The sequence below is a fragment of the Buteo buteo genome, chromosome 11 (genome assembly GCF_964188355.1).
Source record: "Buteo buteo chromosome 11, bButBut1.hap1.1, whole genome shotgun sequence".
In the NCBI taxonomy this organism is placed as follows: Eukaryota; Metazoa; Chordata; class Aves; order Accipitriformes; family Accipitridae; genus Buteo; species Buteo buteo.
In genome coordinates this window covers 14,312,285-14,384,373 of record NC_134181.1, presented here as the reverse complement: position 1 = coordinate 14,384,373, position 72,089 = coordinate 14,312,285, and the positions used below count along the sequence as shown (strand labels likewise).

Genomic DNA, 72,089 nt, shown 5'->3' with positions numbered 1-72,089 from the left:
GATAATAACAGAAGCTGATTACATTGTGATGGGCAATAGCAGCAAATAGGCCTTATCTTGCACTGTGAAATAGAAACTCATGGCCAAACAAATATGTCTAGATTCCCAGAGAGAGCATTTTCAGCAATCCATGGGCAATGACCCTCAAAATTGTGTATTCCAAAAAAATAATTATTTTCAGAAGTGCAGCCTTGGCCCTTAGTGTGGCTGAGAATAAGGTATTTGTGTTGCTCAATTGCACATGCAACCTACCATCAAATTTTCATCCCATTGAGAAATGCCTGTGTTCACAGTTGGATGCTGATCAGGACCTGGTCACATATTAGCATGTATACTTTCTGCTCTTGCTTTGACCATCTACTCTTCCTTCTTCCTCTTAATTCAGATAAATAATGACTTCTTATAATCAAGAGAAGAGAATTTTAAACCACTGAAAATGGGCCAGGGGCTTAACCCTTTTGAGGACTTATCTGAATAAGGTGTACTCCCATAGGTGTGCTCCACTTAGAGTGCACTCTCTTTGCTTTAGTATGTGGAGGATGGAGAACAAGCATGTTTCGCTCTTTCACACAATCCCCAAATTTTGAACATGCATGCACACTTTTCTACCACTGGCAAAAAAGAAATATTTTGACCAATACTTGTTTGTTTTTGTAGAAGTTACAAATATATGTGTAAAAAGCCAAGGTGATATCAGTTGCGAGATGCCCATACACATTATTTCAGCCTGAGTCAATGAAGCACTTGGGCAGGTACTTCGCTTTCAGTAATGTTTAGTTTATACCAAGTTGTTAGTTTACTGACTGTTTGAATTTGGTGAGTAGTAGTCTTGGATGTAAAGAGGCTTAAGTCTGTGCTTAAAATTAAGCTTTTTTTTTTTCTTTCTCATAGGGGATTACTATCTATCATAATGCTGACTAAATTTGTCCTGAAAGAGCTTAAAAACTTACTTTTTGTGTATCCTGTTAAGAAGTATAAAATGTCTCTGCTTTATGCTTTTCCTGCCCTTTAACAAAATTCACTGAACTTTCACAAATGCAACTTATACCAAGTGCTTTCTTCTATTAATGTAGGACAATTAGTCGTGAAACTCTTTGCTCTTTTTAATACACCCAAACCCACCAGAACAGAGCAGATTGGCATGTAGGTCATGCTTAAGTATGCTTGTGATCCATCAAGTAGGCATTCCCTGCGTGTGTTACTGAGGTAAACATCCTTAGAGCACAGTGAATGTCACACAGAAAAGCAAAGTAAAATGGATAGTTTTAGTACCACATAGCTGCTAAGAGGCTGGTAGGCTGTAGGAGAACAACGGCAACATAAATCTCAGAAGGATGCTGAGATTCTGGCTCCCTTCCTCCATGTGCTCCTGACTTGGTGCATTTTACCCTTGTGTCCCCACCTGGTGAAAGAGACTGCAGCTAGATCAACTGGATGAGGGTGGATACACAAGGAAGGGAGGCTCTCCTAGACCCTATATCTACTTAGAATCAATCCAGCAACTGATCAGCATCCATTGTTTTCCAGACAGAAAAGTAATTCCGTAAATATAAGCATGTATCACCCTTTTTCTCTATAGATGATTCACTAGAAACTTTTCAGCTACAAAACTGTGAAATAATTAATTTTCCAGTTAAAAATGTGCTATCAGTATTCATATGACAGTTCAAAATAGGTGTTCCTTCCCAGTTTGTAATACATGCTGAAAAACTACCCTAAATGAGAAGATTGTTATTCATTGGTAACTGAAGAAATGAAATAATTTATTCTAGCTGAGTATAATTTTCTTGAAAAGATATAAAAAGAATTGAAATAACACCCAAGAATGTTTTACAACCCTATCAGAAGAAAACATCAGAGCACTAATTCCAACATTATGCTTGCATAAATCAGTGTGAAATATTAGTATTGCAATGGATTTTTGTATCCTTTAAAAGTAATATGAAATATTACCAAGAAATAAAGTAAAATATGCATCCAACCATATTGTTACAGCAATAATAATAATAATTACTGATGGTTGTCAAAGGTACCCTTCACCTCTAAAATCTCAAGTCAAATCTTTCTCCTTGTTAAGAGTGTTAGTAAATAATTGTTGCTGGACTGCCAGCTTATTTTGTACCAGTAAAGCTCATCAAAATCTCCCTCTTATTAAAGATGCTGCATTAATTACTGTTTAGCAGTGCATACTTATCTTTCTAACCACAGATTTAGTAGGTGGTGGTTTTGTTTACCCAGTGATAAAGGTTGAAAGGAGCACTTGCAAGATCAGTCATGGAATAACCGCGTGGAGTGTCTTAGGACTTTTAAAACTGGGAGCAGATGTTACGTAATGTTTTGATTTGACTGCATGCACTTAAATGTGACCATTTTCTGAAACTCAAACTCAAAAATCAGTTAAGCTAGTTTCCAACTAACTGTATTTTACATGGTGCAGTTTTGGAGTGCACCTTTACGTTTACTTCAGGGGGAAAAAAGAGGGTAGTGGTCTTGTGAAATCTGAGGTAAAGTCTGGCTTCAGTTCTGAGTTTTGCTGTCTTGCTTTTGTGCAGCTGCATTTTTTAATGTTAGTTCCCGTTTGTCAAAGCTGATCATTATCCTTCAGTTTTTTCCTGTCAATTTGTTTAGAACTGACTTCTTCCAGGAAAACCCCTTCTGTAATTTATTCATATTTTAGGAAAACATAGGATACAAAATAATTATTAAACAGAAAATTATGTCTGATATGCACATGGAGATACCAGTTTATTAAATACATCTTATTGTGTGTATCAGTAAATATATAAATTTAAATCTCTCAAGACACACAGAAATATATGGAGTTTTAAAATGTAAAACTGCATGATAAAATTCTAAGCGGGCAGTACATATTTATCACAAAGCAATTAAATATCTTGGTTTGTTTATTCCAAAATTAACTTGGCACATTAATTTAACATGAAAAGAATGATTTAATGAAATCTTCAGAGAATTAATATCTGCCCTTTGAATAAGTTATCTAAAATGCCATTTTATTATGCAAAGCTATGTAAAATAAATTGCATTCAAGCAGTGGTTCAGAAAGTAGCTTATCGTAACCTGATGTTCATAAAGAAATGACATAAAAGATCTGGGGATCGCTGCTTTCAAGATGGGAAAAATTAAGCAGAAATAGTCTTTCATTTGAAAATAGCTAATTTGACATGGAGATAATTATCTTGGTACTTTGAAATGTGATTAACTCTGATTATAGCCAGAAAAAAACCTACAGAGAACAATGAAAACAAAATCTAAATGTGGAAGCATGAGTGCAGTCTGCCACGTGTATGATTCATGTGACATAGCAGGTCTGATTTTTTTTTTTTCAAGAGGGTAGCAATCCTCTTGTAAAAATATGCAACCATGTCCTCAAACTAGAAATTCTTATTTGCACACATATTGACCGCTCAGTATAAGAGAGTAACATGAGCAGCGTCTGTGTTAAATGACTTACTTCTCTAACTGTACGTATGCATATGCGTAAACAGACATATGCACAAACTATAGTTGTCGCCCAACTTAATGTAAATCCAGGATATTCTTGTTTTGCCCATGGATAATCACACTGTAATTCTAGCAAGATCAGTGCGTTGATTCCAATAAAGGGATACAGAAAGGCTACCCAAGCGAGTTATTTTGCCAAATGAAGAAAACCACTGTTCTCCCAATTTAATTTGGTAATTCCTGGTAGTACTAAATAGCTAATATTATTCTACATGAATGGAAGTCATCTTCAGTGTTTGGCTTCCTTTTAACTAAACTTAATAAATTGCTCCCTTCACTACTGTTTTCTGACAGCGACATCCACAAGCAATTCCTATATTGTGCTGTGTTTTGGTTTTTGCTTCATTTTTTAAGCATTTCCCAGTATTTGTCATAAACCATAGATTTAAAACAGGGTTCATTTTCCTCACGTTTGGTGACAGATAGATGCAAAAGTACATGCAAAGAAGAGAAGCCAATGTGTATTATTTAGTACTTTTCATACTGAAGGCAGTTCCTCAGAACTGATCAGGCAGAGGAAGTCTAGAAGTCTGGCTGTCATTATCCACTTATGCATAGCTCACAAAGATATGTGTGGCTTTCCATTTAAGCAAATGCTCTCATATTCTTGTTTTATGGAAAATAGTAAATAGGATTATCGTTTTATAGTTAGTGCATTAGACAAAGCTCTATACCCTTTTCCAAAGGATCTGACCATTGTAACTGTTCATTATAGAATATTCGACAATAAATGGATTATTAGTCATTTGGGTTATTGTCAGTTTAGCATTCCTATCAGACTAGCTTTTGAACAGGTAATGGTGTGCTTGCTGTTACATTTTAGCCTATTATCTCAAAAATGCACGCTGAGATTGGTTTTGTTGAATAATTGCATTCTTTAAGTTATCTTACCATTTAGGTTTTTTTTTAATGGAGTTGGTTAAGGCTTTTTGTTTGTTTGTTTCATACACATACATAATTTATTGACTGATGTGTTTGTGCATAATAAAGTAGCATATGGTTTCTAGGCTCTGACCAGCTTGGCTTAGCTTTGTACTCCAGTGCGATCTGCTGGAGCTAAGGGGAAGCCAGAAAGCCTAAACCGTTGCACTGGGAAGCAAATTATGACTTCAAGTTTGGATTCAAGGGTCACAGCTTTGTGATGATGGATGCCTTAATGTGTGCAGCTTAAGCCAATTTCTCAGGGGAACCTGGCTTTCTAGTATGAAGTTTGCAGATGTCTTACACTCCCAGCTTGATATCTGGAAGTTTAGAAACAGTGAGCTTCCATATCTGTGGGAACTTGTAAATGCTGATATGTTCATGTGTAATTTCTCATGTTGATGAATAACCACTTGTTTCAATTGAAAATCCAGCAATAGGCCAAAGCTCCTGAAATATGGTCTTGCCAGCTCTTCCCTTCTGCTCTTTCACACACTGCACATTACCTGGAGCTCTGTGATACAGCCCTAAGGAGGCAGCAGAGAAAAGGGATCTGGAAGGGAATGCACCATGATAGGAGTGAAGGGAGATGAAAGCTCAAGTAGAGAAAATTCTGTAAGCCCTTTAAGATGAGATCAGGAGTTTTCTTCATAAGGGGGGGAGGAAATTGGCAGAGGAATGAGTAGGAGGGATGATGGGACAGGCTCAGTAAGAGGTCTTTTACAGTGGTGTGTGAATAGACCAAATGAAGGAAAGCATAAAACAATCAGGGAGCAGAATAGACTCATTGTCAGAGTCAACTTGGTTATACAAAGGTTAGTTGCCACCTGGAAGCTGGATATTAAATCCAAATATCTGGTCATTCCTACTAATTGTTGAGGAAGTCATCAATAATTCCATAGCAGTTTTCAAATTAATACGGAAGAAAATTGTGGGTTAGGAATAATGTTTCTTCTCTAGTGAAACCATTTCTGTTATTTAGTGCAGGTGAGCTGGGTGTATACAAATGACAGAATCTCCTAGACCACCTCTGCAGTGTTAGGCTGCTTCACAATGTGTTGGGTATGAAAAGCACCAAAAAAAAAATATCTTAATGTCTTTTTCTTCTGTTAAACTGGTATCATTGTTTCTGGGTGCAAGGAAAACAAATGTCATTTTAAAACTCTAGTTTACTTGTTTGTACATGGTAAAACCATGGTAAATGCAGATGGTTTAATTAGGTAGAGACAGTTACCTGACTTGATATTCCTGCTTAATTTTATATAGTTGTACTGAACTGAGACATCTCTCTCAAAACTGCTCCAGTTTATATGACTTAGCTTACCATTTCTATGTTCTCATTAAAGCACAAGAACAATCTCCTTTGCCTTTTTTTTTTCATTAATACAAGCAACATCCTTTCTCATTTAGTTTTAGTTTTAATCAAAAAAAGGAAAAAATCTGGTAACATAGAAAAGAAGTTGACATTGCAGTAGCTGGGAATGAAATGCACGCTGTAAAAAGTGTAAAGCAAAAGATTTGTACTTAAATACCAGGGAAGATCTGAGTGTTTTGGGTAGAAGAGGGGCTGTCCAAACGACCCTGGTAGCTCCTCTAGTATTGAAGCATTAAAAAGAAGGTAAAGCAACTTAAAAGCCAGCCTAATAGCCTCCTGCCCTTGGGCTGCAAGTTCTCTGGGCTGTACAGAGCTGTCTTGAGTGTGCATGACTAATTTAAATTGGCCATGTGCTCATACAGCAATAGCCTTTTACCTTTTTATTATGTTCTACTCTGTGTCACTTGTACCTTCTGATGTATCCCACAGTGACAACTTTAAAGTTTCCCCATGAGAACTCTACTGAGGTTTAGTGAAGGACATGAATTGCCTGTCACCACGACATTGGGGAGCTGCACACCAAAAAGTCTTCAGGGCAGGGAAATGTCTTTTTATTTTAATTACTCCTTAAAGTTCCCTGGATAAGCTGATACATAATAATCATGCTCACCGGCTTTCCTGTTTTGTATTTAACATGGCATGGAAAAATTTATTGCTCCAATTATCCAATTTTAAGGGCAGTGGGGGTCTTTGCCTGTCTCCCTCATTAGCTTCCATTTCATATTACCTTGCTTCCTTCTGGGTACTGGCACACTTGCTTCCAGCACAGCTTCTTTTCAAGCCCCTGAGGCCACATGCCTCCTGCATGGGGCTGATGTGGAGCAGCAAGGAACTGTGTGCCTCCCTTGTCAGCTCCCTTCCAGCATAAAATCCACCCACTGTGGTTAGAGGGCAGCTGAGGCTGTCACATCAACTACCTTTAAAAATTATCTGCATAGCTTCTGTTGGTTTCATCATCTTGTTTTCCATAAGGTTACTCTTTTCTTCATTACTTTTCTTTTTCCCCCAAAAAAAATTTTCTTTATGAGAGCAAATCTAGTTGAGGATTTGGAGACAATGAGATGATGATCCCAGAGCTGAGTGTGTTGACAGAGCTTGAGTACTGAGAGTGCAATGCACCATGCTGCTACTGTGTATATAAACCGTGATGCACCTACAAAAAATCACCAAGCTCCTCAGTTACATCCTTGTAATTCATATTCTGTCTACAAACCAGGGAAGAGGATGCAGTGTTTCTAACCTACTTTGTTATTCTCTTCAGTAGGTCTAATATTTACAGAAATGCTCAATTAGAGATAAATCTTTTCTAATTCCTTTGGATTTCATTGTACTAGTGTTAATCATGATGAATTCTTTCAGTATTTAAGAAAATCAATGGTCAATTAGCTTTTATGGGGAATTATACGTTGTGGTTAGTCATCAGTTGGGCATTATGGCTTTATTTGACAACTATGTTATTAAAACATACAATAATTTGCTTTTATTATAATCTATCAAAAAGCCAACACAAGTTTCAAAAATAATGTGAGCTTAGGAATTAGAATTAGAGCATGTTTTATTAGGAATTGTTTTATAATGCAGTGTTACTGTTCAGAATTAATTATTTTTTGTGAAGAAAATTTAATTAATATATTATTTACATGAATCAGATAGCTTACCTATTTTTTCATAAATGCTTGAAGAATAATAAATGTTATAACAAGATTTAAATAAGTAGATAATCATTCTAAAGTAAATAGGCTTGATTAAATAATGAATGGTTTAAAAAAATACTTTATTTTCAAAACACCAGACCAGTTCCTACAAATTTGTATTACTATGTGAAGTTTTTTCCCACTTAATCTGGAGGTTGGTGCTGTACTGTGGATTGGTCCAAAATTTGTTCAATTATTTTCACAAGCAACTTATATAATATATTGACCTAACTTAGCAAATTCTGTAATGAAATGGTCCATCAGTATGTAACGTTAGCAACAACTGTTATTAAGCAAATGAGTGCATTATCTTCTAGCTACTTTGATTAAAGGCTACATGTTGGCTATAGTTGTGACAGCCTCTGTTTAAAAATGAGTACTTTGAAGACATTAAACCATGATGGATACAAGCTGATTTGGAAAAATTCAGAGAAGTCTGTGATATTTCAGATACTACTACCTGTGGTGCTTGGGGTAGCAGAGATCAGAACATGAGCCAAAGAGCACAGTAAAAGTGAATTGATGCAAACCCAAATGGTATCCTATGCTGATATTCTTCCTAGCTGTTGGGTATATCAAAGATCATCCTTATCTTGCCCTGAGATATTTATTGACCATAGCTTTCATTACAGAGCAGCCAAGTACCAATAATCTAAAATATATGCAAGTTTTAAAAGTCTATATTCAAGTTTTAAACCTTTTTGCTTATGAGGAATGTTCTTACTGTTCTTTCCCTGTCTCATTTGGGAGATGAAATGTGAGCCATATATTTGCTTTGCAATTGGCTTGGCTTTAAGGGAGCCATTACAGTTGCTATTCAAACCTCTGGATTCAGCGTATCTTAGAATTATTGTGTTGTTCTATTCAATGGAGTATTTTAGTGTAGGAAGTGCAATGTGAAATCAGTCTGTATAAACCTTGGCTCTAAAAACATTTTTATGCTGAAATCTTCTCTACAGTAATAATAATAACAATAACATTACTGGTAACTGTCACCCACTGTATATAGGGTACTTTATTCCAAGAGCCCTAAATAAATCTGTAGAAGTCTGTTGCTTCATCACAGATAGCATAAAATGAGGGGTAGATTATTGCCACTGAGAAAGATAATTACCGGTGCCACTGAGCTCCTTGCTCTCCTCAGAGTGTAAGAAATGCTGTATGGGGTCACAGCTGGCCCATCCTGTCTACAGCATTAACCAGTAGCAAATACTTTGGAAAGAGCACAAGAAACATACAAGACTAGAGTTGTCCTTCCTCTGGGTTTACAGTCCCAGTTTCCAGCAGTTACCTGCTGTAAGCTTCTCTTGAACCAGAGACTGAGCCTGGAGCATTGTGTTCAAAAGCCACAGATGGACCTTCCCCTATGAATTTTTCTGTTGCCCTTGTTAAACTACCTGTACTTTTCTGCCTTCCTCACATTCTGAAGCAATGATATTGTCTGTAATCCGTATTTCCTTTCTTTTGCCTTATGTTTGTTGTTTGATGATTTCTCTGCATGCTTTTTATTCCTTCTTTGCCCTTTTATTTGTTGTTTGGGAGATGATCTAAATAGTGCATTGCAAAGATTTAACTGGTAGCTGAACAGTATCTGTGTTATGGCAGATGTGCTTCATCCTGAAACCAGAAAATTCTCTGTTGCTCCTTTAAATATGTCTTTAAAAGAGCAGTGTTTTGAGCAGTGTTAGTCAGGTTCCTGTGCAATTGCAGAGCTGTAAAATGCTTCCTGAGCATCTTCCCACCCACTTACTCTCCTTCTCTGTGTGGGGAGACTCATCCAATTACAATTTACAAGCTGAGAAAGGGGATGGTATTAAATACTATGCCAGCAGAAGATGTAGCCTACTTCTAACATATGTTCTTATGATTACTCTTCCTGCTATACTGTTCTCCTCTGATTTGTACTGCATGAAACATGAGTTTAAAAGAATTTAAATTCAGGTCAATCACTGATCAAATGTATTGGCCCAGTGGGAGGTTGGTGCAAGTCTGTGAAGAATCTACAGAGCCTGTGAACCAGTATAACCCGTATATTGAGCTGGCTGGTGGTGGACTACATCACGCTAATCAGTTTTTCAAGTTACTCATGCTGTTCTGCAAGTAATTGTATTCTGAGTATTGCCATTCCTTATCAGATGGTGTCATTCTGCTGGGGTTAAAATGGTCATGGGGGAAAGGACAAGGACTTTTCTACAGTGCTTAGTGTCTAAATAGTAGATATGTCAACGAAATTGTTTTTCACAGCTGAAAGAAAATGTGACTTTAAACCAACACATCTGAAAAATATTATGTACGAGTATAACCATTTGGCAGAATGAGTTGGATATATCAAAGATTAGTACATAAATGAAACAGAAATAAATTATGCTGCATATAGAGGGGTTTCTGTGGTTACACTGAAGGACATTACTGGGGAGTCAGAGATTGGAGACGAGTGAGTGACAAGATAATCATGGCCTAAATAAAATATGAACCAAGAATAATGAAAACACTGAGACTTATGTTCTCACAGAGTGAGTTGGAAGAGTTTTATCAAAAACTGCAATTAGTTGTCAAAAACATCCCTAAGCCATGACTTTCTTGTGTAGTTTAAAGACTTCAAAGCAGCGTGTCATTCAGGAATACACACTGCAGTGCAACTGGGATGCAGCTTAGAAGATAATGGTAATAGCAGTCTTTAAGATCCTTAGATGAAAGTGTTTTCATAAACATTAGTTAAATGAGTTGTGAAAGATAATTCTAGTCAAGGACTTCAGTATTATTTAATTGTTATAATTTATTTCAAAATAGAAATATCAACAGATGAATGTTGATGTTTCCAAAAGCTGCACAAGAAACAAGAATGGCTTGCAACTAAGTCTAAAGAATATAAGATAGATTTTTTTTTTCATGAAGAACAAACTGATACTGATAAAACTAATTACAGAAGAAAATGGAGAAAACTGTTTTGTATTGTCCAAACAAATACAAATCAGCTAAAAAGCATTCCCTTAAAGCTCGCTTGGGTAAAGACAGCAAAAAAGCGGCACACAAGAAGCTGCCAAAAATGTTAATGGATTATATCTATCTCACCTGGGAGAAACATTCTGATGATAGACTACTGATGAACGAAAGACAGCTAAAAACCACAGAACGAGGCAATTTTTGCTGTCTCTGAGCTTTGTGGAAGGTAAATGGAAGGGAAAATGACTTAAATATCACAAACATAATGGGGAGAAATGCAGTCACAGATGAGATTTTTCTACATAGGTTGCTAAAATCTTTTCTACCAAAGGTCCAGAGGCTGTGACTCTGGCCATGCTGTATGCAGTGGGGCTTTGGCAATCAGGAAATTGTAATTCATTACTGTTCATGGTGCACTTATTTTGCCACTTAAGTTTGAAGCCCCACAGCACTGTTCAGTTTAGTACAGAAAATGAGACAAGATTTAGGCTAACATTGTACCTGTAGTATGATATACCTACTTCTGTGTGCTATGTGCTTCAATTGCAACAACCTATTTCATGCTGACTGTAGATCTCTTCGAAGATATTATGCTTCCTTTGTAGAAGAATACTGGATTAATTAAGACAATAATTATTTCTAGACTGATGGGCTCTGGACATAAAGCCTGCTTAATCCATAACCACAAGCTAGACCATGACTCCATGATTTTATCACGAATCCTCCAGACTTCTTTTAACCTACCCAGTTGATAAATCCTTGTGTTTTTCACTGGGGTTATGAGTGCAAGTGAAGTAAAGGACCCAGAGTTGGGAAGTGTGCTCGCAGTGCAGAGCCCATGGAGCATCACTCCTGTCTACGAGAGAATGGATGTGAAACCTACCGCAGAGCAGGTGGCCTGCTGACATAAGTGGAAGTATGTTTGCCTGGGAAATGAAATGAAATGAAAAGGTAGAGAGGAGAAAAAATTTGGAAGATAAATAGCACTGGCAATGGAAACCTTTAGTGACCTCAGCGGAGCAGCCTAGAGATGACAAGAAATTCAGGCGGAAAAAGGTTGATGATTTATAGACTGTATGTAAGAATGGCCCATATCTATTGATATGAATTACTAGTAAGGACAGATTATCTGTCAAATTAGGAAACTGTCTTCACAACCAAATGTTTCTGAAAAGTGATTGGCACAAGGTGAGAAGATCTTTGTCACATTCAATTAAATGAAACGATCACAACCAATTCTTCCAGTAGGTTAAGAAAAGTGAGCAGGACAAGCTGAGGGGCACTGTGATTATGGCCTAAAAAAAATTATTGGATGAATGTCCAACCTTCTAAAAGCTGATATAGAAAATACCCTGGTAAAGATTAAATTATTACATTCCAAGAGTCTGACATATACTCATTTGCATGTAGAAATATATATATGTATAGGTAGGTTTTTTCTTTTCTTGTACCATAATGCAAGAGTTTATCACATATACAATGTCAGATATGCCTTAGGAGCTAATAGCAATGTTTTATTTAGTTAGAAGCAACACAAATGTTTTGAAGCAGTTATTCATCTTTCTAATCACTGTCTAGTACAGTGACTAGGAGAGAGATATTTTTATTTTGTACTGTAGTCTGAAGCAGAGATATTAAAAGAACTGGAGAGAAGAGTAAATAGTGGCTTCTGCTTGTGGAAACATTACAGTCCAAATAAAAACATCTAAATCAAAGCATATTACAAGTGTAAAAAGAAAAACACATTGACTTAAATATGCAGGTTTTATATCAGGCAGTCAAAATTGATGTCATTATAGGGGAAGAATAATTGCTAGGTCAGAATTTGTCATGCCACTATAGGTACTTCAGTAGGAAATCTATGAGCCACATCTTGTGTGTATTAAATTCTAGCTTGCACAAAACTTCAATGTACTTTAGACCTTTGGTATATATACAATTCCAGGCAAACTGTTAGAAAAGCTACTGAAACTCCTGAAACTATTTAATTCAAAATTACAGTTCAGTTGGAACTAAAATACAGGGGAAAAAGCCAGCTATAGCCTGTCACAACTGACAGGCTGTTCTGTATGTAGGGGTGACATCCTACAGGTGACAGTTCAGACCGACATCTGAAATGCTTTGTCACACTTGTTGCAATCCAAATGGAGAGCACCATTTATGTTTTTTTTCAAATAGCAACATTACCTAAAGGGTGCTGTCATCAGTCACCAACTATATGTGAGTTATACACAGCAGCTATGGTTACAAAATAAACTGCTTGGTATACTCCTCCTCCTGGTTTAAACACAGACTAATAAAAAGTAGCGCTGTTAACATATGAAATAAAACTTAACCTCATTTAGCTGCTTCTTGCTATTCCTTCAACTTCTTCAGATGTAGACAAGGGAGGATAATCTCTGTACACACAAAGTCTATCCTCTTGGGACACATATTCACATGGTTTACATTATGTTTTTAAGTGCCCTTTTTTAACCATTAAAACCCTATACATATATAAGTTCCTGGACCTGCTAGGAAATTATGCATTTCTCAGTAGCTCTTTTGATTGTCCTAGGGCTGTGCAAACCAATAGATCTCTGCAGGAAGCTGGCACTTTTTATGTGTGATAGGAACTAGAGGCTGACATGTATTGCAATTACTTGCAAATTATGTGACTGCTCACAGAGGAAAATCTGGAGTTCTGTTACCATGTTACATGGTGGGAGTAAACCAGTTCTGTCCAATGCTACTATTAGATTGCTTGCAGAAAATTATGTACAGACATCTGCATTTTGGTGATTTTTACTACCGAATTTTCTACTAAAGATCACTCAAATACAGGCTGATGCTAAGTCCTGAAGCAAGACTAACTATTGTGTACTGTTTGCCTTCTGATCCCAGCTCTGCCTCTAGGTGTGTAACTTCTGTTTGGCATGGGAGAGGATGAAGTCAGTACAATTGCCAATTCTGTAGCTGGCTGACAAAAGACATCACCCATCACTACTACGTAATATTGTTAAACATGGAAGTTATCTTCCCCTACTAATTTTACTGCCATTTATAGGCAGAAAAGACTGTCTCCCCTGTCCCATGTTTCTAGCTCCTGTAAAAGCTAGGTAAAGCCAAATAACATGCATCTCTAATGTGGTTTAATTCCAGAATTGCTTATTATACATTTCCAATGCTGAAAAAAAAAGTGCATGTAGCAACAATATGGTACATTCCATTTTGAGAATGCATTGCTAGAACAAGGCAATGTCATAGTTAATGTCTTGAGGTTATTAAAATGTTATAATGCTAAATAGTTCATGAAGAAAATATATCATAGTTGTGACACAAACTGGTTGCTAATTGTGTCAGGACAATAAATGCCAACAGTTCTGTGTTTTCTTTAAGCAAGCCAAGTTATAATCTGTTGTTTCTCTCTTGCATTTCATTAGATACTAGTCATGGTTGATGCAGGATGTTAAACAATATAAGAGCAACTCTAATTAAAGTCAGACAAAAAGTCTATATAGCTCAGTATCCTACCTTTAACAGTGGTTATAAGCAGATACTAAGGAAAGAATGTGAGAATAAAGCGTGCATTCAGTGATATTTCCCTCATTTTTTTCCCTATCTTGCAACTTCCTGACTTGAGAAATGTTTTGTAATCAGTCATTTTTTTCTTCCATTGATTGGTCTAGTCCCTCAGCATGAGGGTTCCTCAGCTTACCCTATTCCTGTATCAAGAATGCCATTCATTTCAACATTATATTTTATCCCCACAGATTTTAATCTTCAAAGATAAAATATGATGCATTAAAAATGTTGCAAACTATCTATTCTTCTGTTTTCATACATTCACAGAGGTGTACAGCTGGAAGCCACCTCAGAAGGTCCCCAAAGCCCCATCAGTGATGTCTGAGCTGCTACAGACAAGTGTTCTTCACAGTTTCTAGTGCAAACATTCCACGTCTCTTTTCAGGTATGCTATCTTGAACTATTCTTAACTATTAAATATTCTACAGTTGGAAAGACTCGTTTTCCTCCCCCCAGAGTCTCAGTTAAATCTCTTTGCTTCTAATTTGAGCCTATTATTTCATGGCTTATACCCAAAGGTTACAGAGAATAGCTCACATTTATCTATTTATATTTTTGTTTTGAAATAGTTTAAAAAGTGTTGTTGTGTCTTCTCCATCTTTTCCAATTATTCCACTTATATTTCAGTTGTATGTAAATTTAAGCATAGTCGTTGCAGTCCTCTGGATACTACTCTAGTTGGGCCACAATTTTCTTTAAATAAAGCACTTCGAGCTACACATCATCTTCAGATAATGCTTTATCAGTGATAAAGTAGGGTGGGTTTTCGCATCTTCCATACAAGCCTCCATCCCAACAGGGCAGCCTTTTTCATCACATTATGGTCCTATAGACTCATCTTCAGCTTGTGATCTACTATAACCCCAGATCCTTTTCTGCAGATCTGCTACCCAGTTATTACTTCCTATTACAACACGTCCTAGCTTTGTAGAGCATTATTTGTTGAGATTATTTTTAATTCTAATCCTTTTTCATCAACATTTGCAGCTCTACCCAGTTTACTACCACATGTAAACTTTATAAAGGTCATTCTCTCTTCTGACATCTAGTTCATTAACAAATATACTGAACAGTGCTGGACCTAAACAGATTCTTGCAGAACTCCTCACAGCATGTCACTTTGGTCTAACAGGGAGCTGTTGATAGTTCATCTATAAGGACTGTTTTTGAAGCAGTTGTACTCTACAATACTTCCACTTATATCTGGTTTCTTAGTAGACATGAGAATGTCTTGTGAGATGGCGTGAAAATCTTACCTAAAAGTTTGATATCTGTTGATAATATCGCCCTGTTTCCAAGGCCTGTTATCCTATTATAGCAACAAATGTGATTGCATTGACGTGAATTGTTCTTGATAGATCTATGGAGGCCATTACTTATCACCTTATTGTACTCTAGCTGCTTACAAATAGGATTATAGGTTTATTTTGTATTTTAATATGCACAAAATCTGAATGAAAGCTTTAGTAAATTGAAGCATTATTAATTTTGAAAAATTATTATTAATGCAACTGTTCATCTAAGGGACTGCATTATGGGTTGTAGCTGTTGTCCTCTTACAATTCCTACACAAATTTTCTAAATACAGTGAGCCTTGCTGAAGTACTCAGTACTCCCTTTTCCTTCTCCCATTGCAAACACTATCAACAAATGATTGCAATACATCCCGTAGGAATGGGAATCAGCAAATTGCACCTGGCTGTGCCTCTTCTACCAACCCAGGATTTGATAACATGCACCTCAAGGCAAGTATATTAGCAGTGGCTGGGGCTAGGAGGTGGAAGCATGACCAAACTGTTTTCTGAAACCACGTTCCTCTTGATGACATTTCCTTGTTTGCTAGGAGGAGTTTATCAGTTTTGTCTGACTTCTCACTTATAGCTGATTTTTTTGCTAAATTGCTAGGTATGTGGAAAATAAAAATTCTCTCTTTAAAACACAAATCTCTGAGGCTAAGTTATGTTAAATATAGCTGCTGGTTAACATTTCTTAGTTATTGCCCTTGTTTCTGGCAGCATGGACTCTCCTAGAACCCACCACACAGACTCCAGTCATCTGCTGGGGATGTTCAGTCAGAGTAAGAGCATGTAGTCAATGGAACAGTTGCACTACCAGCTCCAAGCATCCACCCTAACCACCTACCCGAACCTGGCTTCCTCAGTAGTCAACGAAAGACTCCTCTTGGGGGACTTTATGGTATCCAAGTCAGATTTAGAATCTCAGTATCTTTCTGTGGGGTTGGCCTTTAACTTCATCTGGCAGAATCAGGTGCCTCAGCTGAACCATATACACATTTCAACATCCTGAGCCCATTGTAATATGGGCAACACACCATTTCTTGTACTTGTCCACTTGCTTCAACTACAGGAACTTTGTGTTGTCTGAATCCATTTGAAAAGGAGAGGGAGAAAGCAATCTAATAGTTTTCTTCTTTCATGAAGCACAAAGAAAATTATACATTAGAATTAATATTTGCATGCACATAGGATGTGGGTTGTTCACGAAATAGGCTGGACACAATGGTTTTAAATTTTCACTGACTGCTACTTGCGTAAATTGAGACAGAGTCCCTGAAATGAATGACACTTTTATTGTAAAGCTGGTGTCAGACAGAATTCTTGCTCTATATATCCAGATATCAGCATTATGTCAGACCACATTGTAGTCTCTGGTTAATACTGCTTAATTCTATGAATCTGAGTTCTTTATTTTACTATTTTATTAGTGAATAAGCTTATACTACTTGAATCTTGAAAATTTTCTGTTGGACTTTTCTGTAGTAAGAAGAACCAAAGCTGGGAAGGTTTGTGGGCTGTAGTTTAACACTGAAGATCTTGGGGTTTGATGGCAGCTTAGATTAGGATAACTGAATGACAAGGTATTCTGCAGCTTAAAGATTTCAGAAATACCAGATTTGGGATGTGCCCAATGCCCCTGTGGTTCTGGCTCAGCTTGTCTGCACCCTGGCAGACACATCTTATAGCCAGGAATGCAAAACAAATCCAGTGGGCTGAAAGGTGAGCCTTCCTGGCTCCCTGGGCACATACAGTACTATCCACTGGAGCATTCTATGTTGTGTTTTGCCTCTTTGATTCCCAGGAAGAGTATGAGAATGCAGAAAGGGTATAATTTTATCTTGGGAGTAGATACCAACTTTGCAAGCAGAACAAATATATGTATTCTATTTGTTTTTCTCTAGAAGTATAATGCAATGGTATCATTTGAAAAGTTGAAATCACAGCTGAGATCTAAAAGTTTTGAAATGTTGAGGTCAGTATTTCCTCATAGGCTTTATATGACATCATTTTGTGTCCATGTTTTGATAAAGCCCTCTAATTACACAAATAGTTTCTTCCCCTGCTTTTAGTGCATTAAAAAAATTGTATTGTCCTCTAAAAAAAACCCAACCATTTAAATATTTTTTGCAAGAATAAAGGCTGTTATCATTGATATTGTTACAGTAGTTTTTATAATGTCATAATTATGCTAAATAATTTGTCAAGTGTGGCATATTACATTTGCCACTAACTGGTTGGGTTTTGGACAAAAGTAATTCTTGGAAGCTGTTCCCTCTTTATTTGCTGCTGTAGTTGCGTTGGGGTGAATTCCCAGCTTGCAGGAAAAGAAAGGAAGGATGCTCTGGAATGACACTCCAGAGGCGTGAGGTGTATCCTTGGTTGTGCTGTGGTTCCTGTGTGCTGTTGCAGTTGCTCTAGCTGTTTGCAGGTGGTCATCACATTTCTCTCTCCCAGATTTTTAACTTAAAATCATGATTTGTAGGACTGTCAAGTACTTTTAATGGTAGCTGAATCAGTGGGAACTCTATTCTATATTAGGTGCTACAGCCTGGGGAACCACCCTGATCAGCACAAGATTCTAGGTGTATCAAACCAGGCCCCCAGATTAATGGATACATTTGATCTGAGCCTGTGTAAATGGCATATTTTTAAAAGGTTATAACAAGAGAAAAATTGGATTTTCATGGTGATTGCAAAATGTATACTGGTCAGCAAAACTGCAAGACTTTAATGGACATGAAGTCCTAAAGTCCTTCAGAGTCAGGATCACCTGCATTGTTAACATGAAGGGTATTTTTCATTTAGCCATCTCTTCAAAACTATTACTGAAACATAAGGAAAAGAAATTACTTGAAAGCAGGAAACCTGGCACAGTTAATACAGATCACAGCCAGAGCTTCCCAACACTATAAATAATCAAAAATTGTCTTAGAGTGTGAATCATTTGAATAATGCATGGTGCTACCAGCTTGTGGAGGATAAAAGCAATTAACACATAAAATAAACATCATCTGTAGTTAGCTGAGAAAATCTTATCCATGGAGGACACCCAACCTTCAGTAGCTTTAAACTCTCTCCTTCCTCTATAAATTATTTACTTTTTCCTTTTTCAGGGCTGGAGAAGTGTCATTATTATTCTGTCACTTGTCACTTCTACTGATAAGAAATGTATTGCTTGGACGCTGAATGCTCCTTTAACTGGGGAACTGACTACTGTGTTCCTCAGATATACCTTAACTGCTTAGGAATTTCTCCTTCATGTAGATTTTTTTGGTGGTCAGTGGCAAGAGTGTCCTTGATAACTGTGCTGCTGTGCAACATGGCCTTTGAGAATGCTGCCTCATTTGGTTTGCAAGAACATACATTAATGACTGTACAGTGTGGGAAACTGCCCTAACAAATCAGAAGGGTTAAAAACCCCATGTGTTATTTAGCCATGAAAATTACTTAATATTCTGATTTTCTGTTTACAGTCTCTGCACTAATTATTCCTTTGGCAGCAGTAAACATTACAAATATTGTCCCTCTTCTAAAGATAAGGAAAGACAAAGCTTTTGAAATGTCAAATATTAAAAATTATGTTTTTATTTTAGTATCTTTATTCCCCGTATCTGAAGAACTTTTTTTATTAAATAAACATGAACTCTGGTCAGCAACTTCATAAAGACTGTTCTGTTCTAAAGGAGAAAAAGTAGCTAGATGAGAAGAAACAGACACATGGCTGCTCCTTCCTATCTAAGAGGCACACAATTGAAAGGCAGGCAATGCAGCTCTTCTCTCTGGCATGGGCTTGTGCTTTACAACTTTGCTGCTGAAAAACATCAGGCCTTAACATTGATCAACCTGGCAAACCTGTACCAGCATCAGACTGTCCTTGCTTTTAGCTCCTGCCACCATGTCAAGTCAACAGCAGCGAGTGTTGCTGGCCAGGCTGGCTGAAGCAGACTGATCATATGGCTGATGGTATGAGGCACAGGGGAAAGTGTGACTTCATACTGCTGCTCAAAAAGAAAATGGTACAGAGCACAGAATTGTCTTACACAAATATGAGGAAACCCCAGATGTGAAGAGAGAAGTGGGGCTTCATACATTTATGGAAGGGGAAAGGTGCCCTATTAGCTAGGTGAAATCTCCGAGTTTGATTTTTGTTTTTGCTGGCAAACTGTTTAAGTGAAAAGGATCTGATGTTAGGAATAGAGCCCTGTTAAGGCCATTAGTGAAGTGGAGGGAGTCAAAGCGGAAGTACAGAGATGTAGTAAAGCCCAGCAAGCCACTGCTTCTTATTAATACAATGAATCTTCAGAATTTAATAAAGTGTTTTTCTGTGTACTTGAACACTTGTACTTCCAGCCCCACGGGGTACACTAGCCATGAAAAGTGTAACATTACCCATTTGTATGGTGGTAATGTTTGTAATTAGTAGCAGTAGCGAGACCTCCTTCCAAGGATGTCTTAGCCCACAGGGTAATTATGAGCTCGTTACTGGCAATCAGCATGTCCCTATGTGGAGTTTTACCCTTGCTTGAGTCATGCTTCCCCCTCAAGGAGTTTGGGCCTTCTGGAGTTTCTGATCCCAGAGAAGACTACACAATAATTAGACATTACTCCTTGCAAATCATAGCGTCGCTGAGGTTGGAAGGGACCTCTTGAGATGATCTAGTCCAACTCCCTCACACAAGCAGGGTTGCTCAGGACTCTGTCCAGTTGGATTTGAGTATCTCCATGGATACTCCCCAACCTCTCCAGGCAACTTATTCCGGTGTTTGACAACCTTAACAGTAAAAAAGTATTTTAACATGTTCAGATGAAATTTCACGGTTTTTAATTTGCAACCATACTTCCAATACCAAACTGAGTGGGTTTGGAGATTTGAGGCTATTAACTCTTTAATTCTCAAATTCTAGTTAATCCTGATTCTTTTCTAGGGCACGCTTGGCCCATTAGGAATGATCTTTTTGTCACTATAAAGAGAACAAAGTCTTGAACTGAAGAGAGGATGGAGACTATCAGATCTGCACTAAGCAATAAGCTTATAATATAAGCTTATAAGCAATACTTCAGCTTCTTCAACTGTTATCAGTCTGGTGAATAAAGGTATTGCTGGCATCTCATGTTCACAGTAAAAGCTGCCAATTTGTTCTCAAACATGTTCAATGTCATGGTGCTGCATTAGCTGTAATTGGCAAGATTTGGTCCAGTCAGTTTGATTAATTTAAGTAACAGCTTATTCTGTGCAAGTAATTTTATGCATGACCCTTTAAGCCCAGCTGTGACATAACTACTCTATAGCTTTCACTGTGTTCACTTGCCAACTCAGAAACAGCCCTGGCCATTCCTTGCTTTACAGGGGGCAAGTTTACTGCTACCAGTTACTTAGTGATTACGTAAACAAAGATTAGGCCTAAATAATGTACCTGTGGGCTAAAAAACATTTTTAGGATGAGGTGAAAGTAGCCACTTGTGAGCAGATAAACAATGCTCTAATGTTACTTTAGGAGTTACTAAGCTTTTTTCCTTGAAATAGAAAATCTGAGGAAAGATAATACAAGGCACATACATGAATACCAATTATTTAGATACAAGTTTGGGAACATCAATATTGGTTTAGCATGATTCATTATACCAAAAAAAGTTCTTGAGAATGTTTTTGTGGACATAGTAGTAAGGTGTAAAGCTCAAATTTATGAAATGGTGTAAAATGCATACCTATGAACTTCTGTAATAGTTATCTATGGTCATCTTTTCACTAAATTGTCTGAGAACAGGTGAGCCAAATGCATCAATATTCTGATTATTTAAAACTTCAGCTTTAACCCAACTGTCATCACAGCTTTAGAGATATATGTGAGGCTAAACATTTCAGACCCAGGGAATTCTGAGGATTGTATTTTCTATTTTGCAACAGGAGGGAGCACATCGATGCAGTGAAAGACAGAAGCATTCATAGAACAGCAGTAAAAAATGGGAAGCAAACAGGAAATACAAGATAGTTTGGTGTCATTTGGGGTTTTTTGCTTGTTCTGGACACAGCAAACTATTTCTCCTGATATACTGTAGGCAATTAATTGCTAGCTTTGTTTTGTACTGGCAGGATCAAGACTATTTAAAAGGTCTATTTCAGGCTGCATTTGTTTCTCCATGCCTTCAGAGTCAGCATCAAGGTAAGAGGGGTTCCAAAATTTTGGCCTTTAGTGGGCTTAGCCTGTAGGCAGTTGTCCTGGTTTCAGCTGGGATAGAGTTAACTGTCTTCCTATTACCTGGTACAGTGCTGTGTTTTGAGTTCAGTATGTGAAGAATGTTGATAACACTGATGTTTTCAGTTGTTGCTCAGTAGTGTTTAGACTATAGTCAAGGATTTTTTAGCTTCTCATGACCCGCCAGGGCACAAGAAGTTGGTACAGGACACAAGCAGGGCACCTGACCCAAACTGGCCAACGGTGTATTCCATACCATGGGACGTCCCATCTAGTTTAGGAACGGGGAAGTGGGGGCGGGGAATCGCCGCTCGGGGACTAGCTGGGTGTCGGTCGGCGGGTGGTGAGCAATTGCACTGAGCATCATTTGTACATTCCAATCCTTTTATTACTATTGTTGTAATTTTATTAGTGTTATCATTATTAGTTTCTTCTTTTCTGTTCTATTAAACCGTTCTTATCTCAACCCACGAGTTTTACTTCTTCTTACCCTGATTTTCTCCCCCATCCCACTGGATGGGGGGGGAGTGAGTGAGCGGCTGCGTGGTGCTTAGTTGCTGGCTGGGGTTAAACCACGACAGCAATATGAAATGATAATTTTCACACAAATCATTGAGTCTTAAAATACCTCTGATGGCATCTCAACCTTTTGCTATGTTCAACATTGGAGATTAGTCCAGACTGAGTTGTTCATATGATTTATTTTTCACCTTCTGTAAAACTTGGGATTTCCAATTTTACTTCCCTCTCAACTTACTTCTTTTGGAAAAGTGTCACAAATTTTCCAGTGTCCTAAGCACCTGATCTGATGTTTAGATATGCATAAGATCAAGCCTTATCTGCAAGTAAAAAAATAATTTTATAATTCTAACACAACACGCTTATTTTTGTCCACATCATAATAAAATTACATTGCTATCATTCTAGTTAAACAATTATAAGCTGCCTCTGAACAACGTAAAAGAATTTTCTTTCTAGGTAGGTTTTTATTTACTTTTTCCTTCACTTCCTTTGAAAACAAACAAAAAAAATACATTGAATGGAGGATTACATCTCATAGGATTCTATATTGAAACTTACTCCAAACACTGTTAGAAGTTCACAGCAAGATCTTTTTTAGATGTTCCTTCCCATAATGCAGTAAAAACAACAAAAAAATAAAAATAATGAAAACATGTGGTATGAAGGAAACAATAGCTTTGTGGTTCAGTGTCTATCTTGAATCTGCAGCCCTTCAGGAGGGCTCCATAAACATATTCTGGGTCTGCTGTAGTATCTCTCTGACTAGACACACTGGAAGTCCATACACAAGTCAGGAACAAGCGCTTACTCCAAGTTTTTATTAAAATTGAACACAGGGAAGTATTCGAACATACTTCTGGTTGAGAATCTACACAGCTAATATGTTTTTAGGATCATCTGGTTTTACAGTATTCCAGAATCTCAGTTAACCTTTTTGAGTGTACATTCACAGGAACATGAAAGTGAGCAAGCACCTCGTTATTCAGCCAACAACCACTACATCATCACCAAGAAACTGGTAAGTTGGAACCTCAAGGTTATAGGGAGCAGGACCTTTCCTGATTCTGCCAGAGGCATCATAATGGGACCCATGGCAAGGGCAGTAATAACCGCCAAAATCTCCAGAGTTAGCAATGGGTACACAGCCAAGATGAGTGCAGACACCTACTAATATGACCCATTCTGGTTTCTTTACTCTGTCTAAGTCATGCTGCGGATCCCTTAGTTTAGACAAATCAACTTCAGCTTCCTGATTAATCTCTGCCTGGGTTCTGTGACGCACAAAAAGGGGCTTCCCTCTCCACTTGAAAGCCATGTTCTTGCCTTCTGGAATGTCAGATAACTTGATCTCAATCTTTGACAATGCTAGCACATCAGCAGAGGCACTCAGGCTGGAAATAAACTGGGTGACAACATTCTTAGCAGCATATGCAGTTGCTACACATGTCGTTGCAGTAACCAGGTAGGAAAACCCTTTTCTAGCTTCACTGCTGCTTTGAGAAGATGTGGTGGCATCTAGCACGTCTTGACGACGATAGGCAGAGAAGTCAGGTACCACGACATCATTATGGACCCAACGAACACTGGCAGGTGCTGCAAGAAAAAGGATATGAAATGACAACACTTTCAAGTAAAAAACATTATGATGTATTTTAAGTTATACTTTTTAAATTGCATTTTTGGAGTAATGGGTAAAAGTTATTCCAAAGTCTAGGTAGGATTCCACTAATTAGATCTTTCAATTTTAAGCTGTAGGAAAATGGTTTCCAGAAGGTATTTTTAGTAGATAAGCAGGTGATTAGTGAAACTATTTTACCTATTCTTTGAAAATTACACAAAGCCTGATAAGGGTGCAGAAGAATCTGCAAGAAGTTCTGGGTTTAAAGTGAACTGTTTTTTCAGAAGATTTCAAGGCAAAACTCCTGCAGGATACCATGACTAGCTAAGACAAGACAAACCTGTTTTCCATTCTAATGTTTCCCTGAAAAAAATTGCTGTGAAGAAATTTGATTTAGTAAAGTTTGCACATCTATAGCTTAACACTTTCGTGCTTTTCTTTGACCTAAGTTCTATGCCTTTAATAATCTTAAGTGTGTAGTTAAGTATTAGGCATCCCCCTTTATAGTCAACTGTTGTCAAAGCTAACTGTACCAGTAAATAATTTTTAAACGTGTAGTCCCCTATTTGCCAGGCTCACTTCCCAGAAGGACTGGATAACTATCCAATTCCCAAGCCTCTCAAGTGGGATTCCCATGTCAAACCTGTGTGCTAAACTAACACACTGTGACGGCTACGAGGCCTTCCATTAGTTTTTCCAGCAAAAGAAAGCTGCTTCCCTCAATGAAAATCTATAAGCCAAAGAAAAGAACACGCCAAAGACAGAATATATTACTCGCCAAAGTGCAACCTCTGTTCATCTGAAAAGAGCTATTTAGTCTAGCAGTTGGTGCAAAGTTACCAAAGGTTCATAAAAACCATTCTCTCAAGTACTTAAAATAACTCTCAGGGATTTATATGCAATATAAAAGGGAAAATATTTGGATTTATTTACAAGTAACTCAGCATAGAGAAGGTATTTGCTGTAGGATTTTAACTGCAGAGAAATTAAACTGAAATTCAAAATTCTGATAGAGTAAACCATACTAATTTATCTCAGTATCAAGGCTTAAAATATTTTATGTTTAGCAACGAGCAATACAACTAACTTCTAAAAATTCCTTAAATTCAGTGAAAAACGTGCTTGATGTTAATTAAGACTAAATGACAGCTATATTAGTCACAGATTTGTAGAATTTTCACCTGAACATATCCTTTACAGTTGAGGGTCAGGGGAAATATGTAGTTCTAATCACTACAGATCATCTTCCACAAGGCACTGCCACCTCCAAGACTTATATGAATATCCTCTGTAACAGCATGCAGCAAACTGTTGCTGCATACCCAGCATCAGCAGAGCAGGACAGCAGTTCTCCATGAAATGCAAATCTGTCCGTTTCATGGAGAAGCACTGCCCTTTGGCTGAAAGTCAGGTTCTGCAAGGATGACTTGGGAGTACCTTTACCTGGCTGATGCTCTTCTGAGCACCGCATGAACTGGGGAGGAAATACAGGAATTCCAAGAAGGTAAACAGCTACGGTTTTGGTGTCGCAAATTCACTGTTAGAGCTGCTTTTCTGCAACAGTATAAAGCACACCGTGTGTTCTCACTGCACGTCTCGTCTCTGCTCTGATGCCCCTCGGTTAAATACCTTACTGCACTAAACGGAGTTTTCCTGCATCTTCCCAACTGCAAAATAAATATCCACCCGAGTCATCAAAAGGAAGCAGCCTTTCAAGTGCCCTTAAGTCTATAGTCATGAATGCGTGCTACCATACTTGTGACGCCTTGGAATCAAATATTAAAAAAAAGGAAGAGAAGCAAAACCCAGAACCTCTCGACTAACTCACGACTCCGCTTTCCCCCAGCCTGCCAGGGCAGACCTCCAGCGCGGAGGACACCCCCACCCCCGCCCCGCTTCCAGCCGCTGCGGCGAGTCCCGTTCTCCCCGCCGGGCACAGGCCGAGCAGTGACCGGGGAGCGCTGGCGGAGGCGGCAGCACCACCCTCGGCTCGCCGCCCACCGTCGTGCGGTTCCCCGGCGCCTGCCGCCTAAGGCCCCGGCCCGCCTCGGACAACGGCCGGCCCCCCGGCCCGGCTGCCGCCGGCTGAGGCGAGGCGAGACGGCCGCTGCCCGCTCCCTCACCCCCGCCCTGAGCGGCTCCCCCAGGGCCCGGCACGCACCGCTGAGGCTGGCGCTGGCGACGAGGCCGCCCCGGGCCGACCGGCCGCTCATCGACTCCCGGCAGAGCAGGGGCCGCTTCAGGTCCAGCAACACCTTCTCGGCCCGACGCGCCACCGCCGGCGCCAACGGCTTCAGCGGGCCGGGCACGGCGTGCGCCGCGGCCGACAGGTAGGGCGCGAAGGGCCCGGAGCGGGCGGCCACGGACAACATGGCGGCGGCGGCTGCTGGGCCGGTCACCGCTGCGACCTTCCCGGCGGCGGGGGACTGCGCACGCGCGCTGGCGCGCCGCGGGGGCGTCACGGCCGCGCCGTTGGGCGAGAGTGTTACCACACGTCACAGAGGCTCCTGCCTCTGCGCTTCCCCGTGACGCAGAGCTGCCGCGGCGGCGCCGGCCCTCCCGCTCCCGGTCCCGCGGAGCGCGGCAGCGTCGCGGCGGTGCGGTGACGGCGGCTGCCCGGCGGGGGAGAGGGCGGCCCGCCGGAACGGCGGCTGCGGGAGCTCCTGCCCGGCGGAGCAGCCCTCGGGCCGCCGGGATGGGAGCGGGGAACCGCCTGGCCGAAGCGCCGTGCAGGCGGGAGGGGTCGGATGCCGACAGCGAGGGGGCTCGGGAGGAACGGTCGGGCAAAGCGGGACCGCGACATCGTGGGGTTAGCGTCAGCCCGGATCTGGTGGGGTTGGCGGAGAGGGGGATACGGCGCGCAGGTGACGCGGGGGGCGTCACGAGTTGTGATAAGTAACAAGCCTCGTGTGCTTCGATGTGGTGAGGCTGGCAGGCGAGCAGAGGCAGTCACAGCGTTTCCGTTGCCGAGGTAGCATTGCCTATCTCTTAGTCAGCAGTCTAAGAATTAATTCCTTGCTCCGTTCTTTTCACCTTCCAAACTTTTTTTTAATCTCGGGCTACCCTTTTTTCCCTCCCAAAAGCTTGGCTACCTTACCTACTGAAGCAACTAGACCTTGAGGGTGAAGAGTTTGCAGCAACTGTGTACAGTGTCGAGCACAAAAGGGTCTTGGTCTTTGCTGAGTTTTGGGCATTATCAGGAAACCAATTCTGTATCGGATTAGCCCATGCACGTGACAGTTACTTTCTTTTCAGAAGCTATTGTCTGAAAATATCCCTGCTGACTGTGTCCCAGGTATGGGTTTCATCTTGCGCTCCCTCTAAGAGCTCTGGGTCCAAATCTGAGGCTTCCCCTCTAGTACGTTGAGAGTAACTTAGAGGTGGTGATGGGACTTGTCCCACCTGTGCCTCTCTCCTGCCAGGTCTGGGACTGGCTGGGGAAGTTTGTAGCTGTCTTGTTAGTGCTCTTAACTGCAGAGTCACTGCTGGGTTTGGTACTCTGGGCAGGTCTGTTCACATAAAGTGCTTTGGTTGTTGGTTTTCCTCTTTTTGGTGTTATGTCATGCAAAACAGTTAAGCGCTATTAGAAACATACTTTTTTCCTGTTTTACTGCAATTAGTTATTTCGTTGAGGTATTTCTGTTCAATATTTTGAAAGGACAGTAAGTATATTGAAGTCCCATCCTAGAATACCTCTGATGATACTTGTGAGCAAATTTAAGTCATTAAACTTTCAAATTTTTCAAAGAAGGGTTCAGGAAACACCGTGGGGACACGTGAGTCATCCTGTCGTCCTTTTCTGCAGGATTCATTTAAACAAAGCAATGTCATCCCAAAACACCTTGGAGGGGTTAACATGTTCTTTTCCCTTGCTGCTCTTCTGATATGATTTGGAGGTGTGTAAATACTATTCAGAAACAGTACTTGAAAGAATACTGTGCCACTTCTGGGGTAACACATGCCCTTTATTATTTCTCCTGTTCCTTGTGCAGTGTGTGATTTTTGCCCCTTTTTATTTCCTTGTTTCTTTTTTCTTAGCTTATCCATTTAATTTTTTGTCTCTTCATCGTCCTGCTGGATCAGTTGCAAAGTGGGAAAAAACTTAAGCTTTTCAGCTTGTCATAGGAAATTGGTGAGTGATAGACTTTACATCAAGTTTGAAAAACAGGAAGCATGTTTTACAATACACTTGCTATGTTCATAACTGCATTTCTGTGGGCAGCCTCCAGCTTGCCACACCTTCAGCGTTTTCGGTTGCTCATCAGCACGTTCAGTCTGGAGATCAGACTGCTGGGGAAGTCAAATAGTTCCCCAGAAACTCATTCTTGTAATCAGTGATCAGCAGGGTGAAGGAACAAAGCAGCTATAATTATTGCCCCAAATATATTTCTTCCGTTCAATCACAAACACAGGCAGAGATGCAAACACTTCAGTCCAATTTTTATCTTTGCTCAGTTCAGTTCCATTCAGCTGCATGAATGGTATGGGAAGCTTGCGTATTGTTGCACCTTTAGGTCTGCACAGTCAATGCAAACCACCCCCCCCACACACACGTACCTTAAATGCTTTTCTGTTAAGGGAGAAAATTTCAGTACTCTTTGGATATCTTTTAAGATTTTTGATTATTTATGAACAATATGCAAAGTTGTTTTCCTGAAGATAGAATGGATTATTTTCCAGAAGTTCCTGCTATATTTTTGAGTAGCAAAAAGCTAAATAAAAAGCTCTGTTTCCAGGATTTTTTTTTAATTTTTTTTTTTCTGGCCATGCACAGTGCTTGTCCCTGTGTGGACATAGGCAAATCAAAGTATTTTAAAATGTTAAATTAATACTAAAGAAAATATTTTGATAGATTTAAATATTTCTTCCTTTAAGACTACTCTAGATCTGGTCTGATGGACAGCAATAGATTTGGTTTGACCTGCTGAGGTATTCCAAAAATGGTTGATGGTATTACTCTGTGGAGCTTCTCAAAGGGAAATAAAATTGGTTTTTTTGTTTTCAAAAGCACATTTTGTAAGATGATATGCCAAGCAGCGTGCAAGACAGAAATACCGATTCATTTGGTTTAATTAGATAATACGTGTCATTTCATCCTTTTGACTGCACTGAAAAATAATCTGTAACAAAACAATGCTGCTGTCAGCTCCTTCCCCTGTGCAACAAGCAGCACATGACATCCTCCAGGCAAATTAAAACCAAATCCACTCCCAAGGGCTATTCTGGAGGTGCTAGTTCAGTTCATAAAATGGATCTTGGCAGATACAGACCATTCACGCTGAGGAAGGGCAGCACTTTTTAAGAGACAAGAAGGCAGAATGCCATAGTAGTCTTTCCTCCCTTTGCAACAGGGAGGCTGTTGGCTGCTTCCACAGAGCTACAGCCTTGACGTACAGACAGGCTTTTGGTCAGGCAGTGGCACTGTAAAACAGAACGAGTGTCTTGGGCTCTTGTTGGAAGCACCAACCTGTCTCTCTGACAAAGTCCTTCCACTGGGCAAGGTTCCAGTTCTGTGTAGTAACCACTCAATTTGGGATGATATTCTCACCCAAAACTTGTTTGGGTTAATTGCAAGGACAAGAGGACAATAGATACATCACATAGATGAATCCCAGACTAAAACATCCATTCTTCCACTAACAACTAGGGTGAATAAATATCTGTGCTTTGTTTTTTTCATCCAAATTTATTTTACTTTATAGCATCAGTCTCATGCTTGACTTGTCACAGCTTCCAATGGTAAGATTTAGTTTGATACTAGGTGGATATGCTAGTAGGTGCATACCTGCTCCAGTGAAGCCTTTTAACTATTTCAGGGATTTTCCCCAAATTTGGGATAAACTTGACACAGAGATATGTTGTGAAGACATTTGAGGTAAACCATCTGCTAGAAGTCTAGGCACAATTTCTCACCTAGTCAACCCAGTCCATTCATGCAAGGCTGTGAAGGTTTTATGTTTCATACTGGCTGTATATGGAGCTATTGCTTTGAAATTCAGCTGTTGCTAATGCTGTTACTAGTAAATTATTTTATGATTGTGCATTAAAAAACCCCTGTCTCTCTGGAATGGTAGTTTAGGGACTGGGTTTACTAAGATTTATTTAAGGGTTTGACTTTTTCATATCAGTAATTCACTGAATCTTTGTAACTGTTGTCTGAAATGTACTGAAATATGGTAGTTCTAATTAATTGAGATGGATCATTCCAGTTCCAGTAGTATTGATCTATAATTTATTTCTTTCCAGCAAGTTTGTGACATCTAAGCCTGGGTAGATAATGATTAACCCAACTCCGCACACTGTACTATTGGTAACTGTAGTTAGTAGTGATGTAATGATTATAGGGCACCATAATAATATTCTAGAGGGAAAGTAATTTGTAGAAACTACTGGGGCTATGAATCAATGTGCGGATGGAAATAAACAATATTCAAGCAAGGGGAGAGAAAACTAGGAAGACCTGTTTTAACAGCACAAGTTTTACAAACATTATTTAAAGGAGCTACAGAAACATGGTCTTATTTTCTGTTCTCTAACAGATTACAAAATTGTCATGGTAAAGATCTGATCAGAACCAATCAAGTTCTAACAGGGCAACAGGAATTTCTACTAAGGCCATCAGATATTAATATGCTGTAGATATTTGGTGTTTCACCCCGAGACTGAATATCTGAGCTAGTATTTGTAGAAGGGTTTGTTACCAGTTGTGGGTTTGGGGGATTTTTTGTTGTTGTTTTGTGGTGGTTGTTTGTTGTTTTTTTTTTTTAAGGATTCTGAGTTTTGACAGTGATGTAAGTTTTGAATTTGCTAACACAGCTCAGCTGTTTGGGATGGGGCAAGCAAGGCCTCATCCCAAATTATATATTTTTCTGACTGGGTGCTATTCCCAGAGATATTTGGCAAAATGTGCTTCCTACTTCTAGTGACTTTTGACAAAATGAGGTAGCTGATTTTTTTTTGAAAACGTGGTTGCAAATTTTTTAAAGACATAAGACTAATTTCAAATTACAGTGTGGTCAGAAGATGATTAAAACATGAAAATACTTCACCAAAAAAGGCACCACGTTCTGTTATTAGAGTCCAAAAAAGGGTAATTTTAAGTTTAAAATGACTAAGCATATTCTAGAGTGTAGGTGTTTCTTTGAGAACTGCTGGTAGGCTTATGTTCCTGAGCATCAATGCTGAGCAAGTGTTTTCCAGCCAAATCTGAAAGTTAAATGCCAATATAGTATTGTGTAAACCATCTAAACAGACTTCTGCGGTTGCCTTTGTGCGTTCACAAGAGTGTTAGCCACATGAAAATTTATACTGCTTAATGTTCCTGTCATTTTAAAGTAAGTTAAAAGTTCATTTGCATTAATGCAAAAGCTACATAGTGTCAGGGTTGCAGTATTATGAAATAGTAGCAGCGTATGGTTACAATGCTTTTGGGCAGGTATAGTGGTGCTTCAGTGCCTTTCTTTGCATAGTATTTTATTCTTGTGTTTATGTTTTCTTCAGATATTAACTACAGAACTTGGCTGGCTTTTTGCTAAAATGTTGGTCACTCCAGGCAATTTGATCTTACTTGAAAGTTATCTTTCTTTGAGTTCTTTGCCATCTTGCATTATTTTTATGCTCTGAAAAGTCAATGCTACTAAACTTGAGACTTTAGGGTTTGCATTTACTTTTTGGTTTTCCATTGATGATAATTTTGTTTCTCCTTGAATAAGATTATTCAGAAAGAAAAAAAAAAATAAAAGCAAACAAGCCACCAAATTTCACTTGTGGAGCGTTGTTAGTAAAGCAGGTATGCCCTTGCTTCATCACGCTGGAAGATGATGTTTTTCACGCTGTGCTGTAGAGGATGACTGAGAACAAGTGCCATGTGGCCCAGTGATTCCCCTCGCCCCCAAACCTCTAGTCATGTTGTGTGATCTCACGTCTGTAAGATGGGAGAGTGCAGATGATGGAACCCAGTCCAGCTGTATGCAGGAGCAGGTTGCTCAGAGAGGTTGTGGAGTCTCTGTCTGTGGAGGTACTGAACACCCAACTGGACAGTCCTGGACAGCCTGCTCTTGCTGATACTGCTTGAGCCCAGGGGGTTTGGGCTAGATGGTCTCAAAAGATCCCTTCCAACCGAAGTGACCCTGTGACTTTGCACCATTCAGACTTTCATGTTAGTGCGTTTACTAACGAGCGAGGGAAAGCTGTTAGCTTAGAAGCATTCAGACATTCTTGTGAAATACAGTGCAAACATTGCTGCCCTGACCTGTAGAGTGGGGCTGATGGCAGTTCCTGGCTCTGATGCCTGCATGGTGCCATTGCTGAGCACGGATGTACGAACTAGGAGTGCACAGAGCAAGGAGAAGTTTCTGGAAGTTAAAATGGAAGAGTTTCCTGCTTTCTTTGCACTATATAGCCTTTCCTTTAAAAGCTATTTCTAGCAGGATACTTCATACTTTTTTGTATTTAATGGTATGTCTTTGTTTGTATAGCTATGTTGTAATTTTCTTGTGTAAACTTTCGAAAACAGGGGATGTATCTTTAATGTAGTGGTCTGTTTTGGGGTCTACAGCCTGCAGGCATTAGATGAGGCCTTCCAGTTCGTTGACTATTTAGATAAGAGCACCCTACTGCTAGAGTGGCTCCAAATGTCTGCAGTTAGTTCCTTTGCAGAATTAATGTTCATTACTGTGATACCTGTTTTGTGGTGTGGTAATAGGGAAGCTGCTAGATAAATTTGAAGATAGATTTGTGTATGCAATACAGTTTGTTTAAGGTTAAAATTGTGGAGACCTTTTGATATTTAGACACTATTGTTCTTTAAGTTGGCCTATCACTTTGAAAAGTCACAAGATATGATCAAAAGGAATGTATACAAAAAGTGAGGATCAAAAATGTATAGTAAAAGTCAGAATATCTGCTAACATTCAGCTGGTCAAACATTCCTCTCCCACTCCCCAAATTAGTTGAAATGATGACACCTCACAGCTACAGTCTAATCTAAATTCAGCTTTTTCCTAGTCAAGGAAGAAATAAGTTAAAGTATCATGAGCAAAGAAATCTGATGGCAGATTTTTACTACTCTTTCTATTAATGCAGGAGTAACAGGCAGGAGTTCACAGCTTTAGCAGCCATCTTATTCGAAATCTCTTCCATTGCTGCTTGATAAGGCCAAGATATATTGCCTTGAGCAAAAGGGCATGGAAGATCTGGCTCTGGAAGGTATGCATTCAACATTTTGAGTATAAAATGAGATAAATACAAAGAATGCATATTTCTCCTCCCCACCCAAAAAACCGAATAGAAAAATCAAAGCAGATGAGGCATCCCATTGGGCAGGAAGAATGGGATTTTCTGAGTCTATTATAGAGAGGAAAGAAAATAAAACCATTGAAGTGAATTAAATAAAAATAAAAAGACCAAGATTACGTCAGATTTACATAATTGTCCAGATGGACAAAAAGAGTCATATATACCTGAAATTTATAAGATCTGATCACCCAAATCAGAAAAGGCAACAAAAGGTGTCCAATGAATCAGAAGCCAAAGGCTAGATGATAATTGCCTGGGGCAACATCAAAGGCTGCTTGGCAAGGCAGCAGCCAAAGGCTAAATGAAGCTGCCTGGAGCATCATCAAGAACAGCTAGTACAAAGGCTGGTTTGAGGGAGAATACTTTCTCACTTTCTGTCTTCACATTTCCTGAAAAAACCCTGACACTTTTACCTCTTGAAGGGCATGTGTATGACTCACATCTGGTCTCCACTACTGCATATTCTTTGCTTTTTATGATACCTGCAGATGGAAACAAAACCAAACTGTTTTCAACTTTGTGACCACCTCTGGCTAAAAACTGAAAAGCTTTACAAAGGAGAATCCAAACTTCCTTTGCTTTGCTTACATATTTATTACAATTAATCCATCTGAAGAACTCCATGTTGTGTTGGACGCTCAGCTGACAATGTTTATGTGGGGTGAGGGAGAAATTCTCCCCACAACTGTACATAGAGGTTAAGAGTGACCATCTCTTCTCCAGTCTGCTGAATGGCACTGCCAGTTTCTATTGGTCAAAAACCAGGTGTTACTTCAAGCTTTAGCTGTACATGCTGGAACAACTCACTCCTCTGTCATTGCTAACAAATCTGTCATAGTTGCACAATTAAGCATAAATGTTACAAAAGTAGATAATTTATAACATTTCAGGGGGCCTTAAATTATTGATTATTCAGAACAGAGATCTTTTAAGGACTAAGAAAAGCAGAAGTAAGGAAGGGGAATAGTAGCACCAGGGCTAAGCATGCTGCTTGATGCAGGGCCAAAAAAATCTCACCTGCTACTACATGTGTATATATATGCCACTCTGAAACCTGTCTTGGGTGAAGTGGCAGAATAAGAAGGGCAACATAAAAAGAGTGACAAAGGAAGTAACTTTTTCTCAATTTCATGATGTACAGTACAGGTCTTGATCATCATTAGACTCTCCTGTAAGCTTTTCCCTGATGCGAGGTTGCTGGACCTTGGCTTCTAACCAGCTTAAAACCAACATGAAGAAGATAATGGCAAAGTAAGAGCTTTTTGTGATACTTGGAGCTGTTGGCAATAAAGAGCCATACCATTAAGAGCTAATGCAATGAAAGCATCCGCATGTCATAACTTTTTCCCTTTCCTCCCCCTTACAATAGGTATGCAGAGACTTCGCCTGTAGCCTCTTCTCCTCTGAATGTTTAAGTTGAATTATAGGACTTGATTCTAAAATAAATTGTAACTGGTTTGCAACATATGTATCTCACTTGGTTTCAGCTGGATTGCTGCAGATCTGTGTTACTGTAAGGAGCGTCTAGTTTAAAAATATCGTGCTGAGAAAAAAAAGCTGGCCTGGGTCTCAAACTGTGGTATTGATCTCTGTGTGCCTCAGGGAATCAGGAGCAATATGTGTATAATGTGTACCGGAATTGAGCTATTTGCACACTGTAGTCTTAATCATCTTAATGTTCTTGTGACTACTACTAAGTACTGGGCTTCAGTAGTAGCTTGTGGAAACCTGCCTATAAGGCAGAAGATTTTTTTTTTTTATTATCTGCTTGTTGTTTTTTATGTGATGCCTTTATTTTCTGTCCTTCTATGTAGAAATGATAAATAAGAGCCTTTTCCTCTCTTTTTATGTATAGTTAGGAGAATAATTGTGCTACTGAGACTGTTCCTAATGGTTCCCAGTGGAGCTCCTCCAAGTTTCAGATTGGTTATATTTCATATTTTAATATTTTTAGTTACCCTTGGTGCAAGAAGTAGACATATACTAATGAAATCTGCTGAGGCAAACTTACGAAGCATTCTCTACTCAGGGAAAAATCAGAATGTAATATGGAAAGAATTAGAAAACTTTAAAAGTTAGGATGAAGTTTAGTAGTACAAAGTACAAGGTCATTTAGAGATTCATATCAAACATTTCTACCACAAAATATAGATCTATTGTAGGAAGTAACAGGAGAAGGAAGAAGATCTAGGTATCTGGTGGGTGATCAAGGTGTAACTGCGATGTGTCTGTTAAATAGGTCGGTGGGATACTAGGACGCATGTGTTTTTCAGTAGATACAGGAAATACTAATTTTATTATACAAGGCCACTTCATGCCTATGCCAGTAGAATGTACCTCCTATGTCACAGAATATGCAAATATTTTTCTCAATTTGCCAAACAACTTTCAAAATAGTTCAGTGAGTGGCTCTCTGTGGATAATCTCAGGGGGTCAGATGATAATCTTGGTTGTCACAAGTTTCTGTTGAATGCTTGTTCAGTTAAATAAACAACTAATCTGAAATGAGCAGTGCAATTGAGAGCAAATACACTGATTTCAGTTGTTGAAACACATATCCTTATAAATTTAGCAAAGGATGTTAACGTGAATAAAAATGTAGATTATGACTGAAAGCTCATTCAAAGGAAATGGAAAATTGCACAACGGTTTTTGATATTCTCCAGCCAGGGATATAAATTAGTTTAATGATGTTGGTGTGGGGTTATCTCTGAAGGGAAGTGAAAAAGGGTGAAGTTTGCAGTGTTTATGTAAATGCATGCATATAATTTTATCCCATGTTATTGGAGCCTGCAGTATTGTCAGTGGTAACTATATGTGTCTTACTGAAGATATGAATTATTAGCATTAAATACTAATTGCACTAGCTAGAACAAGGAGGCCTGGTACTGGCTTTCCATTAATGTTAGTTCTCTTTTCTTTGTATACTGCTGCAGTCTCTTTTGTTTTTCTTTCTTTTGAAATAGGTTTAGTTACTGCAGTTAGCTGAACAGTGACAAACTGTGTCGTGGCATTGTGTTGAAGACAAATACCTTCTGAGGAGAGAAGAAATCTGAAATTTTCACATGTGTACTGAAATCTGAAGAGACAAAAGGTAATACATTATAAAAGGGTCTAGTTTCCAAAGTATCCTTCACTGAGGCACGTCACTAATTCTGTATTATGGCCTTTCCCTGCAAAAAGTTGCTGGCTTGCTTAAAACAAGACTGGTGCACTTAGAAGCTGCCTTGCTACGTAAAATGGATAATATGATATAAGAGAAATGTTAGTAATTGATCATGAGCCCATTTTTCATGAGTTTTATGTAGGGTATGGAGGAGTTGCTACTGTTGCAGGGGGTCTCTCAAAAAGTAGATGTTACAAGCTGTGCCATGTTTCCAAAGGAATATATTACTACCTGTCCTGAAAATTAAGAGTATAAAGAGGTGCCAAAGGAGCAGGTGAAATGTTGGCAGGCAGCTTACAGTCCAGAATGAAAGCAGTGTAGGGTTAAAGGTCTCGGTTCCACTAATCCCAAAGGTCCCTTTGCCATCATTAGTTTATGTGGGGCACCTTCATGCCCCCCATGTAAAATCTTAGAAGAATAGCACTGCCTTCTTTAGTATCAAGAATAGCATGAAAAGAACAGCAAGAACATAATGTAGCAGGACTAGCAGTAATTTACTCCATATCTAAATTTAAGATAAATAATACTTTGGAGCAAAAAAGTTGTCTTGTATTCTGTCTGGGCTCACTTTAACCAATGTTTTGCTAGACACAGCAAGTATGTGCAAGGATGTTAGTTACAGGAGAAACTGGGGATTCTAAAATGCCGCTTTGTATTTTCACAATTTCACTCTGGGGACACTATAAGTAGAGAAGCTTTTAAAAGTGTGAACAGGGTGATGCTGTTTGGTTCTTTAACAGCAACATAAGCCTCATTGAAATGTTTTTCTCGGGTTTGTCTTTGCAGGAAAATTGACCGCAGTGCCATACTGGAATACCTCCCCAGAGTAAGCTACAGCTCCTGGTGGTCACATTAGTGTTGTCTTCGTCAACCACACTGGGGACAGCTCTGACACTCAGCCCGTTGGTACAGATTGACTTCTGTCCACAAGGTCAGGTCCATGAGATAAAAACTCTTTGATAAAAGAAGAAATCAGTTCAGCTGACAGTGTAGACTCGTTTGGTAATAAAAGTCACTTTAGTCTGGAGTAATTAATAAATTAGTTATTAAAAAAACAGGACCGCTGGCACAAAGTTAACATGTGGTACTTAGGAGATGAGCCATTTTTTTAATTATTTTTTTTCTGGTTGCTGCCTTTGTGTGGACTTATGGAATACTTTCCTTTACTGACTTTTTCCTTAATCTGCTTTCATCAGCTGGACTGACATACTTCTCCCTAAAATCTTCAGAAGAATGACCTGCTTGTCATTCCCAGTGGAGCAGGACTCTTCAGCTGACTTTACACTTCTGGTCTGTGATCTCACTCTCTGCTTTCATTTCTTGGAAAGAGTGGTTCCAGGAAAGTGCATTTCACATGCTCTCAGCTTTGCTTTTTCTTACACAGATCAATGATGCTGCCGTAGCTTATGATTTCTACGTTACTCTCATCTAGGTTTCTTACCATATCCCCTTTCTTTCCTAGTACGGCCTGTAGCAATGAGTAGGTCACAGAAGTATTAGTACAGGCCTAAGCCCATGGGTTTCCCAGAGTGGTTCATATTCAAATACTTGGTTCATACAGCAATGAAGGTCCATGAGCGACATTTTCTAAGGAAGGGAGTTGCCTGTTACTAGACAAACAGCAGTTAAAACAGGCAAAAAAAGATAGTCTGAGGAGGACAGAAGATATGCTGAGAAGCTCTCAATAAAACCGTGGATCCTGTAGAATATTCTTGACCAGATTTCTTAGAAAAACAAGAAAATACAATTTATCCAGCTGAAAACTGCCTACGGTGTCAAACTGACTAAAATTGAAAGGAAAGGAAAATAAAGCAATATATTGCACAGAAGTATGTCCCAGCAAGCTCTTGAAGGGCAGGAGACGACCTTGACAAAAGAGAGGAAATTAATTCTGATTACATTGTTAAAATTGTGTCACCTTGATTCCCTAACAGCCTTGTCCTTGGTTCAAACAAACAAACAAACCCCCCACTACTTTAGTTTTAACATTATAATAAATCAGGAAATAACAGTAGATAGATGAGGACTGACAGATCATAGGATTCCAGGGGTCTGATCTGAAGCAGATCTTGGGGAAACAGAAGTGATGGCAAAGGGTTGGTGCTCAGCAGTATATTCCAGGGTTACAAGTGACTGCATTTCTGGGTTTGAAGCTGTACTTCAAAGTGAAGGATGACCTTGACTAATAAAAGTTTCAGCACGGTTTGTGCACTCTTTTCTTGGGCATCTGACACACCACAGAGTCTTCTGTCAGGGATAGGCTCTTACTTCAACCGTTACCCTAGTCTGAAGCAGCCTGACCATAGCTGGGTGCAGAGCTGCACACACAGCACCGCCTGCGGCAGTGATTTCACTGCAAGTGTTAAACGGAGGAGTCCTTGCATGTTACACACGTGGTGACTCCACTCAGTTGGCTGATGTTAGCGTATCTGGTTTTGAACATTAGTTACGCAAAGTTAGAATTAACCTGTTAGGAGAGTTAAATTCCTGATGGTTATTTGTTATGCTAATTTTTATTTATTTATTTATAGAAATGGATGTATTCTTATCTGTATACTGACTTTATTCTCTGGTAGGAAGTTCAGTGGCAGTGTGATAGTTACAGTATTATGTCCAAATTTACCTTCCCAAATACAGGATAAAAAGACAAAAATAATGTTATTAGTTAGAGTTAAAAGCTAGTGTTATGCTTTGCATAAAATATAGCAAATACAAGATCACTGAATCACATTTCAAGGCAGTTCTGGGTTGGCTTTTTTCAATACACTGCTTCACAGCAGAAGAGGCTATAAATCGGTTTATGGATGTTTATGGGCTCTCCCCTATGATCCATGTAATAAATATGTAGGATTGAGAAGCAGTGGCATTTTTCCAGGGTTTTTGCATGTACTTTTTTTCATACTTGTTAAATTAAAATGCAGGAAATAACAAAGGGTGTATTTACTTGCATGTACTGAAATCTGTAGATCTTACAATTTATTGTGCTGGGTTTACAATCTTGTACTTCTATGACTATATTAATTTATTAACTTTGAGGGGTTGGACAGCTGGATTTGGATTAACTGGAGTTTAATATTTGCAAGAGCTGGCTGTGGTCTTTGTTTTCATGTATATCTTTGTGTAACCTTGGAGATTGTTCTTTCTCTTCTTGTTTTCTTTTTTCCTTCTTTTTTTGTTTTAATTTTAAGTGTGGGGTTTTAGGGTTTTTTTTTGCCTTGAAATAAAATTAAAGGACCTCAGTAGCTCTGAGGACTTAGACCTCCATCTCCCTGTGCTTTAATTTCCTAGGAGAGCTTCTGCTGGAAAAGTATGATCTGGTATAAATTCATTCACTCAAGAGCACTTGAGTATTTAAGATGCTTCTTGGTTTTTTTTGCTTTCGGTTAATGGTGATTAATAATTGATTTCTCTCTCTACCATGACTTCCCTTTCCAGGAGAAAAAAAGTGATTTGACATTTTACTTTTTAAAAAAGCTTAAACTAATGAACACAGTAAATGTAGGCATAGTGGTAAGCAGCATCCTGACCTAAAGAAGCAATTAAAAATAAGTCACCCATCTCCAAGAAAGATAAAAATAATATTCAGTAAGAGCTGTTTCCGCAGCTTGAAAGCAAGAATAAATTTCTTAAAGCAAAGTGAGTGCTATAAGCACTCATTTTTGTGGAAGAGGAAAAGAGCCTAAAAATACTTATTGCACTAAAAAAACAAGAGCAAAGGCTGAAATAGCATAATCCTTTCCTCTTCAAAATATGGAAATGGGAAGGAACAGGGTAGGGAAATAGACCTTTAAAAACTGAAATTCATTATCTTAAAGGAATTACTCTGAAACGGCACATCGGTGGTTTTAACGCTGGCAGGAGAGTGTGTCTGTGGGAGCATAGAATGAAAATTATACAAATAAGTCGTGGAGATCACTTGTCCACATAAAGTGCCCAGAAGTATATGAACAGTGATATGGCTGTCCTCATGCCCTCCAGGACAGTGACCTACCTTGATTCTCATGAAGGTCTGAGCTGAAATCCATATTGCCTTCCTGTTGTAAGCACTGTGTGACCATGCTGCATGATTTTAGGGCCTGACCCAACTCTCACTGAAGTCTGCTTTTTACTTTAATAGCAGATGAATTGGGCCAGTCATATTTACTTATGATCCCTGTCAAAAAAAAGTACCCATTTCAGTTACCAGTGATGCCCTTTCGGTTTGTAGAAGTATTTGGTGCTGTAGTGAGGCCTATAAACACCAGGTTGGCTTGCTGTCGTGATGGAAGAATCAAATTATTTTTTTTAATGCCTAAAAGAATGGGGTCAACCTCAGAGCCACAGCTAGCTTGGAAATTAAGTGGCACCTGAGCTGGTCAGGGAGAAAGGAACAGACTGCTTATTAGAAGCACTAGAGGATGGAGGTCAAGGCTGAAATACTGGCACTGTTGAGTTCATTGAATTGTATGTTGACTTCATTGGAGGCAGAATTTCACTTGAGATTTTCCTGAATAAGGGAAATTCTTTGAGCAGTTGACATGTGTCCACCCTCTTGTCATCTCTCCCTCATTCTTCTCCCTTCTCCTTGAATTTGAATATTAGAAATTGTTGGATAATTTATCACTTCTTTTTGAAGCATGAGAAAACTTGGCAGAGAGTACAAAGTTGAAAGTAACTCATTCTGTACTTTCAGTACAAACTGAAAGTAACAGTTTCAGATCCATGCTTATCATTAATTTTGAGTAAAGGTGATTTTATTTTCAAACTGCTTCTCAGAAAGCTATCTCTCCATGTGACTAACAGGACTTCATGGACATGGCAAGCCTCCCAGGAGCCCTCAGGGAAATGAGCAGCATCACTGCAAGTTGCGGAGTCATCCAGGGGAATCCAGTGACTCTACAACTACTTGTGTAGGAACTTGGTTGCTTTGTCTGATTGCATCACCTGTGATAGTGTCACAGAATCTGAAGTATTTACTTGATCTAACCAGACCCCATCACGTGCAAAGGAAATCTGACAAGTAGCAGAGAACAATATATGACTTAAGGTAATTATTTTGGGTTTCCAGTTCCATGTAGATTTGCTCGAACTGCTAGAGAATTATAGATTGGAGTTTAGTCAAAGACAACTGTCAGTTACATTTTCTTGATATTCATATTGAAGATTTTAAGTGGTTCACAAAATGCTTTTTACATTTTTAAATTGCTTCATGAGTATGGATCAATCAGAAAAATATAGCAGTAATGAGTTCCTTTTAATAGCAAAGAGCTCACTAATTACCATGCTGATTATATAAACCAGGTTTTTAGCCAACAAAAAAGCTCCTGCAGGCAGTGTCCTTCCACCTGCTGAGGGGTGGGCAATTCTAATTAAAAAATAAGAGGAAATAATTTTTCTTTTTAGTTTGTTTCAAATCCTAGGGGAAAAAAGTGTGCTCACTCACTTTCTATATGTGACATCATCTGAAATTAGTAGATGCTTCCACAGGTCTTTGAGAAGACTACCACGCCCAAAATTTTAAAAATAGCTTACCATAAAGACTGTCGTCTTTTCCATTCAAAAGGAAGGTGTTCCAGGTGTGAGGTTTAATCTGGGGCCCACCAGAACACTTAACAGTAAGAACTTATGCAAATCCCAATTTTATCTAAAATAATTGCAGATTACAATGTTACTCAATATTCAGTGTCTCATTTTAAATGTGCATGTGTACGCTCAGCCTTGCTTCTTGTGGGTAACTCTATCAGAAGTTCAATCCTTACTCATGTTTCAAGCACAGACCAGGACGTGTACAAACTGCTTGCTCATAAAAATACCACATTGATAGCAGAAACGTCTGTGTGAAACAACACAGGTCGCTTTTTCCACAGTTGGTTTTGTTTTGTCCTGTGGATAAAGAAGGAAATTCACTTTTCAGTCCTAGAAAACCAGTATTTTTTGTAAGTGGTACAATTCTTTAAAATGTAAATGAGAATCCTCTGCCTTCCTTTTCTCTGTGGGAAAACAGATTATTACCTTTTCTCTTGGAATACTGTCATTCTAAAAAAATCTTAAATTTTAATAAAAAAATTGAAAATATGGATATTTCATTTTAATGGGATAAAGTTGTTTATTTGAAAATCAGGCACAGAATATTAATGTTTTTGCACAGAGAAAAATGTGTAAGAATTATATTATTATTATACATTTTATTTAATTTATTCTGCCTGCAGGTACTAATTTAATTCATTTTCATTGATTTAAGGAATGCATTTGAGCTGAATTATTACGCTTAAAGGCATCAGCAAGTGATATAATAGGACTGTACCTGTAGTTCAGAATGAAAAGATAAAAGCAAAAGAAACTGTTATTCCTAGGGAGACTTAAAAAGGACAGGAGGAGAGCCCTATTTAATAATGGTTCATTTTCTTCCTTTTTAGTACAGAGTGATAAAAGGAAATAAATTCATGTTCCAAGCCTCAGACATAGTGTAAGGTCATTTATAAGGATGTTATCTTCATGGGTGAAGAAAAATTTGTCAGAAGTTGTTATTGTTGAAAGTATGGAAAGTGGATTAAAATATCACAGGGAAAGAACAGATTGTCAAGATGACAGAATAAACCTGTATACCTGTTTTCCAGTTTTCATCTCAACATGAATACACAGCATGATACTAAGTTTCAGTGAAAAGAAACAGAATATATCGGTCAGCAGCTTGGTAGGAGGGGAATCATATTTTTATAAAGCAGATACTGGGTTTGATAAAACAGAAACACATTCCTAAATTAGTGGTTGTGTTCTGTGTTGCAAAAACTGTTCTTGGACAATGTCCAATTTTTACATAGGCTGTACGAAAAGTCCTGGAAAACCTCTTTTGCAAATACATGTAACTGTACAGATTTCTGATCATTGGGGATTTCAGGTAAGTTTCGAGAAAGGCCGTTGTACCATTTCTGTTGGATAAGCAGTATATTGAAATACAAGGGCCAGTGAGCAGCATATGAAAGGGAGTTGGCTACATGAATAAACTGCCAGTTTACAGTGTAACTTGGAAGAGCAGTGTATGAAGGAAATAGGTTCAGTCACATGTATCTTTATGGATACAGTGAATGGGATGAGATATCAGAGGAGTAATGAGAGCACGATTTGAAGATGAGGTGTGAACAAGGGTGTGCAGAATGAATGCTACTGATGCACATGTCTAGGTGTATCAGCAGGGCTGATGGTGAGAGAGAATATATGTATAGATACTGTTGAGGATTTCTTGGCTGGGCAAAGGCATATGAGCAATCCAGCAGGTATTTGGGAGTGAAGCATAAGTTTACAAAGTGCTGAAACGGACAAGGACGCTGTGTCCTTGTATGCTGGGAAAAAGGAAGATAAGAAGAGCCTGACTAACAACACCTGGATGCTGAAGGATGAGCTAAGTAACTGCTGGACGTCTCGTGAAGAAGCTTGCACAGCCAATAGAGAATAAGATGGTGTCGCGTGAAACGGGTTATTGTACCAATTAGAATAATGCTCAAGGCACGTGGACATAGAAACTTAACCAATAATAACGCTGTAGTTGGCGAGTGCTATCACCTTTTTCTATATAAACCCTGTAAAAACCTGTAATAAAGGAGAACAACTATACTCATATTGAGATTCCATCATTACTCCGGGACCAACTCCCACTCTGACAGATACCTGCCTTGATTTTGAAACAGAACACCTTGCTTGAGGAACTGAAGAGGAGAAAGGTAAAATTCCATAACAGCATTGTCAGAAGTGCTGGTAGGAACAGAACAGCATTTTTACTGGAGCATATTTATCAACCATTTCATACAAAAGGGGGTTTGAACCTTCACCTCTAGATGATATTTTAATTATTCCTCTAGTTAAGGGCAGTTTGACTCTCCATTTCAGATTTAGTATAAAAAAATAGCATGATTTTTCTACTGTTGCTCTCGTTTCTTGCACTGACTGCCATTTGACTTGTGCATTGTTTCACTGTCCAGTTAGAGGAAAATTATGTTCTTTTTCTCAACCAAAAGGGAGAGTGTCTTAGGAATCAGTCCAGTTTACCAAGTATTGCCATGAGATGTATGAGCCTGCCAATGCCAGTTTTGGAAATTGTCTACTGAAAAGCATGAAGTGTTAAGACATACTTTAAAAAAAAAAAAAAAAGAAAAAGAAAAAAAAGTGTGTTTTCACTGAAAAATATACATTTTTGCATTTGTAGTGTGACAGCTTCATTATTATGGACAAATTAGGACAATTTCTTATGACATTTTCTGGGTAACTATGCATTTTCAATTTGGCTTTGGGAATATATTCCTCAGCAAATCTATCCAAAATCATGGCACAGTACTTCAGTTATGCAGTAATATAAATCCATTCAAGAAGCTGTCTTGGCTTGAAGCATGGCTTGCTTTTTACCTACCTGTTGCAATTCCATTTGATTTGCTTTCTTTGCCTTCCATCGCCCCTCATAAGCCATTTTCCTATTTCATTGAGGAAAGAAATGAGAAATGTAAAATTTGAGAGAAAAGAATATTAATGGATGTATTGACAGTTGAAATGCATTTGAATTACTGGTTTTTATCTTTCGTCACTAGTAGTGCTTAATACCAAATTCTCCAGAGCCATATTATTAATACTATTTTCATTTTCATTCCTATGAGAGAGAAGTATTTTACTCTACAGAGTTTTCCTTCTTTTTATTTGCATAATTGTCTGCTTTGAATGTAACCATAACAGAAAAACCTGTTAAAGGCATCGTCTTTCCATTCATGCATGGCCCCTACTGCATATATTCAGCATCATTAGGATTTTTTTTTTTTTTAAATTTGCAGCGGTCTTTTGAAATAGCTTTTTTTAGATGAAATACAGTGTGGTAAAATAATAACTACACCTTTCCTCTTTCTCCAGGTGTCCTGTTTTGTTCTTTTCTTTAGGTTGGGGTTTTTTGTTGTTGTTGTGTTTTTTTGGTTTGGAGGATTTTTGTTTTGGTTTGGTTTCCTAATTAACTTCTTTTACTCACTACACTCTATTACTTGGCTTAGGTATTTTGGGGTGGAGGGAGTTGGGTACCCAGAGGTGTATTTTGTTAACATGTACTATGTAAATTCTGTTAAGTGGTCTGTGTCAGCAAGTCCATAATTTCAAAATATTTGTTTAAAAGGGCCTATTTTACACTTCTTTTTCTCTATGGTGACTCTGTGCAAGACTCCTCAGCAATCTCCTGAACAGATTCCCTCCTTCCTTTGGGAAGGGGCTTGGTTTCTGTTTGAGAGAGGAGAGGGCACTGTTGACAAAACACACTGCTCTCAGATGTCTGGCTCTGGAATTCTCTCCCCTGTTCCTGTGGTCAAAGAGCATCTGAAAAAGATGTTTTGGATAATGTAAAGAAAGCTAGATTCTCACTGGGTTTTTTTGTGGTATGTTTTGGTGCATCGTGCTTCTGTGTATGGAGAAAAGGAAATGTAATTTGGATTTTATGAGTTTGAGTTTTGGTTGTACTTTCAATGGCTGTGGGCCATAAAACACTTGGGCTAGAAGTATATTTATTGATCTCCAAGTAAATAATAAAATGTGATCATTTTCTATTCACCCTAAGAACTATGTGCTGAATGCACTGTTCTTCTCCTTTCAGGAGTTCAGGAATTACTTTAAGGAAAATGAACTACTTTTTTTTTTTTTTTTTTTTTTAAAGAGAATATTGGGAAGGAATTAAGCACCGTAGTTCCACCAGCTTGAAAATTGTGGAGATACATTTATTCAGATGAGGTTCCCTCTTGAGCTCATTGATATTGATGGAACCTTTGTAGTCTGCACTATGATCAGCTCTATGTCAATTTTAATTATAGCATTTGGCACTAAGCTGCTATGCTAATGGAGCCTATAGTAGTTCCTTAGGTACACTGAAAGACTTTAGTGAATCAGACTAGCTGTTTTAGTTCTGTATTTCACTTTCAGAACATTTCCTCTGTGTTTCCCACAAGGAACATCCTTAGCTGAATGGTGGAAACTTTCTATAGCTTATGAAAAATGCCAGGTTTTTGTTATGCTTTATAGTAACTTGCTGTTTATTTCTTTGTGGTATCACAAATGTTTGCAGAGACCCACTTTGACAGATAATAACTGATTTAAATCGTCAACATCAAATACAAAAGGTTTATGAATACTAAGCAAAACATCTTGACAAAAGGTGAGCAGACTTTGCAAGGGTGAGATAGTCTGCATGTTTCAATGTCTCTCTTAGTGGAATCGCATCTTTACTTTCAATTTCCTCTGTAATGTAACATACATTCTGTAAATATTGTTGCTACTGACAAGAACATCAATTCATGTTATTCATAAAGAGACTTTCAGTATTTGAGGAATGAATAGCAAGCAGGAGGAACAATTGCTTGCGTTTTTATTTCTTAGCTTACATCCTTCTGCTAAAAAATGGAAGCAGAGACAATTTATGCTTATCAAACACATACTGTTTTGGGGAAAAGGACTGATTTTTAGCAGAAAATGATATGCAAGTGAAAGGAGGTAAATTTGTTAAAGTACATTTATTCCTTTATGTATTAGAAATTGCTTGCCAAATAAGATTGGGGGACTGAGGTATTTTTGCAAGAGTTATAAAATTAGTGGTTGTGAAGGGATCATTTTAACAGACACTGTATTGAATAGTTTTGCTCAGAGTAATTGGTGTAAGAGGTGTGGATGTGGACATTCCTGTGGACAAAAATCTAGTTAAGTTTAGTCACCATAAGTAAAGCAATACTACATATGATTGTATGGCAGTATCCAGTAAACATGCTTTGCGTTCAGTCTTCGTCCTTGCCCTGCACTTATCCATATGCTTTACTTCACTGAAGTCAATTGGACCATGTGCATACTTCAAATCAAGTGGGTGCACAAGTGTTTGCTGAATTGGAGTCTTATTCAATGCAGTCACCAATGTGAGTAAATAGCAATTTCAGTAAAACTTGAGGGCTACAGTGGAGTGTTGACACTATTAAAGAGCTGCAAGTCCCAAAAGAAGGGTTTGGGATGTGGGTAGAAAGTAGCAGAATGACGTCACGTTGGAGCACACTTAGTTGGTGTGGGAGGAGCCCTATGGAAAGAAGATGCAGAGTATAAATGTGTATTTCCCATTTCCAAGTCCAGTGCCACCCTGCTCTGCCACTCTGCCTAGGTCCAGCCAGAGCTGCATCTCTCAGAAATGGAAAATGCTTTCCTAAAAGGCCGTTGCGTAAACGCTAAGGAAAAGCTATTAAAATCTTTAGAGTGTGGAGTAAGCTTATGGTCTCAGGGCTGGAATAGGAAAGTTACTGAGTACTTCCCACTTTCTAATCATTACAAATTGCAGGTGCTTGTCACGTCTGAGGATTTAAGTTAAAATCAGGGAAAAAATTGAGTCATTCTGACTGCAACTTGGCAAATTGCCAAGGAAGTCTAGGCAAGAGTTACAGCTGCATTAAACAGTTTAGTGTGGTGCTATCTTCTGCTTTTTTCAGCTGGAGAAATTACTTTGCCATGGGAAGCAGAGACCACCAAACCCAGAAATCTTTATGAGTCTTGTGTATACACCAAGAGACACTGGGAGTGCAGCAATGGACCATGAAGAAAGCTCTACTCCTGCCTTGGTAGCTCTGGAATAAGTGGAAAAAGATATTTTGTTTCTGGTCTTTTTTCTTTTTTTTTTTTTTTTCTCTTTTTTTTTTAAATTTTATTTTTAAGGTCTGTTGCTTTTCCAATGCCCAGAAATGCCTTCCCTGAACGGGATAAAATTTGCATTCATTTCTGCATTTACCACTCTGTATGCACACATGTGCATGTAATTTTCATGCATAAACTGGAAGGAAAAAGTGGTATTCTGTTTTACAATTAAGTTTAATCTGGCATGTGTTACTTGAAGAATAATAGCTAGCGGTATTGACAATGATGCATAAATACTTTGTGGCGTGACTGCAGCAGTGACATTGTAGTTCTGCTGTTCCCTGTTGTTACTTTAAAAGACTGATGGAGTGGGAGTGGGTCCCTCCTTTATGAAATGTGCTCTACCAGCCAATACTACTTTTGTAATATGAGTGCAAATCCCTAATGATTATTTTACTCTGTTGCCCTTTAAATAACAAAACATATTCAGCCCTGTATTTTGCTAATTACCACAGCTGTCAAAATGGATTTCCTACTTGTTTGGAGTGTGCATCAGGAAAAATATATCAGTTTCCTTAATGATACTTGGGTTTACTCTGCTTATCAGAGGGGTAGTCCAAGTGTGATGAGATCTACTAATTAGATTTTCACAATAAAAATGGTATTCCAGCATTTCCACTACAATATGCTTCTCACTGTGTCTTTTGTGAAACATGCACTGAATGATGAACAACATGCAGAAGGGAAAACAAGCACCTGCTTCCTGGAAACAAACATCCCTTGAAATGTATTGCTTCTTTTAAGATGAGATGTTACAGATTGGAGGGGACAAAAATTATTAACAGAGCGATTTCTTTTTTATTTTCCATTCAACTCTTGTAAAAATAACTTTTTTTCAGCATTATGGATACATATAGATGGAAGGGCCTGTTCAAAATAAGTACACAAGAGTTCTGTTTAATGATGTTCAATGAAGCCACTTTGAGAGCTGCAGTCAGGAGGACATACAGTTCATCATTTTTATTGGGGGTTTGTATCACTGACAAGAAAAGTTGTTCTCCCTCTCTTATTTTTGTGTGAGTGTATGAGGTTGCTGGTCATGGGAAGTTTTAAGTCCTTCTAAATATGCATTTCCTTTAATTCATTAAGAGACTTTCGTGTTCCAACATATCCATTACAATGACAAACTGGCGCTGTAAAATTAAAAAGCCTGCAATTACTTGGTTTGTATTTTAATCAAAGCTATTGTAATATGAGTCTAGGGAACCATAAATGGCAAAACAAAGGGTTTGGGATTTATGTGGGACCTCTGTATACAGAATGTCTAAGTGGAAGGAGCTAGGGAAGAACAAAAATGCTGGATTTCTTCCCTGCATCCAGGAAGGACAGTTTCATTTGTAGTTTGAGCAGAGCCAAGTCTCTGGCCAGCTCAGGATCAGAGAGATCCAAACAAACATGTCTTCTTTCTTTATTTTGGCTTTTGGACATTGATACCATCCAATGAAACCATGCTGGGCCCATACATTATTTTTATGAATGATCAATCATTCCATGAAAGACCTTAGAAAGTAAAGCAATATAGAAAACATTTCTGCATGCATTGTGTTTGTTAGGCAGGCAATAATTGTATCATTTACTTCTCTTATAAAACAAAGTGGATATGTGTATGGATGCATGTTTGTGTGTAGGCAGGAGAGGAGACAAGTGTATGGCTCCTGGTTTGTGGTTTGTGATTTCAAGAAGAATTTTCTCATTTCATGTAAAGCAAGTTTGATTCATTGCCTGTATCTCTCAGGCTGCAGAGCTCTGACATCAAAAAGTGAGCAGCAGTGGGTGTAGCAAGAGAGTGAAGGTTGTTCATATAGTGCTAGAAGGTGTTTCCACTGCACTCTTAGTGGAATTGCACCTCCTGTACTTGCTCAAGATGTGCATTTTGGGTGCCCTTCCCTGTGAAGTAGCAAGGATAGCCCATGTGTCACAAAGCAATTCTCTCAGAATTTTTATAGGAAGTTTTGTGCTTTTCTGTATTGCCTACAAAATTTGTACAAGACTGTATAATTCTGAAGGAAGTTAAATGCACAAAACTGCTCTGAAGCTGGTATGGCAGCTGTGCCTTAGAACTTATTTTTTGTCTCCAGGGTTTACATGGAAACTATTGTAGATTTAATGAGTTTTTGTCACTTGCATGGCAGATATGAACAGACATTCTCATTTTGGACCCAAATCTATCTTTACAAAAGATGGAATAGAAAATTCTTTAACAAAGCCAGCATTTTGGAGTGGCTTTTCCTTCATGGAGTTCCCCTGTGGATCCAACTGAGATGCCCCAAGGTCACCTGCATGTGCAGTAACTAACCAGGCTTTCTTTGTAGCTTTGTGAGCAGCTGGAATTTGTATTTCCTTCTCAAAGAATTTGCAAACCTGTGAGAGACTGAAAGAGTTAATGTCTCAAACATTGTGGTGGGGCAAGTTCTGCTTAAAGACAAACCCTGCACAGCAAGAAACCAAGGTGAAAAGCCCATCAGCTCAGACATCAGCAAGAGGAGGGGGAGGGCATGCTGGAGGGTGCGCGTTCCCTGTTCTGATAAGCTGTTCTGATACAAAGATTAAACAATGGCCACATCTGCAGGGAAGGAGAAGTTACTCCACAAACAACCCCCAAGCCCAAAGGCTCACAAACTGCTCATTAACCTGGGGAGTTCGGGTGCCCACCCCAAGGAGGGGCAAGGTTGGTAAAAGGACACAAACTGAAGCCCCAGAGTGCGCAAGCCCATGGGGACTGGACCCCTCGGCTGACTGAACCAACGCTGGACCCAGGACCGGTGAAATCTTTCTCTCTTCTTTTCTCTCTCTGTCTTCTTCTCTCTTTCCTTTTCCACAATCCCTACACTTCAGCCATTTCAAGATATAAACTGTTGACCAAGTCTGAGACTAAGAGTGGATCCAGCTGCCCGTAGACCCTTCTCTGAGGAGGAGTCTGGAAAGCAAAGGGGTCTGCTCTGAACCTCGTGACTCAACAGGAGGGATCTCCTTATTCCCTGAATTGATGTATATGGTTACATGGTTTACAGAAGTAGTCCTATGCCAATTCCTGTTGTGAGAAACCCTGCCACCTACTACCAGGCCTCCCCAGTTCAGTTTGCTTCTGTCATGAATAAAATCTTTAACTGATCTTTTGGTGTTGTTTCAGCTTAATTTAGCCCGAGGGAATTTTGAATTAAACAGGACTCCCTGGTCTGTCCAGTCTGGGTCATGACAAAACTCCCCATGGGGCAGATCTAAGAGGTTCACTTTAGAATTTAACAAATGCAACACTCACAGTTAACCAGTTTCTCTTATTGTTCTCAGCTTGGCACCTGATGCATCGACCACCTTGTCAATATTTAAGGTATCATGAAAGAAATGGGCTTCCTATATCTGTGAGCAGTTGCAGGTACAAAGTTGGCCAGAGCCCAAGTACCAGTCTGTATGAAGTGGGAATTGTTGTGAGTCTTTCACAGACTATTACTTGCTAAGCTGATCATAGCCTTTTCTCATTCAAGCAAATCAGAGTTATATTTTCTCATGTTCAGAGCATTTTCTGTTTGTCAGCACAAAGCTCTTCTCCGTTGTGTGACTGAGGGAGGAGCAAGTGACTATGATGGAGAAAAGTAGCCCAGCACATAATCCAGATACTTAAAAATGCTAAATGCAGCACACTGATACTCAGAGCGACAATTCATCCAAAGGCAAGAATGGAAATATTTTTCTAATTGCTGTCTGAGCCAGATCTAACTCCTAGCAAGAAGCTGGATGGCCTCTCCACCTACCATGGCCCTAGTGGAGAGGCTTTCTCCTCCCGTGGTGGTGCTGTGGGCTGCAGAGATTTCACCCATCTGCCATCTTCATTCAAATGCCTCGTTTGCACTAGATGGCACTGTAATAACACGTTACATCACCCAGTTTCTTTACAAAAAACTCCCCACCTGCACCAGTGATCTTGAAGTGCAGTAAAGTTAGTGTTTTCATTCATTCGCTCCTTTTGAATATTGGTACTTTATTGACAAATGAATGCTGTTATAGATATGGATATGTTGTTATTAAGTCTGCATGTGACTAGTAGTCCAGAACCATTCTGAACACACAACCATACCTCTGATGCATCTGCTCAGACTGGCTTGCAGGTTATTCTTTCAATTGTCACTGGATTATACAATGCTCTTTTAAAACTCTCTAATTTTGTCACTTCTATTGTAATTCCTAGCTTATAATGTTGATAGAGCTTCAGTGTTTAAATATTTTTTTAAAAACATTTTTTCTCTGCTGGAATCTCCTACTCCCCCTTTTGAAAATTCTTATGATCAGCGCATCCCTTGTGTCTGACTATCCTTTCAACTACTCACCTCAGGTGCATTTCACAGTACTTTCTTTTTAAGCCTTAAAAGCCTAACCTTAACTTAGGTTAAAAGTCTTTGCACCTGTGTCTCATAATACAACTTTTCAATTTTGTCTGCTTGCTCAGCCACCCCTTCTAATTTCTAAATGAGTTTTACATCTCTCTGGCATTAGCAGCTGGTTTTGGTCTGATTAAGTCTTGCATTTCTGTGATGGTTCTCATCCAAGTAGATTCCCTAGTGCTTTATAAACTTTATTAACTGGTGGAACATGCTATCTTTGCCCTTGATCAAATTAATAAACCTTTAGAGTGAAAGACAGTAAATGATTTTGCTGAAGGTGGAAGGTGATGATGGAAAGCATGTGAACTACTCCAGGCTTCAGGATTCTTCCACCTGAACAGGACAAGTGAAATGTCTCATCAGTGTTATACAGATTTCAGCAGTGTCAAAATGATTATGTGGACTAATTCAGGGACTGTGGCTTTTTCTTCAAAGCTCTAAAACAGAGCTCATGCTGTCACCTAAAAAAGGAACATCAGCTATCCTAGATCTTATTATTTGTTGTGAACAGCGATAGTGTATGTAGCCTTGGCTCTTTACTGCTAAAAGAAACAGCCTCCAAAATCCACCCATGAGTGTTTACTAAGAAGTATTGCCCTGCAAGAATGTTGCTTGAGCTTAATGTTATTATATTTAGAGGCTTTGACTGACATATTGTAAATAGATGCATATTCAATACAACTGTTCTTCAATGTCCCTGAACAAAACAATTACTGAAATAGAGAACTGCATCCTTCTATTATAGGATGTGGCATACGGAAAGATGGAGTTAGCCTTCAGTCTCAATCCTGACAGGACAACCCAGTTAATAACTTCATGCTTTCTAAGACTCCCAGAGATTTTTAAAGCTTTTAATGAACAGGAACTACAATTACATGTGAAAGAGAACAGCAAAACATGTACGCAGACAAAGCTGTGGCGCTAGTACACAGTGTAAGGGAGGTTTGTCAGCTACTGAAATGTGGTTTTTATTTAATACATCTGCCAGGTGTTTTGCTTAATAACACTGTAGCTAGAATGAAACTGCCATGTTTTTCTCAACAGCTTTTCACTGATTTTAAGGGAGATAATAGATTAAGGTACTTTTGTACATTAATTTACAAAGCTTTATTATACATGGTTTGCAAAATGTAACCAAACTTTCATGGTAGTCACCACTGTGAAGTGTTTTAATTTTGGAATCTCAAAATCTGGTGTAATCTTCAAAGTATCTTTAAGAGTTTTGCCTTTGGCCCCAAACTGTGATAGAGAGTTATCTGTTGACATCTATGGGAATTTTGCATTAAGCTCCATAGCAGGATATAGGGTTTTATCTCTTTCAATTTGTTTCCTTTTAGCATTTCCTAAATGCTACCCAGCAGTGTGTTTTAATGCAGTACATCCTCAGTAATTCAGAGGCATTGCAATAAGCATTTTCCTCCCTCTCATGTGTAAGGTTTACTGTCTTCAGCACAGTGCTGACCCAATGAATTGTTTTCACTGCAACTGAAGTCCAGTTTTTAATTAAGTGATAAAAATTATGTTTTCATTTAAGTGATAAAATTAAATTATTTAATTTCTTTAGCTGTTGCGTAACACATCCCAGTAAGATGGATTCGAAGAATATAGGATGGGAGTCAATCAGAACAATAGTATTGCAGGGGCAATGTCCCTGCCCCAAGAGCAGCAAGCACCAGCTGCTTCACAGGACAGTGCAAGAAGTCTAGTAATAGCCAAGTTGGGTAACTTGACAGTGCCTATTTGCTTCAGTTTTAATTTTAACACTGACTTTTGGAGTGTTTGTACCATAATATAAACCACTGGAGATGCTTGTTTATATTTTTCTATCTTATGTAATGCGATAAGGAAGTTCTTATTAACAGCATCAATTACTAATTTTTTTCTAAATACTAATCTGATGGGTAATTTGCAAGGTTGAATCCGTAAACAGGCTATTGTATGTATATTGGAGGTATAGGATTCCATGTTGTTTTTAATCTTTATCGGCTAGCATGGCTGATGAAAAGGGGGGGGTTGCTATTGTGGTAGTGTTTTCACTGCAAAAATAAGTACCAGCTAAACACTGTACAAGGGAATATAAGTGAAAGAAATGTGAACCTCAGTCAGAACTGGATGGGAGCCTGAAAGGTTGCTGTTCTTTGATATTCTTCTAGGTATCATAGGTCAGTCACAGATGATGATGTAGCTCTAGTTTAAAAGTGAAGTTCTAAATTTTGTTGGTTGTGTGGCACGACAAATATAATTTGAAATGGTACCGAGAACATTTTTTCTTCATTGCTTGTCAGATTCATTTGCAGGCAATATTTTAAAGTGCTATAAAGTAATTTTGGCAAATTGTTAAGGAGTTTTAAATCATAGTATGTTTTTTAAAACCCAGGAAACAGCTGTTTATATTCCACAGAAGTGTAGAGAGCATTTGATTTGTGACTGTTATATTATTGTTTAGTCCTGTCCTGTTTTCCTTTTTCTATTTTTGAAGCTGACTGACAATCTGTAGATCTTAGTTTGCAATGTAAATCAAAGCCATGCTCAAATATAAGCATGGAACATGACATTAAGTAATGTTAAAATTCATTTTATATGGAAGTATTCAATTTGAATGAATAACTAAATTTTAAAAATAATTAAATATAATTTTATATAATTATTTTGTGCATGTGACACACTTGGCAAATATTGCTGTCAGTTTTAGCTGTATGGTCTGGCTTATTTTTCCTGTGAACTGAATCACAAAGTGTAGAAGTTGTATGATGAAAAATGCAGCATTTAAAGAACTTGAAAGACTCTTAAATTTATCAGTTCACTCTCTGAATTTGCTTGAAAAAATATAATTTTCTGGCATTTTTAAAAAGATATTTATCTTTAATGTTCCTTCCTACTAAGAGGAATAAACTTTATGGTATTTGACCATAAAATACTCCAGTGTTTAACACCATCCCTGAATTACTACTTCATTGTATTTCAATCATTTTTGTTTGCAAGGATTAGGAAGATTTCACCTATAATAATTAAAGTTGACTTCCAGAAGCCCTGCTGATAGAAGTATTAATGCCTGATTTTATAGGCCTGCAGTGTATAGTACACAGCGTAATGGGAAACAAGTGATTTAAATCTGAGCGGTGGACACTGAAGGACCCAAGTTAATTAATAGGCTTGTGAATGAAGCTCTTGAGGAAGCCCACTAAGAACTGATGGACTACGTTATAGCTTTACTCAGAGCACAGTGAATATATATTGAGCTGCATTGTAAATCAATTAAATGTTCTTCCTAGCACCACATTATTAAGTTTATGTGATCTGAACATTTTCTTTTAGCTTTACATCCATGCTGTTGCCAGTTCTACACAAATGATAGATTGCATTTTAAAATTAATTTTTTTTTTTTTAACAAAAAAAGCAACGCTGTGTTTGATGTCAGAAACTGTTATCGGTCTACTTTGGTGTCTGAACTGCACATGAAAAACAGGTGAGTGGGCTGGTCCTTGAAAGTAGGAATGGACCAACACAAAGGCCAATAGACCTTTACAAAAACTTGAATTGGAGTCTACTAAAACATTTTATCAAGATATATTAGGCAAATATTAGCTGTCTTGATTCTAAATGTTCAGGGCAGCTCTGAACTTCAGAGACATCCAAACACAACATTACACTTGGAACTGCTCTTGTGTGGAGACACAACCCAGGGAAGTGGAGGAGCAAAAAATACTTTAAATATGGATGATTCAGATGAAAATGCAATTTCATTGTGTCAACTATAATACCCACAGCACAAGAACCCACCCCAGCAGAGTTGCGAGATCATCTCTGATAAATCAAAGCCCAGTATGTTTGGCAATCGCTGTATTAAATAAGAATCTGTAGCTGAAGACAGTATTGACACCCCAGAAATACCAAATATACCTAACTCCCCGAGGTTAACATATTTATACATTTTCCTGGTGTCCATCTCTTTTGGGATTCAGTGAGGTTAGAGCAGTTCAAGAGGCAAAATCTGCTTTGCACCATTTTCGTTGTTTGAGTGTTGGGATCCTGCTACAAAACTGGAATTGGAACCACCAGTTCCATCTTTCTTCCTGGGGTGACTGTGCGGTTTAACCGCCTGCTCTGTCTTTGCATCCTCCCAATAAGCATCCTAGTTTCCCTTGGCATCCCAATTTCCCAAGAATAGTCTGTATAGATGGGAACTATATCATGACCCATGCAGTTCTGTGCAGATTTAAGGTATTCCCTGTGTCGATGAGTACAGGCCAGTATGCTTATTATTATAATGGTTTTATTAATTTCATTATCACTTCTTTTCTTACATGATTTTTAAAAATTTCATCCTGCTTCTCAACCTTCCAGTTGTTTTTTTTTTTTTCCCCTGAAGTGAAATATATTTGTGTTTTACAGCTTGAATTTGATTTTAATATAGTAGATTTATGGACACATTTAATAAAGTGAATTGGTTTCTTCCCTTTTTGTACTCCATACTGGTCAATGGCAATGAATACTACTAGTAATCAGAAATCTATAAAGAAATTTCAAATTTCTTTAATATTTGGAAATCTCATTTGCATGAAGGAAAAACAGGTGAATATTTCCTCTGTTGTAATAATGTATAATATCAATTGCCATCTTTAATGAAAAAATAAATTAAAAATATTGTATGCACAATAAAACTGGTGCCATATAATGTAAAAGATATGAATGGTGTATTACTGAGTCTCAGGTGTAGTTTATTAAATGTTACATAATCTCTCAACCATTTTGAAAAAATGAAAATAAAAGATTGGTTTTTGCGTGTTCAAATCCATTTGACCAGCACCCAAGCAGTTCAGAGCTCTGCAAATAGTTCTAGGGGAGTGAGTATGCTAAAAGTGTTTGATTAGCAGAATTATTTGTTTAGCTGTACTCACAGACACTGAAGCAGAGTCCTTTGAATCTCGATTTTGTCATTTTTTCTTACTGCTAGGGTGTGATGTGTGGTGTAATACAGTACTTGGTGCGCTTGAGTGCTGGAATTTGCTTGGGCGTTGCTTTTTCTTTCCTTAGGTATTCATGGTTACTTATTAAATTGTTTGGTGATCTCAAATTAAAATGCACTCATTTATCTGCTTCTTGGATGCATTACTTTCAGAAAGATGCAGAAATTGAAGAGTGTGACAATTTGGGGAGCTTACCATATAGGAGACGGGTTTGAGCATCACCGGCTCTCTGTCCATATGTCTGGACTGGCCGTGGCCAGCGGTGGCTGTGGTGAAAGGTGGCAGGACCAGGTAGAGCACCTGCAATAGCATCGTGCCAGGCGTCAGCTCCTGTCAGAGGGAGAGGAGAAGTTTTGTCTCCCTTTGTTTTCCCAGGTAAAAAGGAGCCAGCTGCTCTGTTCCATTTGCAAGACTCATTTGTGTCCTCTCTGGTGTCATGTTACCTCTGGTTTCAGTGGGGCTCCAGAGGGTGCAGTCAGCAGGGCTGAAGGCCACAAACATGGCCTCCCGCCTTCCTAATGCGGGATGCTCACAGGGCTGCTCCTCATGCTTTCTCTCCCTCACACTTTCCCCTCACTGCTGGGCAGCGTTTTGCCCTTTCTCATACACATTTCCACAGAGGCTTCGACAGCCTTGCTGACGGGCTCAGCTGTGCCCTGCGCTGGGGCAGCTGCTGAACCGGCCGGAACCGACCGGAACCAGCCCTGTGCAGCACGAGGCAGCCCCGGCCTCTCCTCACAGAGACCCAGACCCCCCCACAGCCCCCACTGCCAGTGCCTGGGCACGGACACCCAAAACCTGTGGTGAGGGTGTGGGTGTGCAGATAGAGATTGCCCCACAGGGGCATTGTCGTTCTGAGGTGTGAACAGTGACGCACTTTGGTGACTGTACTCAGATGCTGCCATCTAAGTCTTAGTAATTGCTGGTAACATACTCAAGATGAATGCGTTCTTATTAAGTGTCTTTGAAGCAACCTGTGCTACATGGTAATGTCTCAGCGAGGGTGGCAGGAGAGTTTTGTTGTACAAGGAGATGATGGTCTACTGGTCCTCCCTGTGCTGAGTTCACGTGGCTGCCGCCATGCCGCCTGCCTGCCACCAAGGGCACAAGAAAGTCTTACAGCTTTCCAGGAAAGACACAGTGGCTGCATGGATTTGTACAAGTAGCCTGGTGAGTACTGGGATGAATAAAGCCTGCTTTCAAGTGCATTTACAGTTCATATCGGATGACTGCCACCCCACTGAACCATAGCTAATGTTTTTCATTTGGTTTTGGTTCACTGCAAGCCTTTTGTAGTAAACAAAAATAAATTTTATTTACTTTTTACCAAAAAAGACCAACACATTTGTGGTGATGAAAATCTATCCTCTATTGCCTTCTGCTTTTCCTTGGCAGTAGCACTGCGTCATGCTGCACCTTTCTCTCCCATGGGCTTTTTTTCCTTGTGATTCTTCTGCCTGATTTTGAGTCCGTAGAAACCTGTGTAACCTAGGTTAGATCATGACCTATTTTGTGAATTTGCATGGTGCTAAAATAGATGCAGTACTCACCAAATCAGCATGGCCTTGCTGCTCTGGTTTGATATGCCTTGAGTTTCTAAACTGGTCTCCTGTTGTGTACAGCTGTTCTGATGGAGGAGACGCTTTTCACAGGTAAGTATGGAGAGGTGAAGAAGTGATTGGGGAGATCCCATAAACCACCTGCTTGCCTCAGGCAAAAGTCATTTTCTTGTCAGCATGCTTAGAGATTGTTTTCAAAGATTGCTCTATGTTAACCTACATTAGTTACTCCCTGTCCCCTGATATAGGTGGAATAGACCTTATCTCAATCTGCACCTCTCCGAGATGTGCTGTGTCCTTTGGCATACTGAAATGGACATTAGTGTGTTCTTGCTAACTAGACAAAGGGAGAAAGGTGCTGGCTTAGTAGTGTAGTGGCAAGGTATTTGTATGAGTGTAAGTGGTCATCTGTTTAAACCCTATCACTTTGTACAATTTACAAGAGTTTTGTAACTTAATTTTCAGAGGAAGAAATTTTCTGTGGCTTGGTGTTAGCATGAGATTGATTTGTGCTTTAATACGGATTGTCCATATAACCCTGGTTACATCACTTGGCCTCCTGTCCTGTTAAATGGGTTGCAGCAATTCCCTGCATTGCAGATATGTCACGTAAGCTCACAATCATACCTTATATTTGTGAAACAATTACATTGGTAGCGAGGGAGATGTTAGTACCATAGGATTGTTATAGCTCATTTTAGAATGCATTACCATGACTTTAATGCAGATATTTATGTGTTTTTTTAAAATTTGCAGGCTGCTCTTTTCTTGGTGAAATGCATTGTCATTATCTGATAACAGTGTCACAAACAAAACTGCTAGTAGATTTATCCCAGATGCCTGGAGGTAGGGTGGGGGTTTGTGTGTGGTGTTTGGGATGCAAGTGGAAGGCTTCTCTCCACTCATTGAGATTTTCTCTTGTGACAGTGCCTAAATACATCTGTGGTAGTTTGATCTAATTGACGTGGGGGGAAGAGGTGGAAACAGTAAATGCAAACCGAGATCCTGTCTTTCCTTTAGCACAAACCATTGGAAAAATGAAAAGAACTCTGAAAATAGTGCAGTTGTATTTTCCCATTTATTGGCAATGCTTAACTAACACAACTGGAATTTTAAGGAATCCCAAATTGTGCTAGGTGTGTGAAGCAGTAAATTTGACCAGCTGTAGCTGAGTTGACCATGTGTGAACAACAATTAGTGTGGTACATGGTAATATAATTAGGAGAATCAAGATGAAATTAAGAAAAAGGGAAGGGTAAGCTGAATATCAGGTACTTTGACCATCAGGATCTTCTAAAACTAAACTACAGAAGCCATAGGCAGGGGCTGTGTAAGAAACAATTTTATTCCTAAAAGGCCTGGACTGGCTCATTTTTATCTCTAAGTTCTGCAATTCTGTGCCCAGCAAAGCATTCTCTAGATAGCCCCCGACAGCTGGTGTGTGGGGGATATATGGACTTCTCTGCTGATAATCCAAAACAAACAAAATAAATATTGGTTATTGTGTGCTGTCCCATGGAAGTTGTCTGTGCTTCTATCTTGCAGCAGGTAGTAGCACTGCATTTCTCTGATCTGTACAACATCGCTGTGATGTCCCAGACTCTCTCCTCACTCTTGCCCAGTTCCAGCCAGACTCTTACAGATTGCATTCATATGTACAGAAGAGCATGGGGAATCCTCAAAAGTTCTTGTGTGAAGGGTGTATTTGTGCTTCATTTACTAAGTAACACGCAATGAGCAAGCAATGAATTTAAAGTGGACAGTAGTCCTTATTTCTTCTCCCTGGTTCCCTGCCTAGTGATATTGTAATATTAGTGAAGGAGGAGGTGGATGTCAGAAAAGGGAAATGTTATTGCAGAAGGGTGAGGAGTACATATGCCCTATATAAGCCATCCGGCATGGCAGGCCTATGTGTGGCTGTGGCTCTTAAGATATGAAATCCTTTTTCCAGCTGGTTGCCTTTTGCAAAGGATTTAAGTCCTGAAGAAGTTTTGGGGTAATAGATGAAATGACAGCAAAATGAGTTTTCCAAATCAAAGTAGTATGTCAAATTGTGCTAAGGAACTTTAATGTCAGCACGATTCTTTTCTAGGTAAAACTTGAGTGCACAGAAATAACTTCAGTGTACTATGATTGGAGAGACCAGTTGTACATATAAGGACTTAGGATTGTGTACTGGGCTCTTGATTTCCAGGTCAAATAAGTGCATGGTATCAAACTTTATATTCTACCCAAGTACTAGTTTCAAGCTCTCTGAATTTTTGTTACCAGGAATTAGGACATAGAAATACTTGCCAGTGCTTAATTGCTGCCCCTAGACAATACATCAGTACATTCTCATAATAAAATTCACAACTCCCCTAACATCACTATTAATCTCAGTGATGCAGAATTTTAACAGCATTTGGAGTCTGTCCAAGAAAAAAAGTTTCTTAGATTGGCAGGGCAAAAGGTTTTTATAAAAATATTTTTATTTTTTTTTAGTGCTGGTTTGGAAATCACTGAAAAGGAAACCAATGTTTCGAATCTTTTAAACTGCATATCCTTCTTAAAGTTCTGCAGTGTCCACCTCCTTCTGTAGATATTAGATATCCAAATACAGTTAAAGTAAGAATTATAAAAATAGTAGGATTACCATTATTGGTCAAATTGTCCTCATTTGGACTTATGTGTTTCTACAGAATCTCTGTCCTAAAATATTATAGAGAAAATAATTTTCCCCAACAGTGTAAATTTTATCTTTTTTAACCAAAATCTGTCATAGCTTATTTCCATTAAGCTAATCACAATGTTCCTGATACATTTTATAAGAATAAGGAAGTTCAATGTCTTATTTAAGTATACTTGTCAGAAGAAAAGTGCTATTGTCTATGACTTTGGGGTTTTATTTCTTGTTCTATCAATTACTTATCTGAGCATGTGTTGGTTTATACATTTAAAATTCTTTGTGACCCCAGCATTACAAATGGGCTGCTTCTTGGAAATTTTCAATACTGTGGATGTGACAAGTGGTCAAATGAGAATGCTGAGCATGTGAATTTTTTTTGCATACATATAAGCAGTTCTACCATGCTTCTATACTTAATATCTTTGAAAACAAAAAGCAAAACCCCCAGAACACCCCTGTCAGAAACAAAACAGAACAAAACAAAACAAACCCAAGAGAGGACAGAGTCAGTAAAAAGACATTCTAACACGTCATGAAGCATGAACAAGGAATGACAGGTTAGTAATATGTTTAATACTTCCGTTTGAATGGACGATCCATCCAAGACCCCTTTGATCTATTGTACTTTCTGGGCAGAAAAAGAGTTATGCAAAGGCAAAGTCATTCCCTTCTTGTCACATAGAATATACTTTATGTTCTGTTGGCCTTGGTAAAAGGGCAGCAAGAAATGTTATACAGATGAATCCAAGTACAGTGTACAGTCCTGTGGTGGTATCTTAGAAATCATTGACATATCTGCTGAGATTTCAGTTACAGTAATAACATTTAAAAAGATGCTTAGCTACTGTATCTAAGAACAGCATCTAATAGAGGTGGGTGGGAAATAGTTTGCAATCTCCTTCCTCTGTTCTGTTTTTTCTTGGATCAGTAAAGATCAGAATTTTGATGATGGTTTTGAAAAGATAATCTGGAGAGGAGAAAAAAAGTCTTATTTAAGAAAATAAAAATGTCTCATTTGGGTAGTTTTGAAACAATTTAATCCTTTGTAAAAACAGATTACTTACAAATTAATGTATATCTCAAAATGTAATTTGCTTTGGCTGAATGCTAGAGATGTTTTTCATCTCTGTGACTGCAGGTGAAGTGTTTTCCTCCAAGCAGCTGAGAAGGGTCAGGGATCTGTGCTAATTTTGTACCCACTTCAAAATCTTCTGATAGGTTATACTTCAGTAGTGGGGACCTAAACCTTGCTGTTACTTCTGATAATTACTTAGTGGCATACATGACTCTGGAAGACTATTAACATAGTAATAAATAATTGTCAGCAGACATGTAGGATGGAAAGAGCTGTATATAACAGAACTAATATTCCGTCTTCTGAAGTAGTTCTGGGTAGTGTGGGATGCCCTGGAAGCAGCCTGGGGTAGTTTGCAGTGGTAGAACTTCTCTCATGAATTCGAATGTCAGAGACTAAACTCTCCCACCACAGGACTTGCAGCACTTTTGTTGTCACCCATTTGGTGTGATGGGGAGTAGAAAGGCCTTGAGATACAAAAAGCTAACAGAGGGGTGGAAAACCCCAGCAAAGAAAATATGAACCTTGAATTATAATAGAAAAGGAAGACACTGACAAGTTTCTGTAAAAACATAACTTTGGTTTTCTGCCCAGTACTGCACCTTCATTCTTGTGTTTCCCTGACTGCATAATTGCCAGGTATCTCTGTTATGATGTTGGTATTTCCCCCAACAGTGCTACAAACCAGGTTTCTCCTAACAGTGAGTTCTTCAGTGCAAAGGGAAACTCACTCAAATATGAAAGTCAACAAAGTTAACCATCCCATGCTGTGTCCAGATTTATTACAGCAGATTCATTGAAACTGTAATGTTTATAGTCAATTCTCAGCATCCTCAGATAAAGCTATGTAGGAGTTGTACAGAGAGCTTCTATTTTAAGCATTTAGTTGAAAACATTAATGACGTTAAGATGTCAGTGATATTTTTTTACTCTTCAGTTAATAACAATCAGCATGTTGTCACAACTGTCAATAAATTACCAGTGATAATTTCTTCTCATTTATTGATATGCTATTGGGAGTTCAGACTGCTTAATATGAGGGGCATACCAGAATATTATGGATAACAACAGTATTTTGTCTGATGAAGTTGTTTGCCGTGTCTGTACTACTAAAAAGCAGAAAGTTTTTACTGGCATGAAAAAATGTGTATATTATTAAGTCTTATTGTGCAGTGACTTGAACATCGAGTGTTATCCCAAGGTTTATTTTGAGATCTTAGTCATATATGAAGTCTAACACAAATACATGAGTTTTTGGATGAATAAGCAAGTTCAGTATCATTTAATCAGGTTGTATTTGCATTAGATTTCTTCATTGGGGTTCGACAGCTCGTACTGAAGTCTCCATTGAGTTCATGTATTTTGCTATTGTTGTGCTAGTATAATTGTGGTTGGAAGTGGCATTAACTCCAGCAAGGATCACAGCTGGTCATAGTAGCCTGTCTTAGACCTGACAATGTGATACTGTTTCTGCCCTAAAAGAGGAGTTGCTTGATTAGGAGGTAAGAGCTCCAAAAGCAAGTTGGTTAACAGTTTGCTGTACTTGCTGATAGTGTGCATTGTAATCTGCCCCAGTATATCCAACTTTTGAGGTTAGTATTTGCTTTGAATTGATAACAAACACAGCATTAAAAATATTACACTACCAGTGCAGTCTTTGGCAATGCCTGGGCCCTTATTCTGGTGACCTTACACAAGCTAGGCAAGGAAAGAAACAGATAATTGAATTACTGCTATGACTAAATGAGTAAGAAGCTATTTGTTTGCATGCATAAGGTCTGCTATTCTAAAACCATACACTTCTGTCACATGTGAGAAAGAGAAATTAGCATCCATCGTTGTGTATAGCTTCTGTGAGATACTAAAATTTGTGAATGCAGAGCTGAGGAGTGAGTAGATGTATTGTTTGTGGCCAGACGGATCCTAAGCAGCAGATCTCCAGCTTGCCAAGGGAAGTGGAGGACTGGTCTTTTCTGTGACTCTGTATTGTCAGTTAGGAGCAGCACCTGCAATGGAAAGGAAATGGAGAATTCTGTGGCACACCAAATACTTCATGTGGAATCTGCTTCTGCATAGAAGCTCTTCAATGATGTCTTTCTAGCTGATAATATCTTCTCGAGGAAGATATAAATAGGGAAACAATACATAAATCAATAGGAGATCACATCACTAACTGAAGAAGAGGTTTTTACTATTGTGTCTTGCTGCATCTTTACCTACTTTTTTCTGTGCTGATGATGAACAAACAACTGAGCTAGGACTTCTCTTCCTCTTGAAAAATGGGATACATTTTTAATATATCCTTGATATTTGGCCTTTTAAAAAAATTACCTGCTTCACAAATATCTTGGTTTGTCTAGGGCTCAGCCAAGGAAGCTGTGTTTGTAAAGGAATAGTACAAATTAAATAGCCTTTTGACTATATTTAACATGTGGAAATAGAATAATCCTTCCAAGAAAGTTTGCTGGCTTTGCCATAAATGCCTTGTTTATAACTGTGAAGATGGCTGTGTATAATTTTTATGTATAAAGACATTGTAAAGGTACATAAACTGAACATTACTCTAAAAGATGACCATGCTGTATAAATTATACAGTAGGCCTTTCACACATATAAAAGATAAATAGTTATCTTTTGTGAGTGAGTATCACCCTTTGCTATAATGCTGTATTTCATGGAAATAAACACAGTGCTATTCCATTTCAGTATCTCTCATTAATATAATCATGAGTCTTTTAAAGGTGCTTAATAGCCTTACTAATCTTGAAACGTCTTTTTCTTTCAGGGTACTTTTACATGAACTTTTGTTAACTCCAGCTGAAGAACAACTGTAATTTTACTGGGAGGATAGTTTTAAATGCTATTAGGATTTTCCCATTTGCCATGTTCTCTGGGGAACATATATTGCCAGAATCCTTCAGGCTGGGTGTAGGTTGATCCATGTCTATTGTCACCTTCAGGGTCCTGATTCCCTAAAAACATGTCTATGCATACTTCTAGAAAACCCGGTGTTCGGGGCTAGCCTATGCATTAGTCTTGTCCTGATACAGTGTCAAGGGGCACATACAGCAACCTGGTATCTAGAAGACCTCAAGGGTACAGCAGTATATTTTGTTTGACACAAAATCTGCTATGTAATCCTCAAGACATACTGCTTTCTCCAGTTAGTGGAGTTTTCAGAAGTGGCAAGTATTTGCCACTCTTATTTTGCCTTTTTTCATTTGTCACACTGCACCACTTCTTCAGAATGATTACAGGTTCTAAGAAAACTTGAAATTATCTAAGTTGAGCCTACGCTCGCTCTTTTTCTGTGCATGATACAAGTTTGTCAGCATGGGTTTTCTCCAAGTGACTGCTTTCACTGTTCATTGTCCTATGTTCCTCTTGAGGATTTATATGCTGTATTATTGTTTAAGAAGGGCTTATGTTTCTGTTTATCTGCCATTGGCACCTTCATTTAACACTTGGATGTTCCATTTCCCAGATAACTGATGATTATGGAATATACAGAGGTTCTGTAACAGTGTTTTTTCACCAGACTGTTGAAAGCTTATTCCTATATTTTGTTCCTTCTTTTCTTAATCTATTTTTAAACCCAGTAATTAATCTTCTGGCTACCTACTTTCTCATACACTAAACCTAGTAGTATTATCTCACCCAGACATTTATTTCATTGGACGTTTATCTTGAGAGTAAATTGAAAGCATGAATGTATGATAGCAAGTAGCTAGCACAGATAATAAATGTGATGAAGATGGAATGACAAAGGATCAAGTACAGATGAAGAAGCAGAATGTATCTTTAGCCTTTGCATAGTTGCGTGTCAGTTTGGGGGTCAGTTCCCTCTTTGCATGTCTTCACTAACTCTTTTACCTGAAGTTAACTGAGGCTAATCAACCAACTTTATCAGCAGATGCACGACAGTTGTGTATCAGTGGCTCTGCAGGTATATTCTAAACAAAATGTGGTTTTGCTCAATGAAGAAAATCCATTGAGGAGACTTACATGCTGGACAGCTGTATGATCAACACTGGGGCAAAGAAACCATTTTCTTCTCTGCCATTTCCTCATTTTCTATCATTGCTCTCTTTTTTTGCTCATATTCTATCAGTTCATGACTTGAGAGATTTCACAGAAGTATTAAATCAACTAGGTAATACTTGCACTATTTTAGATACATCAAATATTTGTACTACAGTTATATTAACAACTCCTGAAATAAAATTGAGCAGGATTAGAGTCATCAGTTTCTTGGCTGCCATTGCATTTGAAGATTCTGCTCTCTTCTGATTCAGAAAAAAGGCTCAGTCTTGATTCTTTCTTTGACAGCCTGTGAACAAGATTCTAAAGCTTTTAGAACACCATTAATGGTGTTCAGGCATGTGTAACATTGTTCCTAGATTTTGTAGGACCCATACAGTCTTATAGCTGAGACCAGGAACGTGGTTTCCTGAACCAGCAATTCATATCAGGAAAACAAATCCCCAGGATAGGCTTAAAAAAAAATACTGTGAAAAAAAATGCTATAGCAAAGCAAGCTTGAATTGGGCTCACGTTACATCTGCGTGATCAAGACAGTCCATTAGACTTTAATCTTCTTGTGAGACTAACTCAGGCTAATACATAACTGACAGATACTAAGACTTTCATTTTTATATTCAATTCAGTTGTATAACATCATTTTAGCTGAAAGACTGATACGGCATTCTTTTTGTCAGCAATACCTATATAGCATGGCAATGTAGAAATAGCTTGAAGCTGTTAAAACACTTTACTTTCTGACTTTTCTAGATCTCTATCTGACATTACCTCCTGAATTTTGTGCAACCTGTGAAGGATGAAAGATGAATACTAAGCTGCCATTTGGACAGCTGCAGCAACTGGTGAGCTGAATGCTTAAATTTTAATTTTTTATATTTCCATTAATAGTTTTATTCAAAGGAGGAGTAACTGTAAGAATTACAAAACTTTCATGACCTCATTATAAGTGTTACTTAACTCTTTTCAGGCTAGCTGGAGTCTATGTGCTGGAAAAGATGGTGCATAAAAAGATGTTTTAAAACCTGTGCATGAGGCCATGTAGCTGAAGAAATGGCTTAGATTTATGACAGAACATAAAATCTGAATTGACACTTGAAAATGCAAAACTTAAGGCTTCATAGTTGAACAATCACATTTTATAATTTAAAAACATGTCCCAAACTTTTCAGTAGCAGTGCGTAGTTTAACCCTTGTTGTGTCTTACCATATGTCATACAATAGTAACCTTTTGAAATTCTGCTGTTAAGTGGGCAGATACCTCTATTCTGTTTAAGTATAATAGGTGATGTATACATCTCTGAATTTATATTGTGGTCCTTTCCGTTAGTGGCCCAGAACACTTTATATGGTATAATTTTAAAGGATGTCCATTTTGACTTGGCAAACTTGTTCTGGATTTAGTATTATATGACAAGAGTGCTGTGGTACAAGCTCTGTGGCCTGCAACCATGCATCTAGCCATTCTCAGAGCTGGGATGAAGGACTCCTCTCTCCGAGTCATGTGAACTTGTAGCATAGGGGACTCTGGAAAATGTGTTGTTAAGGGAGAAAAGTGTAAAAATTTCTATTCTAGCCTTTCTCCTGAATACACAAGTAGACGTGTCAAAATATTCTTTTACTGAGTATGTATAGCATACAGTCATTATTAATCTGTCTTTTGCAGATGAGCCAGAGCCGAGTATTCTGAAAATGATTCTAACTTTTGCTTGATGCCAGCATATCCTGTAGTAAAATATCAGCAGCCAGGTATGAGAATTGGAACTTTACTCATTCCCTCAGGGAGCTACTTCGAATAGCTCAGGGCTGAGGACTAACTGCTCCTGTGGTTGCTTCCTTCTGACCTGGTTAGGTAGACGCAATGCTGATTCAAACAGGAGTCTGAAGCTTTTCTCTGTTCATTGCACTACTTTCAGTTTTGTTGACAGTGTGCCTGGAGGCAAGTTTCTGGTATCCTGGTACCCTAGTGGTGCAATTTTTAATTTCCTGTTCATTGAGAGTCAAACAGATAAATGGCAAAAGGCTTGTGAGTTTAGAGGCACTTGTTCAATAAGAAAGCTGGTGGCAGCACTAAGTATGCCATTAACATGAATATGATAAACTCTTATGCTCTCAGTGCCATGATTTGAAAGGTGGGACTTGATAACTCCACAGAGAAATATGATCAAAAAATATTGCTGGGACTGTGACCTCCTTCTCTTGAGCTATGCTGGGTGGGATGGTACAGCTTAGCTCAGCAAAGTCCTCCTCAGGAGCAAGATGCAAACCTCTCTTGGGGGAGATGTACTTTCAGCACTTGTTTTCTGCTGCCAGTCATCATGTTCATGTCAATCACCATGTCACTGAACAGCTGTTGGATGCCCTGTTCTCATGCAGTCACCAGGTACAGGACTTGAATTCTTTTAGCAGACCTTAAACTTGTTAGAAGGTTATAGCCACCTTCTTGTCCTTTTTCTGGCATCCCTCCCCATGACATTTGAGTGCTATGTCATCTTTTCTTCTCGGGGTGGGATTCAACTGTTCTTTCATTGTCAGTGTCTGTGGGGGCAGCCTAACCTCTTAAGGAACACCAAAGGTGGGGTTTTTTTGTTCTGGTTTTTCGTTTTTTTTTGGTAATGGCTTGCATCCACTTCTGAGGTGTCCAGCAAAAGCATAAATGGAGCTGTTAGTTTGTACCTTCTGTGACTATTTACAGAGAGTATTATCCATCAAGCCTGAACCCAGGACCAACTAATGAGTGAAGGTGTTTGAAAATAGCACCCTTTTGAAGGGGTGAAAGTGAGTAAAAACACTACTTCCACAAGGAGCAATCATGTAGAGCTTGCTCCTATGCAGAATCTGGATGCAAATTTTACCTTTAACTCACTTGTTTATCATCATGCACATCTAGCTAGATACCTGCATTTCTTCTCTTTCACCAGTACTATTCAGTGATAAAGAGCCTTTTAGCAGCAAAAAGGCATTTTGGAAAATGGCTGAAAGCAATGGAAAAACACTGAAGTGTGTCTGGGCTTATATAATTTGAGGGTGAGTGAAGTTACATGACAGAGCTTGAGATGGTCTAACAGCTTTATCAAAACTGGAAGAAAAAGACATTTTCCTTGTTATTCCTCCTGCCTGCCTGTCCTGGTTTCAGCTGGGGTAGAGTTAATTTTCTTCATAGTAGCCAGTATGGGGCTATGTTTTGGACTTGTGCTGAAAACAGTGTTGGTAATTCAGAGATATTTTAGTTACCACTGAGCAGTGCTTACACACAGCCAAGGACTTTTCTGCTTCTCACCCCACCCCACCAGTGAGTGGGCTGGGGGTGTACAACAGGTTAGGAGGGGACTCAGCTGGGACAGCTGACCCCAACTGACCAAAGGGATATTCCAGACCATTATGATGTCATGCTCAGCATGTAAAGCTGAAGGAAGAAGAAGGAAGTGGGGGATGTTCGGAGTGATGGTGTTTGGCTTCCCAAGTAACTGTTACACGTGATGGAGCCCTGCTTTCCTGGAGATGGCTGAACACCTGCCTGCCCATGGGAAGTGGTGAATTAATTCCTTGTTTTGCTTTGCTTTCATGCACATCTTTTGCTTTACCTATTAAACTGTCATTATCTCAACCCACGAGTTTTCTCACTTTTACCTTTCCAGTCCTTTCTTGCATCCCACCAGGGGGGAGTGAGTGAGTGGCTGTGTGGTGCTTAGTTGCCAGCTGGGGTTAAACCATGACATTGCCTTGTCCTCATTCCGATGTTAATCAAATGTTTTTAAAATGATTCAGCTGACTAGCACAGCAAAAATAAAGAAAAGCATTCTTGCTTACTAAATTCAGTCCCAATGAACATGAGAGCTAATGCAAGAGGAAGGAAGGGTCTGACTGGCCAAGAGGTGGAAAAATGAGGGAGCATGACTGCATGGTCTGCTCCTTGTCACTGCTTGGGTTTGCCATTAGACTTTATTCTGGATTATACAAATGAGCAGATTCAAACACTGTTGTGTTTTTGTGGTTTTGGTTTTTTTTAAATAAGCCCTGAAGCTCAAGGGGTGCAACCTGCTATCAGCTTCTCCTGTGTTTGCATAGTTCTCCTCTCCTAAAGTTCCTGTCTCTACAGTTGACAGCCCAGTTATCAGATACCTTGCAGCCTTTGCTAGAGAGCCCTGGTGTCAAGTTTTCCTTTGGGCTTGCATTAATATTAAGCAAATCAGCCAACCAGGCAGTTCAGAAACCAAATTCCAGGAGATGTTTGCCCCATTGTCCAGAGTTTAAAGCTGTGTTTACCTTAGGCTTGCAGGAGTGACAGCATTGTACTTTAAAGATTTCTCACTTGGCTGAGTAATTGAGCTGCCACTGGGATTCATCTGTAGCATCATCGAAAACTCTTCTGGCAAAGTTTCTAGTAGGGAAAATTAACTAATATCAAGCTGTGGCCTGACAGGGCTAGACCAATATTATATCTAACCTGTTTGTAAATGACAATGATGCTTCTGTGCTGCACTGCTGTTGCTTCTGTGAAGGGACAGATGATGGTTTTGGAAGGCATTCATTCCTGACTGGAAGCAATGAGAGGCCCCAGTGTGGAGGCACTGGCTGTGACATTCCCAGACTGGGATTTGTGATGTACAGTATGGAGTTGCAAATGGTCACCACCAGTTTTGTACGTATCTCCCACAGGATCCTGCATCTCTTCTGTGGAAAATCCCAGATTTTAGTCTCGTATTTTTCCTTTGTTTCTAGAACTGAATTTTGTTTATGACCATCTAATGTTTTTCCTTTGTCAGGGATGTTACTTTTTTAGCTGGCTGATTTGATGAGCTAACCTCAGCATTAAGCTTCAGTCCAGGGTGAAATACTTTGAAAATATGGGGACTTCTTTTTCAGAATTAGAATCTGACAGATCTCTTTAACATTTCTGCAGGCAAGAGCTAAAATAAGTATAGTACTTAACAGTAAGATAGTGTATTACTAACTCTTCATCAAAAGTCCCGCTTGAAATTGTTTGTTGAAACCAAAGGAGAAAAGCTTATACAGTTTTTTTTCAAAACAATAGAGAATCAATAGCTGGGGTTTTGTTTTGTATTTTAGTAGGAAAAGTAAATAAAAGTTAATAAGACATTTCTATTAAATTCAATTTAAATTTTTTGTAAAGGAAAAACAGTTAATATGTCTTTTTGGGTGAGAAAGGAGAAGAAATTAATTGTTCTGTGTGAAGATAAGCTTTCAGTGGTTAGAAGCAGTGAGTGCAGACAATACATTTTATTCTTGTCACTTGGAAGCAAAAAGCAAACACTGAATTACTGAGACATTTCATCAGCTCTGGTAAGGAATCTGAATATCATAGATGCAGCTGCTGGCACATTCTCTTGTGATAAGCTCAGTGTAGCAGAAATGGAAAAAATCAGTATCCACATGAATGAGGTAGAGGTTGAGTCTTGGTTGTGTGATCCATTTTAATGAACACCGTACTTTCCATTTGCTCCCCTTTCACACCAAACAATGGAGTTCCCTCTGAAGCACCTGCAAGGTAATGAATAGTCTCCCATAGCAAATAACAGAGTTCACCAATAGTCCAAAACATTTTTGTCAATAAATCCATTAAGATTTACATGAAGGACGTCATGTGTTAGACGAATTGAAGGGAGGGTGGGAGAA

General features: G+C 38.7%; 1 protein-coding gene and 1 long non-coding RNA gene across 9 annotated transcripts; one reads left to right on the top strand and one right to left on the bottom strand.

The window, feature by feature from the left end:
* Positions 1 to 22,823: 22,823 nt before the first annotated feature.
* On the bottom strand, positions 22,824 to 26,077 carry UQCRFS1 (ubiquinol-cytochrome c reductase, Rieske iron-sulfur polypeptide 1). Its single transcript, XM_075040144.1, has 2 exons — positions 25,813 to 26,077; positions 22,824 to 23,626 (listed from the first exon to the last, which is right to left on the bottom strand). Exons 1-2 carry the CDS (start codon positions 26,021 to 26,023, stop codon positions 23,016 to 23,018), a joined length of 822 nt encoding a protein of 273 aa, XP_074896245.1. The 5' UTR covers positions 26,024 to 26,077; the 3' UTR covers positions 22,824 to 23,015.
* Positions 26,078 to 26,170: 93 nt separating this feature from the next.
* Positions 26,171 to 48,393, top strand: LOC142036696 (uncharacterized). Of its 8 annotated transcripts, none has more exons than XR_012652202.1 (8): positions 26,171 to 26,460; positions 26,735 to 27,547; positions 27,690 to 27,783; positions 34,090 to 34,199; positions 35,915 to 36,042; positions 36,901 to 37,045; positions 40,897 to 41,140; positions 47,568 to 48,393. It is a non-coding gene; the product is annotated as an uncharacterized LOC142036696 (long non-coding RNA). The 8 variants fall into 8 exon arrangements; XR_012652201.1 differs by lacking the exon at positions 26,171 to 26,460 and having other exon boundaries at positions 26,479 to 26,946; positions 27,457 to 27,547; XR_012652206.1 differs by lacking the exon at positions 26,171 to 26,460 and adding an exon at positions 46,172 to 46,261 and having other exon boundaries at positions 26,479 to 27,547.
* The last annotated feature ends 23,696 nt before the right edge of the window (positions 48,394 to 72,089 follow it).

What these genes read in the sequence shown, in the direction of transcription:
- UQCRFS1 (XM_075040144.1), bottom strand. Translation starts at nt 26,023, where the DNA reads ATGTTGTCCGTGGCCGCCCGCTCCGGGCCCTTCGCGCCCTACCTGTCG. An exon ending in CGCCAGCGCCAGCCTCAGCG is followed by an intron (nt 23,627 to 25,812) that starts GTGCGTGCCGGG and finishes TTTTTCTTGCAG; the next exon opens with CACCTGCCAGTGTTCGTTGG.